The sequence below is a fragment of the Python bivittatus genome, unplaced genomic scaffold (genome assembly GCF_059951505.1).
Source record: "Python bivittatus isolate LINGU-HERP-01145 unplaced genomic scaffold, Pbiv_v1 ctg000980_np1212, whole genome shotgun sequence".
Lineage (NCBI taxonomy): Eukaryota > Metazoa > Chordata > Lepidosauria > Squamata > Pythonidae > Python > Python bivittatus.
Genome location: NW_028277125.1, coordinates 9,245,392 through 9,317,480, shown reverse-complemented (window position 1 = coordinate 9,317,480; position 72,089 = coordinate 9,245,392). Strand labels below are relative to the sequence as shown.

The 72,089-nt window shown below is 39.1% G+C and overlaps 1 protein-coding gene across 1 annotated transcript; it reads left to right on the top strand.

Moving 5' to 3' along the window:
• The first annotated feature begins 17,828 nt into the window (after positions 1–17,828).
• LOC148213534 (uncharacterized) lies at positions 17,829–66,367 on the top strand. The gene is made up of 3 exons (XM_088132215.1): positions 17,829–18,360; positions 63,985–64,107; positions 66,354–66,367. The coding sequence occupies exons 1-3, from the start codon at positions 17,829–17,831 to the stop codon at positions 66,365–66,367; spliced, it is 669 nt and encodes a 222-aa protein (XP_087988341.1).
• Positions 66,368–72,089: the final 5,722 nt, after the last annotated feature.

Here is a 72,089-nt window from a genome sequence, read left to right as displayed (position 1 = left end):
GATCTAGCTATACTTTTGCCCCAATATCATCTTGAGACACACAACGATTTCAGTACCAGTGGAACACGCCATCCTCTCTTCCAGTTGATGAATAAATCTGTTTGATGCAGTCTGCCTAGTGGTGTTGATTGGGGGGTTCCAGCTGATACTGTTTCCAATGAAGATACGAATGGGCCAAATCATTGCTGGAATACAAATTGTTTAGCAGTCTTGGCTTACACATTGGATGCTGATTTGGTATTTTGAAGGGGATGAGTTTTCAGTTACATTAACTCAAAGCCAACATTTAAGCAAATGTGTTTGGCTGTTATTTTAAATATCTTTTCACGAAAGACATAGATCAGTCCAGAAAACAAACAAGCCAAAATCAGTGCTCTCCATCTCTAAGTTCAAGTGTTACATATATGTGTGGATTAATGTTTATCAATGATAATGTCTATCAGTGCTGATAAGTGTTGGCCTTTATTGGCTACTCATTTTAAACCTACAAAGGAGAAGAACAAAAGGCATCTATTTTTTAATATCCGTACTACTGCTACAATAAATTAATTGGGTAAATATTCTGGTCCAAGAGTATCTGCAGGGAGAATAAAAGAAGTCAAGATGGAGGCTATGATAGGATGGTGAAAGCTCTGGCCGTTTTTACACGTGTTGCACATAAAACGGGTAGAGCTTCAGTTCAGTTCATAGTCATGGCCGCCATTTTGACTTTTTGACACCCCAGGCTCACTCTATTCCAAAGATTTAGTTTTAATTATGAAATAAATGTTGAGCAACACTGCTTCCTGTTATCTAATTTATTGGATAATAGAAGTAGAGGGGTATCTAGATTGAACATGGTGTATTGGGAAGAAAGTAGACTTGTAAAATGTTATAAGTTTAGTCATGCATACAGTTAAAAGATTGGTGGAAAGCTTCAAAGTTCCTGCAAATGTTCTTGGGATATTTTGACATAGCTTCTTGTTCTTCACATGCCTTTTTTTTCTTTTTTGCAAATAATAGCCACTTGCAGAGAATGAAGTCTTAACCAAGGCTTATGCCATCTCTTATTCAAGTTCTTTTCTGTCCCTCCTTTAAAGAAGCTGTCAACTTCTTTTCTAGTGCTGACAAGGAAGGCCAGATCTGCAATATAGGAAGAGAGTGCAAGAGAGAGATGGGGGGGGGGGGGACTTTCAGTGTTGATGTTTTACTAAGTGAGCTAAGAAGAATTTTAGAGTCATGTAATTTACTTTGGAGGCATTTACTGTACATAGCCATAGTGATGGTAATTTCTTTCATTGTTGAAGTGAAAAGATAACCATCAATCAGTTGTCAATTGGTCAATTGCAGCAGTGATGAAAAGAAACTGGTAGGAACAATCACTTTCAGTGGCTACCTAGACAATTGGAGGTTTGGATGAAAATATGGGAACCGGATTAACTAAAAATGGAATGAGCTTCAGAGTTAGTGGCATTATGAAATAAAGGATTCACATGCTAGACAAAACAAAAAAAAAAAGATCAAAGTTCAGAGAGCCATGAGGATTATTTAAAGCATGGTTAAGAGAGAGCAATCTTCTCATGAGAACTGGAGTGTCCCATAAATAAATGTAACCCTATTTGTGAGCTGAGTGTCTGGAAAATTAATCTCTACATAGAATGTAATCATTCATTCCACAAGCTTAGCTGGACATCCCATTGATCCTAAAATAATGCAAAACTTGATCAACAATGTTGTGAATGGCCATCTGTACAGTTGCAGGTAGAAATAAGAGCTAGTCTGACAATACAGATGGGCCATATTTGAGTTTTAGAATTGCTGGAAAAATAAATTGGGGTGCTTAATGTTGATAAGGCTGTTTGTTGTTTGTGTTTTTCTGGAGTGTATTTCAAAGAAAAAATATTTTTCAGTTTGAACCAATTAAATTGCAAGATGACAAGTATGCATTTGGTTACCTGCATGGAAGTATTATTTTTTTTCATTTTTCTGTCTATATTTCATGGGCTATCTATTTCATTTATTTTAATTGTCCTTGATTGCTTTTCCCTTTTTTGTTATGTTTAAAAAGCAGAGGATCCCTCCTGATTTTTAGGGCTCTGGGTTTCGATGCCCTTGTGTTTCATTTTACTTTGCTGTGGTAGGTTGGAAAATAAAAAAAAAAGATTATAGGGCCTAGCAAAAGGAAAAGATAGCATCATTGTATAATCCAGCCCATGGTTTCCTAGATACCGTATTGTCTCTTCTATTCCGCTATGTGAAAAATGTTGAATATCAACAATGGGTTTCAGTGGTGTATTGTTGAGTTTTGTATGAACTAATCTAGCTTCACTAAAAGAGAAAGGGGGGGAAGAAAAGAAAGAGGGTGGGGGGACTACAGCTTTGGCAAAAGTCTATAGCCAGAGCATTCGTAATTCCCCATGCTTAAGAGCTGACTGTGTATCTGGGAAGTCATTTTATGGTTTTCCTTCTGTATTTCCTTGAATTTTCCAGCCCTGTTCTCAGGTGTTTGCTAGCGCTCAGTTTCACCTGCTCGGGGCTCTGTATTTGAGGAAAATCTGCAACTGTCAGCTGGTATAGTTCTCATAAAGGGTACAGACAGCTCTGTTCAGTGTTTGAAAGGTAAGCTTTTGCTTAACTCCTCTGCTGCCCTTGTCTATGTGATGTCAACCGGATTGGCCTAGCTGTGAAGCTTTGCAGCCTCTCTCTCTTAGCAGTAACAGTTTCAGGGTCTTCCAAGAATCTTGCTATCAAACCAGCATACAGAATGGGGGAGAGAATGGAAGGGATTGGGGTGAAATGTGGTATACAAAAAAAAAAAAAAACAACCAACAATTTATTGAAATAAATGCTGAACACTGTGATGCAGGGTTTGGATAGCACCAAATAGCCAACTTGTGCCAAATGTTCCATGATGATAAAAAGACAGGTTAGAACTGACTAAGGGGAGATTTTCTACAAGGATGCTCTTGAAAAGTGTCCAAAGTATTATCCAACTGTTTTGCCATTTGTCGACTGGGAAACTGGAAGCATCAGCTTTGCTATGCAGACAGCTGCTATTCTGTGTGTGTCCCTGTGTGTGTTTGCGTGCATGCACATGTCTATGTCTATGTATATCTATGCGTATGAAGTGTTTGAAGTAAAGTGGGAGAGGAGGACAAATGAGATATTTGCTCAAACATGCAAGTTTTCAAAGCGTTGAAGAAATCCCAGGGGTTCCATCTATCCAATGATATTCTTCTCACATTTCTCTCAGGTGACAGTGTAATGCTAAGCTCGGTGACACCAACATTAAGTCCCACTATGTTCAGTGGTGTTTATTTCCTATAGTGGGTTGAGGATTGCAAACTAAGAATTGACCATCCAGGCCATTTGTCAAGTCAGGAATGAGTTAATGAAAGTCATATCACAGGCATTCGTACAATGTATTAGCACTGGGACAATGTAGTTTGTACAATATTTGGCGGATGGATGAATGGAAAAAAAATCTCACCAATTCAAAGTCAGCTAAAAGAAAAATAATGCACAATATGCCTGCCTTTTCTATTGGAAATAATGTTATACTTAAGTATATATTTGAAGCATGCATAGAGATTGTGTCAAGGAAATTTCTACGCCAGCAGATATTTAATCTCTACTCAAGACAATGGCAGCTTTCAAATTTTGTAATTTTAGAACGGCAAATGGGGATGGGAGGTCAGTATGAGTATCCACAGTTACAGGAAACATGTAATTAACAAAATCATCACCATAGCTGCAAACTGGCAGTGTGCAAGCATTCCTTGTTGTCACAAAGGGTTGTTTTTTTGTTTGTTGTTTTGTCTTTTTTGAAGAGGCCATACGTACTACGGATTTGTAAGATCTTGTTCTCATCCTACGCAGCCTTGTTGTTTCAGCCCACCTCCCAGGAATTAGAGACAAGGGCAGATGATTCTTTCTAACCTCTGTATTTAGTGCCAAGCAATGATGTGCTCCGTGTGAAACCATTTCTAACCCTCTGGTTGGAGTGGTGAGTTTGAAATTTTTCCCCTTCCTTGCTCATCATTGTCACTCAATTATAGGATGGAACTGAACCAGAAAATCTGGTACAGTCTAGCAATTAGTACAAAGGGTTTCCAGTCTAGTGTAAAGACAGAGATGCAAGAGCCCAACAGCTACAGAAATAATTTTGATTGGCCATGGACATTGCCTTTTAGTGCTGCTTGGTTACATCCTAAAGATTCTGCCTTCTACCCTACTTGTCTTCTCCTTAAAGGACTACATTATGGGCCTACTTTTGAGATGTCTTTTGGAGGGGCGGCTTTCTTCTTCTTCTTCTTCTTCTTCTTCTTCTTCTTTTTAGTTTATGCATCTCCCATTTTCAGACTGTCATTTTAACCCATCAAACAGACACATTTTGACTTGAAGAACAAAGCACCAAGTTATCAATGTTCACAGAAACTGACATTTTTAATTCAGACTTCATTATGACTTTAATTCATGACAGGGCACTACAAAGATGTTTTAAATCCCCCCCTTTTTTTTTTAACTGCAGCATTTGGGATGTTTGTCTTTCTCTAAGCACTTGTATTTTCTTTTGTACCTTCATCTTGTCATAATATATAATTAGCATTATCAAAACCATCAGCTATTATCCACAGTAACTTTTGACCTTTGTTTTTATCTCCGTAGCAATCTTCTCACCCAGTCCACTTAAATTTTAATTAGCTATTTTAAAGTTTTAGACTATGAAAAGGCAATGGAATTTATTGGGAATATTTTGCAATTACATATCATAACTTGCAGAATAAAGATAAACATAAAATTAGAAATAATATTTGTTACAAATATAAGAAACACAAATGAAAAGTAATAGAAAAGTTTTCAGAAGAAAAAGCTAGAGCATTTTTATCAGTTATAAATAATTTGAACAAGCAGGAAAGAAAGACTTAGTTTTTGTATCAGTGAATTCTTCGTTATTCTTTACTAGTGAATGAAATTTTCACACGGGTATATTGAAAAGTCCCAGAACATAGTTGGGGCAAAAGCAATATAAATAAATATTGAAAGCAATACAGAAAAATATTAAATAAGATTTTGGAACTTTGTATCACATTAATGAACACCATTAGCCATTAACTTAATAAAAAAGTATAGAGAAATATAAAAATGTATCATTTTCTGCTATTGACTTACCAGTATTGTGCATTTATGAGCAGTTAGATTTTTACATTTTTTTTAATCCTGCCTTCATTATTTTTATAAATAACTCAAGGCAGTGACCATACCCAATACCCCTTCTTCCTCCTATTTTCCCCACAACAACAACCCTTTGAGGTGAGTTGGGCTGAGAAAGAGTGACTGGCCCAAAGCCACCCAGCCAGCTTTCATGCCTAAGGTGGGACTAGAACTCACAGTCTCCTGGTTTCTAACCTGGTGCCTTCACCACTAGACTAAGCTGGCTTGAGTACCAGTTGTTCAGATTTGGTTACTATTTTTTTGACAATCGAAACTGAGTGAAATTGCCAAAATAAAAAAAGTATATAAAATTTAAAACACATAATGTGCCTAGTTTTATGTTTTGCTTCACCATTTTTATATATTGCTCCTGTTGGGAATCGTTGAAGAATGGTTCAGAAACCAAATAACCCATTAATAGTTTGCTGCTTTTGTTTTACTTACACTTAGGAACCTAATGATAGAATGGTGTTGATGAGAATAAAGTGCTGTCTAATTCCATTGGTACTCCTTGTCTCTGTAATTAGAATTAGCAACTTGAAGAATGCCATACTTGAAGGACATCTATTCCAACTCTGGTATGATCAGGATCATTTAAATTAGACAATTTCAAATAAATTAGGCTGGTTTTTAGAACAGTGTACTCAACAATAACCCAGGTTGTTGTATGTCTCGGGAAGGGCCAAAGTGCTATCTCTGTAGGAAATGAAGCATTGTAGTTAAAAGTCATCATGGGCACAGTCACCATTCTGGTCCTTCTTATGTAAGAGTAATCTAATTATACTTTAGACATAACTGGTTACCACAGGTTTTAATTCTTGACAAGGGATATGTCCATAATAATTCCCTCTGATGATTAGAAGTGCTGATATACAACAAGATTGGAGCAGTGAGATTCTGTAACCTATTGTCCCAAGAAGTGGCAGATAATCCACTCAGTGGAAGCTACCTGTGGATAATGAACATGCAGTGATGGGTTAGCAGCTGCAGTACCTGAGATGTAAGGTCGAATGACTTGGGAGACACTTGTATCTTGAGGAAATATCCACATTGTATTTTTGTAAAACATGGGAAGATCTCTGTTGGGAAGATACAAAAAGAATGCAACCTTGTTGATTCTCCTTGATCTGTCAGTAGAATTCTTCTGAAACAGCTGTCTAAATTGGGTTCATGTAAGAGATTCCCTTGTGGTAGTTCCACTCCTGCTTGAATGGTCATTTCAAGGAGATAATGCTGGGGGATATTTGCTCAACCTGATGGTATTCTAGTTCTGCTGTCCCAAAGGGCTCCATGCTGTTCAACATCTACTGTACATGAAGGCTGAGCAGGGTCACTGAGGATCGGAGTGCATTGTCATAAATATGCTGATGATATACAATTCCATTTTTCCTTCTCTTCGAAGCCAAATGAGTATGTGGGCATGGTAGCTGGTCAGACTATAATAATAAACTGAAGATGGGCTAATAAATTGAGATTCGCTCCAAAGACAGAGGCATTATTAATCAGTAGTGCCTGAGTCTTTAGGATTCAACCTACAAAGGACTTGCACCCACATGGCCCAGATCCTCTTTAAGGGTTGGATCAACTTTTATTCCAGCTATAATCCTCTCTGAAATTAATAACTTGACTTCAGTTATCCATTGTCTGGTGACCTTCAGTCTGGGTAAGTGTCATATGTTATACCTGCGGCTGCCTTTGAAGGCGGTTTGGAAAACGTAGCTGGTGAAAAAGGTTACTGCCAGAGTTGTAACTGGGATTAGGCAGTTAGAAAATATGGCTCCCAGTTCATTTCTTTGAATTCTTAGCCAAATTCAAAGTAGATGTTTTGACTTACAAAACTTTTCATGATTTTGAACCTCAGCATCTGATAAAATGCCTTCATCCACATGTGTCTAGCTATGGTTCAGTGTCATCTTTGAAGGCCTTTCCAAAGAGCCCCCAACTCTGAAGCTCAAAGCAATGGAGGGGGGGGGGCTCAAAATGGACAAGATGGTGGATGTGGAATAGTGTCCACCAACTTGCCCATTTGATTCCCCCATGCAGACACTGCAGGTCCTAGAGACAATGCCTTTTCAGTTGTTGCTCCATTGTTACAGAAAATTCTACTTAGGAAATTCATCTGATTCCTTTTTTTCCTTCCACTGGAACAATAAGATTTCTCAGCTCATTTAAATCTTAACCATTTTTTTCTCTTCAGACAAATATTTTAGTAACTTTATTTACATTTGTAAGGACACTGATAAAATCAATTCCTCTGTCTTCATGTGCTTAAAAATAAAATCCCAAGACAGTCTAAACAGCTAAAATGCAGTATTAAAATTAATCAACACAATAAAAATGACAAAATCAAAACAAAGCCAATATAAACCACAAATCCACCTAATGAAATAGCTAATAGCAGCCAAGAAATGCAAGCTAAAATCACAGCCCTCTCCCAAAATTCTACAAGAACAAAAAACAGTTAAGAAAATTATGCCCTGAAAAATTCACCTGAGACCAGGATGGACCTCCTGATGTCCAATCAGGCTTTTAAATCTTGACCTTTTTTTGGCAGAAAGCAGGAAGGGCTGGAAGAAGTAGACAAGACGCAGCAGCCAGACACTGCTCATGTACATTATTTCTGACTCAAGTATACTGAAAAGTGCTTTGTCGAATAGCATTTAAGAAATTCTGTTCTTCAAAGTCCATGCATGGAACTGAAGATGATGTGTTCAAATTCAAGGAGGAAGCTGCGTAGAATCAGAGACGAAGTGGAGAGAAAATCACCATAAGCAAGAAGATGAAGAGAATAACAGTGAAGAAACTGATGACACGGGCTAACATGGAAAATCCAGAGGGCCTTAATATAATAATTTAATAATTTAATAAAATGCCTTAATGAAGCATAATAATGTATAACTGAAGAAGAAGAAATAACTGAGCCTAAGAAATAAGTAATGAAAAGTATATACTCTTGGGCAGTGATTACAGATAACTACTACATTTTTGTATACAGAGAGAGAGTTAGGGGTTTTTTTGGGGGGGGTATATCTCATTTGGGAAGTGTATCATCTTAAATTCAGAGTTGTCATCTTTTCAATATATGGCATTCTGATATGGAGTTAGTTACCCTAAATAAACTAGCATTCCCCACTGTATTATGAGCTAATCTCAAATGAAATGAAAGCTAAAAATATTCATCCTGACCAGCCCCCCAAAACAACCATGAAAGTGGGACCCAGACAGATGCAAGATGGATTGTCTCCATGTTTAGACCAAGATGCTCTTTTTATGACTTTAACTGTGAGGCCAAACTTCTCCAGACTTTTTCACCAGACCCTGAAGAGGAAATGTCAGGCTTGAGAACTTCCAAGTTAATAAACTGCAAAGTGTTGATATGTCACTGCATTTGAAAATTGTTGAAAAACTGCAAGTAATTCAAAAACAGAAACAGCCATTAATGTGATTTCTTGTTATCTGGCTTCCATTCCATTTCTTAGAGTTGTTCAAAGTGCTGTTGTTTCCCTTAAAAACCTGTTCTATTATTACACAAACACACACACACACACATACACAAAACCCCAATATAGTTTGGTCTCTATCTCTCCATATGAAAAATTCTCATGTTTAATAGAAGTTGAGTCTCTAGCAGTGGCGTTTGCAGGGAGAGGGGGAAGAGCAAGTCAGCCCCATCTTGACTTTTTTATCTCCCCATGCCTGAAGACACCCCTGGTTCCTAGTTTGCATTTCTTGTTTAAAGTCTGTATTGAGAGAGTGTAGCAAATCTGTGCTAGTATACACTTAACAGTTTTTAGCTTAATTGTTAGATTCGCTTTACAGATTTTATAGATGTGTGCGTGTACTTTTATGTTATATTCATTTTATTCATATTTGTATGGATGCTTTATTGCATTTTACTAAGTTTTATATTGATATATCTCTCTCTCTTTCTGCAACTCTAGACTGTGTACCTGAAAAGGGGTTTATAATATATTATTTCAAAAGGTTGCATACTTTACTACATTGAAAATGGCATGTTAAGTTTTTTTTTCTCTAAATGGGGAAGCATGGATGAACCAACATTTTGTCTCTGTCCATTCCAAATCCATCTAATGGGAATCCTGTCCCCCATTAGGGGGTATTCAGCAGTTCATAACTCCATAAAACTCCAGTTTTGTAAACCTGCCACCAGCCATAGCTTAATTAAACACAGTTTGGCTTAGTCAGGTTTGATCTAAGGCCTCCTGATCTTACATGTTACCCCAGACAGAACCAGAGATCACTGCCCAGAGAGAAATTACCTGCCAAATTTCTACTGAGCTGTCTATTCCCTCAAACACTTGTAATTGTTTCAATGGAGTGCATGTACATATTAGGGTACTCCTCCAAGTAAGCATTAGGCAGGAGAAGGCCCAATGAAAGCAGCCATATTCATGCTATGCACGGCATAGACTTGCCAAATCTTTTCCTCCAGTGTCCAAACCAATCCCTGAAGGCAGGATGAGTGGGAAAATGCTAACCCTCAAAGTGAACCACCTGGAAGCCTTGGTGTAATTTCACAAAGCTCAGCTTAATTTCAAATGTAAAAAGTAAAACTTCCTTTAGCTTGACTCCTGTTTCCTTCATGGACACATCTTTGAAGTTTTGAAGAATACAGACATGCCCTCCAGGATATATTTTTCAACTTTCCAGTCTAGTATATAGCCCTGGTATTTCCTGCCAGTCTCCCATCTAGCTACTAACCAGATTTGACCCTGCTTTGCTTTTTGAGGTCAGCTAAGATTAGCTATGTGCTTACCTTTGGCTTTTTTTGTTGTTGTTTTTTTTGGTACCTTCAAGTCAGTGTTGACTCCTAGGGACAGCCTGGACAAATCCCTAAAGTTTTCTTGGCAAGACTTTGGAAGTGGTTTGCCATTGCCGCCTTCTTCAAATGATAGATTCAGACCTCTGATAAAAGCTACCCATCTTTCAGCGGCTGCTTGCTTGAAAGAGAGTGGGGTTACAAAGAAGAATTGAATATTTGAGTGTGCAAGAAATGTTTAGCCAAGAAATTCAAAGACTTGGTGGCTGTATTTGTGATGCTTGATTTGCTTGAATCTTGGTGTGTGTGTGTATCAAGTGTGTCTGTGTGTGTATATGCTCGGTATTGTGTGTAAGCCTGGCTCATGTGATTAGTTGATACACTGTATTGTACATCTCTGAAAAAGGATTAAATCAGTAGCCAGACTAAATGTATCATGTAAACAAGCCAATGAGACATGAATGAGAAAAGATCTCAGAAGGACAGAGAAGAGATAGCTCTGGTCACTTTTGATGGCACCACCACCCATTACTTGCTTGCTTCAACTCTATTCATGATAGATTTGTGGCCCTAACAGATGATCCCTGAAGGAATCCCCCTCTCAAGCTAGGTGAGCGGCAAATGGAAAAATATTTTATTGGATATAAGGTGCAATCAGATGCTAAAGTCTTCAAAATCTTAAAAGAAAAAGCATAAGAAATAAGCATATTTGCTCAGAGATCTCATTTGATTTGGCCTTCTTAAATTTGCCAAAGAAGTCATCTCCCCTCCTTTTTCAGTTCTGTGTTCTCAAGTGGCTTGCTGGATGGGCTACTGGGACACTTACATTAAGTTATATTTCTGCCTGGGGAGAGGGTTTGAGAGGGGATACTTCCCCTCCAATAAGATTCCAACATTTCTCAATCTGCGCTGTTTTTGATCTTGTGTGGTTGGAGCCAAGTAGCAAGGGTTGGAACTAAACTGTTCAGTAATCTCTGCGGTCTCTTCTACTACAACGTTTTGCCATCCCTATCCAGATCCTCTTGGTTTTGGTGACCAGGGCTATACCAAATGAGTTGACTCATGAAAACAGTAGCATATTTAATGTGACTTATTAAAGCAGACACATCTTTGGGCAGGCTCATTCCCAAGCATCCTTCCAAAGCACCCACAGCCCTGGTCTCTTTATAAGTACTTCTTTAGTACTGCAATATAGAAGAAAACACTAACTTCAGGGTAAAGTTCCATATTGCTTCATGTCAAAGGCCAGCACCTAGGAGGAATGAGAAAGGAAAACGTGCATCTTTGCTCCTCCCCATCCATGCAAACATTTGAAACCTCTCTGAGCCTTAATAAATTGTATTACTACTTCAGTCAAGTCCAGACCCTCATCCTCACTAGATGCTCCAGGACACAGGATCACAAAACTGGAGTATTTTGTAGGTTTGTTATGCCCCACTTCAGTAGACACCCATGGGCCTTGACATGAACATAACAACATGTAATATATTCAGCTACTTAAAACTAATTAATAAACTATTGAAAACTTTAATTCTATCATGCATGTAAATTCCATATTTATTCGCCTTTTGTTTTATTTTATTCTTTTCCCCCTTTCTTCCTTTGTCTACCCATTTTTTCTTTCCTTCTTAAAAAAGTTTAATAAAAATATGATAAAAGAAAGAAGAAAGAAGGAGGGAGGGAGAGAGAGAGGGAGGGAGGGAGGGAGGGAGGAAGGAAGGTTGTGTTTTTAAGAAACCCAGCTAAAAGATTATTTAGAAATTTGGCCTGTGGGTATTTTTTAATGTAATTTTTCATTTCCCTTTTTATTATTGTTAGGAAACTGACAAATGCTAATAATTCAATACTATGATATGATATCAGTATATGTATAAGACTGATTTTGATTTGCAGTTTGTTTTGTTGTATAAGCATTAAGTAATTTTTTTCTGATAATTTTTTTCCACTCATTTCCTCCAAAGAAATGTGGGAGAGTTTGATTAATGCATGCTTTATGTGTATGCTAAATAAACCTGGATTCCTTATTTCTGAAGCTCTTATTGATCTATCGGGAAAACCTTTCAAGACTTGCTAACACCAGGTCAGAGAGCTATTACAAGTTTAGCAATGCATCTGGAACAGATGTCATAAAGTTGACACTAGAGACTCAAAGGAATTAACCTGCTCATTCGTGGAGATAATTTTTGGAGGCTCTTTTGCAGATACCCTTCCTGTCTAAATGCCTGACATCACATTTGTTGAATTCCCTTGCATCTCTGTTAATAACGTTCCCAGGTTCTTTATATCCTGTTCTATTTTTAGTGAATTGTACTCTGCATTAATTATCATTTTTATTTATTTCCACTTGTACGTTTATTAACTGAAAGCAGCAGAGAAAAATCCATACCTTAACCCAGCTACTGGCTTAATGCTTGTTACAATGTAATCGCTTATAATGTAGGTCCTGTGAAGAAGAACCTGCAAGGATTCATTCTTACGATTTTTGGAAAGGTCAACCAGATATTTACAACTGGTTAATAAATTAAATCTGAAGGAACAGATTAAGCTAGTATACTTTGCCTTTTATAAATGCCTATTTTCAAATTGGATCTGTAAGTGAAGAACCTCAGAAAACATGTAGATGAATTTGCTTTATTTGCACAGTACTGTATTTGTGGAGCCCTTGGTGCTCTCTGAGTTTGTCTGCAGATGTTTCATTACCCAACTAGGTAACATCATCCGTGTGACTGATGATGTTACCTAGTTGGGTAATGAAACGTCTGCAAGCAAACAGCCAAGCTCGGAGAGCACCGAGGACTCCACAGTTCAACCTTGACATACAGACATTCTTTTCAATTGGAGTACTGTATTTGTACACGTTTTTGACTACAGTACTCTGCAACCAGATGTCATTAGTTCTGCATTTATATGTAACGTCCTTTACAGTTATACATTAATTTTATATTTGAATAATTTCTGCAATCATGGAGGAAAATCTATCTATGTGGTCACCAAAAGTAGATACTGACTTGATGACATATAATCAATCAATCCATTTCTGCAATTGTAGTCACTGTCCTGTCTCATCACTATATTAGGAGTTCCATCCATGTCACCTGTATTTCTATAATTACCCATTTACATTTCTTCCACCTTTTCTTTTGCTACCTGTTTATTTTTAATTTCTTTCCTCCTTATTTTCCTCAGTATACACATTTATTTTATACAATCCTCAAACGCTACAACTTTTTCATAAAACCATCTCATTATACTCTCACTGACAAAAGACTGCAGAAAATATATTTAAATGAGCTGGCTTCTCTTCCTGAGTGTTAGGAAAACAGGTATTATTACTTTATCCAGATTTAATGGATATTAAAAAGCATTCATACATTTCATTAATAATGTAGTATCCACAGTTACCAAAATACCATGGGTAACTAGTTTCTTTTCTTTCTCATTCTTATGCCTACACAGTCATAAATATTTCAGGAGGTTTCATGAAAGGTATGTAGCATTTATGGTTTTGAGATTAAATCCAAATCTCACTGGCTTCATACCGAATCTTTCAGTAATGATTCTAATGAAGATGGATGGATGTGAACATAAGGTTAGATATATCATCCCTGTCCACCAAATTGTTTCCAAATACAGGAGGGAGCACCTGAAGTCCTACTTTCCATCTCTATTCTCCTGCTGTTATGTACATAAAAGGCTGAAAGCTAGAATAACCAAAGGCCACACTCTTTGGGTGCTGTCCCGTGTCCCATTTTTTCTCATGGCTCAGGAAAGTTTTGTGTCTCTTGATATATTGGAATATAGGTAATGTAAATTCTTGCCTGATATCCATGCCTCTCTCCCTGCAATTATGGCCTCTTATTCCCATTTTTGCCCATTAACTCTTTTGATGTTTGCTGATGCTTAATAAATAAACTTTAAGCTATATTATTTGCTAGTTGAATTGAATGGCAAGAGTGCTTGCTCTGATCCGAATGTAAGGGTTGACTGGGAGTGTGCTAGGCACAAGATAAACTGGAACTTAGTGCAGTAATTTTCCAACACATAAAATAATGAACTTATATACTTCATCTACAATAATCTAGGGTTGGCAACTTTCCTAAGTTAGGGGAGCATTGCATGAAGGAGAAAAGCTTATAAATAATGTGAAATAAATGTATCCTGTCTCCTTCTTTACTAGCAGCCCCAGTATCCCATTCAGGATTATATAGGAGGCTAATTCTCTGGAGGAACACCATAAAGGTTATGTATGCCAAAATCCAAATCAATATATTTACTATCCCTCTACCCTTATGCATTGATTGCAGCTCATGGTAGTAATCATGAGGAAGCAATGCATTTGATGGCAAAGCATGCATTTAAAAAAACATACACACCACTAAGGAGACACAAAGGATTAGACAAAGATCAGGATTTGCCACCCTAATATCTAATGAGGGCCCCACAAGTGATGCTTTTTAATCTCTTTCCATTCAGAATGTGTGTGTACAAATAGTAACTGTAGAAATGATTCCCATGTTAATTCAGTATTCTTGTTTATCCAGTGTAGCAGATTGTATTGATTGCTCTTCAGCATTAAATTCCCATGATGCTCTATAGTTAAAATAGTGGTGGGGGTAGTTTTAAAAAAAGGTAACAATTCTCAATAATAGTGTGATTTTTAGTGGTTTTGCTCATATCTCAAGGGCAAATTCCAGAGGCTGGTGCTGTGAAATTCTGCTGGATTCCTTGGCATGTAAATTCTGGAGTGTCATGCTGTTTGCTATTTATATGAAACCCGAATGAAGCGATATCTCATTTTTTATCACACTCAGGTGACACCCTGAGATTTGAAAATCAGTGCCTAGATGTCCTAATGCATAGATTGGATGAATATGGACCAGTAAAATGAAGCTCAGTTCTGCTAAATTAGCAATGGTGTTTGTGGATCATTTAATAGAGAGAGTTTATTGGTGGTGGTGATGGTGGTCCAGTTGCTTCCAACTCTTTATGATCAGACAAACATAATTTCACTAGGGCTCTCTGACAGTAACTGCTTCTTGAATTCTTGTAAACTCACGCTTGTGTTGTCAGTTACAATATCTAGCCCCTTTGATGTCTGTGGGGCTCTTTTTTTATTGCCCTCAGTTTTTCCAAGCATCAGGGTCATCTCCAGTGACAGTTGCCTCTTCATTTTGTGTCTAAAATATTTAAGCTTTAGCTTCCTCATTAGTGCTTCCAATGAGCAATCCAATTTCTCTTCATCTAGTATTTAATTATTTGTTCCAGCAGTCCAATTTCAGTAATTTAATCTAGTACTACAATTCAAAGGCATCTATTTCTCCTTGCTTGAACTTTCTGATGGTCCAGCTTTCACAGCCATAAGTTGTGAAAACAACTATGTGATAACTAGAAGAACATGGCCTTTGACAATATATATCTTTCTGGTCAGTGTCAGCATCAGCATATCCGAAGTTTTTGATGTTTCTCCCAGTAGTGTTAATCTATTATACTTTTTTCTAGACCAGCATTTCTAATGATATATTCTGAATAAGAGAACAATATATAACATTGGCACACTCCTTCCACAACTCTGAATTATTTCATTGATTCTTTGATTGATTACAGCCATCTCCTCAAGTTGGTTCAATTCTTAGGTAGGCCTTCTCCATGATGATCTGGTCCTTCAGACTTTCCAATGGTGCACCCAACACCACTGTAATTAAATCCATCCACTTTGCTGCTGGTTGTTCTCTTCTCCTCTTTCCTTCCACCTTTCCCAGTATTACAGACTTCTCAAGAGAGCTAGGTTTTCATATAATATGTTCAAAACATGATAATTTGAGCCTGGTCACTTGTGCCTTAAGTAAGAATTCTGAGTTAATTGGTTCGTTTGCTTGTCTTCTTGGATATTTATGGTATTCCCAGGAGTCTTCTACAGCATCAAAGTTCAACAGCATCAATACTCTTTCTATTCTGCTTCTTCAAAGTCCAACTTTTGGTTCCATAGAGTGTCATAGAGGAAACCATTGCCTGCCCAGTTCTGCTCTTTGCAGGTATAGACATGTCACAGCATCAGAATATATTTTCTAAGACCTTCCTACCAACTGCTAATTTGTGGGTTATTTCTTGATTGCTGGTTCCTTTACTATTGATAGTTGATCCTAAAAGGCAGAAGCTATCCACTAATTCAATACCTTCACTGTCAGTTCTAAGGCTGGTCGGTCTACTTTTTTCATTATTTTGGTCTTCTTTAATCTTAGTCCTATTTTTTCACTGTGCTTCTTGACTTTCATTAGCAGAGCTTCCACATCATTTGTATTTTCAGCTAGCAAAGGAATGTCATCAGCATAGCAAAGGTCATTGATGTTTCTTTCTTCAATTTTAAAACCATACTTTTCTTCTTCCAATCCAGCCTCCCTCAATATACGTTCAGCTTGCAGAATGAATAAATACAAGTAGTCCTGATTTAGCGACTGCCTCATTTAGGAACCTTTCACAGTTACCACAGTGATAAAAAAGTAACTTTATGACCAATCTTCGCATTTACAACCTTCACAGGTCTGTAAAGCAAAAGAAAGCTGAAATAAGATCATAAGCACAATCAGAGTTTCACTTAGCAACCACTTCACTTAACAACTGAGTTGCTGGTCCCCATTGTGGTCACTAAACAAGGACTACCTGTAAGGAAAAAATATAAAGCCTTGTCTCACTCCTTTACTGACCTAGAACCAGTCTGTTTCATCATATTCCAACAGGATTGTGGCTTCCTGACCTGTGTATGGGTTTCAAGTAAAACAATTCCACTTTCCTAGGAACATTCTACAACTTGACATGATTGACCCAATCAAAGGCCTTTCTATTACAAATGAGGCACATACTGACTTATTTTTTTGGTATTCTTTGACTTTCTCAATTACCCAGCATACATCAGCAGTAATGTTTGTTGTTCCTCAGCCTTTTTCTAAAGCCATCTTGAAAATCTGGAATCTCTCCATGTTGGCCTCTAATCTGCATTGGATGATCCTAAGCATTGTTTTGCTAGCATGTGAAACTAAGAAACTATTGTACAATCATTTGCACACACTGTCAAGCCTCCTTTCTTGATATTGGAATGTAGACTGACCTCTTCCAATCTGTTGGCCAAATTTCCTGGCAAAGTCTGATTAGAAATTTCATTGATTCTTCTTTTGTTGCCTGCCATATTTCTGTAGATATTCCATTAATACCTGTAACCTTCTAACTTGGTAATGACTGGAGCGCTGTTCTAACTTCATCTTCTAGTCCTAGAGGTTCTTATAAGTAAGGCAGCTCAGGAGGTGACATGTGGGTGGGTCCAGGCATTGGTGAATTCATCCTTGAGAGAGGGAGTGTTTCCAGTGGCCTTTAAAAAGGCACTGGTACACCTCCTTCTCAAGAAACCATCACTGGATCCCACCATACTGGACAACTTTCATCCAGTCTCCCACCTTCCCTTTTTAGGGAAGGTGGTTGAGAAGGTGGTGGCGTTACAGCTTCATAGGATCGTGGATGAAACAGATTATCTGGACCCTTTCCAGTTGGGTTTCAGGCCTGGATTTGGGACTGAAAAGCATTGGTCACACTCTTGGATGATCTCTGGCAGGAGCGGGATGGGGGTAGTGCATCTATCCTTGCTCTTCTTGACCTCTCAGCGGCTTTCGATACCATCAACCATGGTATCCTTTTGGGTCAGCTTGGGGAGTTGGGGGTGGATGGCACAGTTTTGTGCTGGTTCACCTCCTTCCTCCAAGGCCGGTCCCAATCAGTGTTGATAGGGAGTGAGAGGTCCAGCCCTCAGCCCCTCCTTTGTGGGGTCCTACAGAGTTCAGTACTTTCCCTGCTCCTTTTTAACATCTACATGAAACTACTGAGTGAGATCATCCACCACCATGGGATGAGGTATCATCTATATGCAGATGACACCCAGTTATACATCTCCATCTCAGGTGATTTGAGTGATGCTGTGGCTACCCTTTCGTGGTGCCTAGAGGCTGTGGGGGTCTGGATGGGGAACAACTGGCTTCAGCTGAACCCTGGTAAGACGGAGTGGCTGTGGGTTGGGGGCTCCTCTGTATCTGGAAGTTTACCATCTTTGGTTCTGGATGGGATCTCACTACCCCAGACAGACCTGATGTGTAACCTGGGGGTCCTCTTGGACTCACGACTCCTGCTCAAAGAGCAGGTGGCAGTTGTAGCCAGGAGGGCCTTTGCTCCACTATGTGTTGTGCACCAGTTACGCCCTGTTTTGGATCGGGAGTCCCTCCAGTCAGTCACTCAGACCCTAGTCATCTCCCGTATAGACTATTGCAATGCGCTCTACATGGGGCTACCCTTGAAAAGTATCCGTAAGCTGCAGTTGGTTCAAAACGCAGCTGCGCGGGCAATTTTAGGTTGCCCCAAAGATGGCACATGTTACAACTTTGCTGCGTGAGCTGCATTGGGTCTTAGTTTGCTTCTGGGTCCAATTCAAGGTGTTGGTTATCACCTTTAAAGCCCTACATGGCATAGGACCGGGTTACCCGAGGGAACATCTCACCCCCATTATATCCACCCATCCCACCCAGTCAGGCAGGGAGGGTATGCTGCGAACCCTGTTGAAGAAAGAATGTTCACTGGCAGGGTCCAGAAAGAGAGCCTTCTCTGCCATGGCCCCTGCCCTATGGAATACTCTCCCCCCAGAGGTGAGGCAGCCGCCAACTCTCTCATTCTTCTGGAAAGCAGTCAAGACCTGGTTCTGCCAACTGGCATGGGGCGAAAAGAGGGGCAACCAACCCTGGGGGTGGCTAGTACCTTGAAGATGCTCCCATATGTTAACATCTTACTGAACATCAACATCTTGGAAGATATTATTTGCGTATGTGTTTGGTTTTTATTCTATTTTATTGTATTTTACATAGTTTTTATTGTATTTTAATTAATATTTATTGCTGTTTTATTGTGAACTGCCCAGAATCACTTTTTTGTGAGATGGGCGGTATCTAAATTTGAAAAATAAATAAATAAATAAATAAATAAATAAATAAATAAAATATTTTCTAAGGTATCTTGGATGCTGACATATCTACCATACAGAATTTCAGTATACTTTTTTCATCTTTGTTTAATCATCTTTGAACCTGTTACTGTCTGTCCAATAGTGTTCTTTAGAATAATGATTCAAGGTTGGAACCTCCTCTTTGGAGATCTTTTGAAAGACTTTCCTTGCTTTTCCATCTTTAGTGTCTTTACAGGTATTGCTTCTTGTCTTTTCTAACAGCTGTCGGAAAGTCTCTGCTAAGTTCTTTCCTGAGATCTTTGTCTTTCTTGACATTGGCTTTTCTTTTTTTCTTGGCACTTTCCACTGTCTTTACTGACATCAGTTTGCTTTTTTCTGTTTCTTGGTCTTTGGCAGTCTCTCTTCATATTCATCCTTAACAACTTCTTAATTTCATTCCAGGGTTCCTCTGATTCCCTATCAATGAGGAGCATGACTTCAAAGTGATTTCTGTTGTTCTCCTTGAAAATGATGGGTATGTGCTCAAGTTAATATTGTGGAAAGTGAATGGCTTTATTCTTCCACTTTAGCTTGATCTGGAACTTCCACTTGAGCAATTTGTGATTGGTTCCACAGTCAGCCCATGGCCACGTCTTTGCTGAGATAGATAGATAGATAGATAGATAGATAGATAGATAGATAGATAGATAGATAGATAGAGCGAGCTCCATATAGATTTCCATATACTGTAGATAAGTGCCATTTTAGTTTTTTGAAGATTTTGTTAGCAATGAATAAATCATTAGATTGGCAGAAATTGATAAGTCGTTATCCTGCTTCACTTCAGTTTCCTAGGCCATATAGTCCACCTCTTCTCATCTTTAGGAAAGCCCTTAAGATCTGGCTCTTCTCCCAGGCATTAGGGGCCAGCTGAGTGGGAGTCTCCCTGAGGTTGTTTTGTTGTGTGCTTGGTCACCATTTTACATTTCACATTTTGTATTTATATATTGCTTCTTTGTTATTAGATGGTTTTCTTTGCTTTTTCTTCTTTTTGATTTATTGTGTGTTTATGTTGTCCACTGCCCACACAGTCTGAGTTGGGAGGCCTTAGAAATGTTGAAATAAATACATACATACATACATACATACATACATACATACTACATTTTCCTTAATATTTCCAACTTTGGCATTCCAGAACCAACCACAAACAGCACGTCTTGCTTGCATGTTCTGTCAATTTCCAATTGAACTTCACCACAAAACGCATCAGCTTTCTCTTCTGCTGCATCAATAGTTGGAGCATAAACTTGGATAATGTTGTATTAAAGAGTTGTCCATGAAGTCTGATTGATATTATTCAATCATTGATTGCATTGTACTGTTCTTCTCTACCCCTCCTGACTATAAAGGCAATGATATTCTATATTTGTTTTTCATATCCTGAGAAGCAAACAGTATGATCTTCTGACTGAAAGTGCCCAGTTCCAGTCCATCTCAAATTGCTGATGTCTAAGATGTAAATGTGTAGTTGATTCACTTCATCCTTCAGTGTGTTGACCTTTCCCATTTTCCCACTGTAATTCTGTTTTTGCACCCTCAGATTTTATTCCATTCTAACTGTTGCTTGCTGGTCACCATAGAAATTCTTCAGTAGAAAGATGAGTTGGCCTAGGACACCCATGTTTTTAAAGGTTATCTACAATTAGTTACAGTCTTTGGGTAACCAGTAAAGCCAAATAGCCATATTTTTGGCACTTCCTTGTCTTTTTCATTATTCATTAGACGTTTGAATGGGATCTTGAGTGGCCCTGCCTCTTCTGAATACATATTGTACATCTGGCACAACTTCTTCCATGTATTACTGAAATCTGGGTTGCAAAATCTTGAGCATTATTTCATTAATATATGAGATCAATGGAATTATTTGACGGTTTGAGCATTCATTAGCGCTGCCCTTTCCTGGTATTGGAATATACCAGGAATATACATTATGTCTTGGTCACTGCTCTGTTTCCCATATCTTAGAAATCTCATGTAACTTTAACTGCACCATCTTATATGATTTTAAACAATTCTGCTGATATTTCCTACAGCATTGGCAAATATAATATTTGGCAATATTTTCTAAGGCGCATTAATTTTCTCCCTCCAGAATGTCTTCCTCTAGTTTAGTGATCCTAACCTTTGTATGTATCATTGGTTTGGGGAACTATTTCTACAATTCTTCCATGTATTCAAACCATCACTTCTTGATGTATTCTTTCCTGAGCAGATAATTGCCTTCTTTGTCTTTCAGTGATGTTCAGTAGGGGTTTCTTTGAACCACTGATTCAATTTGGATTGTTGATTCAATCTGATTTGGTGATTCAAATCAGTTCAGAAAATCACACTAATTTCACCTGACACTTAGGTATCACCTGACACTGAAGGCATCCTTGTTTAATTCCACGTATGCGCTAAAGCAATTATCCAATCTGAAAACTGATTTGGTTCAAGGATTCAACTGAATCACCTTGAACTGAATTTCTGGGTCAAATCTTTGCACAATCCTAGTATATCACAAGTTCTAGAAGAGGTGGTGTGAATTATTTGTTGATCCATCTTTTTAAGACTGTCCTGTGACCCGCATTTTTTAATTAATACCTGGAAGAAAGGATGCTTAGGCAAACTAGCTCTTCCTATTTACTTTCACAAGTGGTGAGATAACAAACTTCCTGCTCTAACCCCAATTAGATAATTATTTCCCTCTTTTGCCTTAGTAGGTACCCAATACCTGCTAGACAATCCTCATTAATATGTAACTCTCCCTTGCTGGTGCCTAAGCTAAACAACTCCAGGAGACAAGAGAGGTTGAAGGGCTATAAAACTTGCCCAATGAAAGCAACCCCTTTGTGAGTTGTTTCCATGGAAGGTCCTCCCTGCCACTTTGATAGGGAGTAAATAAAGGGGCCATTTTAGCAAATCTTTATTAATTATAAGCATTCTGGTATCTTTTCCTATGTATACTTTCTTCAATATCCAACCTGAAAATTCTAAATTAGCTGGCTACAAGACCTAAAGTCTTTCTGGGGTTTGATAAATAAAACCAATGCAACTGTCTCTCAACAATGATAAATGTTCTTCTGTCATGCATGCCGCACTAACTTCTTTGGGGATTACAATATTGTTATACATGGGGCTACCCTTGAAAGCGGTCCAGTATTTCAGTTAGTATGGTTGCATATGTAGCACCAGGACTGAATGATTTCAAACATTACCTCCATCTTTGTTAACTTCTAGTCCTTTTCACACACTGGCTTTGTCCTTTAGGGACTTGCATGGTTTGGAATTTGGGTATTTAAAGGATTGTCTCCACATGTTCCAGCTTAGATCTTGAGATCTTTTCCAGCAGTTCTCCAGATTTGCCCACCAGATCCAGCAAAGAGGAGAGCCATTGGTGGAAGAGGCTTTCTGGCTGGCACATTTTGGAACAATCTCCATCAAGAGGCTTTCCTGACCTCCACATTGCTGTCATTTCAGTACCAGCTGAAAATGCAAACTGTATGCACCAAAGTAATCTCATAGCCTCTTTGTATTGCAGTATCTTTGCCTATAATTCCCAAATGTCTGAATACTGGGCTATCTGATAAGATAGTGGGCATAGAATACTGGCTCTGGGAGAGAGAAAGGAGGAAAACCATAATAGGCTACTGAAGCTACAGCTGTTATAGTACCTTGCTAACTACCTATTGGTAAAAACCAGATCTAAGTTATTATTACAACCTTTGGATTATTGTGACATTTCATTTTTTTTAATGCTTTATATTTCTGAATCTGTAACGTCTGTGATTGTAAAGTAAATTACATTTTTTTTTAAAAAAAATTGTACTGTTTTCAGTGGAGCTTAATACCATGTATTCATGCACACGAGTGGGAATGATCTAACTGCCCCTGTTGGAGAGCATCTAGCTAGAAGAAACTCCATTTAAAGTGTCAGTTAGAGGTTGAGTGAGAATCAGGGTTAAGAGGCTTGGTGAGCTGAGTGGAGTAATGTAAGGAAAATAGAAGAATTAATAGTCTGAACAATAGAGAATCAAGAAGGTCCAAAGTGTAAGAATGAGCTGCTCTCAGTATTGAGAACTGAAGTTCTAGGTCAGAGAGAGACTTAAGGAAATTCTGTATGAATAAACAGGTGGGAGTCAGTTAAATGTGTAACAAGCAAGAAATAGTGCCCAAGAAAACCCTATTATACACGCACATACACACACATACTGAATTACATTGTAAAATCATTACAATCAAGTGAAGTAACCATTTCTGATCTGAGTGCCACATCACATAATCTGAGTGATATCCTGGAGGTCACATTCCAAAAAGACCAAGTATTCACGTTTATATTCATTTTACCGAACTGCATGAAATATGGTGGATTGGGCCCCACTGGCTCCTACAAGGGGATTTCTCAACCCTTCACCCACAACTCTATTGCACCACCTGACAAGTCCTGGGAGAAGCCACCCAGCAATGCTGCCTTCAGCCACTTTTCCGCAGAGAAATCCATCTGTCTATTGAGGAGGAGGTGGCAAGAAGCAATCCTCCTTGAAGGGGAAAAACATATACTAAAACCTTTCTCTAGAACAAGGATCACTCTCTCATTAAAAATTCTGCATCATATACATTTTTAAATTATTTATTGTTTCAATTTTGAGGCCATCTGACTCCATAGCGACTCTGGGCAGCTTACAGATAAAAATTAAAAGGAAACAAAATAGATCTAGAGGGAAAAGAAACCAAAACCCCAGGTCTTAAGCAGTTTGTGAAAATTAGAAGGGTGGGAGCAGTATTAACCTTCAAGGGGATATCGTTCCATAGAACAAGAGCCATCACCGAGAAGGCATACGTCCCAGTCAATAACATACAGTAACACAACTAATGGCAGAATCATTTAGTTAGAAGATTTCTTAGAGATGGTCTAGTACAGCTTTGAAGCACTAGAACATCACTAACAAATGACCATCTAGCCTCTGTTTGAAGACCTTCAATGAAAGAGAACTCCCCACTTCATGTGGCAGCCTCTTCCATTGGCTGACAGACATCTCATACTGTCAGGAATTTCCTTCTGATGTGTAGCCTGAACTGCCTTCCTTATCATTTTAACCCATTAGCTCTGGTCCTGCCTTCTGGAGCAATAGAGAATAAGTGTACTATCTCTTCTGTGGAGTCGTAGGTGCTCTCTGAGCTTGGTTGTTTGCTTGCAGGCATTTCATTAACTGACTAGGGAACATCATCAGTGCTCATGAGGATGAGGTTTGCTCCACACTCACTAGCACTGATTATGTTACCTAGTCGGGTAATGAAATATCTGCCAGCAAATAACCAAGCTCAGAGAGCACCAAGGACTCCATAGTTTAACCCTAAGCTATAGATATTCTCTTCTATTGGAACTATCTCTTCTATATGACAACCCTTCAGACATTTGAGGATTGGTATTATATTTCCTTTTCTATAGCTAAATGTACTCAGATATTTTAATTGTTCCACATAGGCTTAGTTTCTGGACAACCTTGGAACGTCTTTCTCCTCTGAACCTGATCCAATTTATTGTTCTCCATTTTGCCTTGTGGTGCCCAGAACTGGACACAGCACTCAAATGGGATCAGGCCAGGACAGAGAATAGTGGAATAATTACTTCTGGTGATCTAGATTATGTGATCCTTTTTAAAGCACCCCAAGATAGTATTTGCCTGCAATACTAAAGCACTATCAAGATAGCAGCTGCATCCCGTATCTGACTCATAGTTGACAAGGAGCTTAATCTTCTGTCATGGTAAGACCCAGCTCTCTGGAGAAGGCTCTAATGCTGGAAAAGGTGGAAGGAAAGAAGAAGAGAATGACTAGCAGCAAGGTGGATGGACTCAGTTACAGTGGTGATGGGGACGCCTTGGAAGAGCTGAAGAACCAAGTTAGGGATAGATCATCCTGGAGAAAATCTATGTGGCCACTAAGAGCTGACAATGACTTGATGGCATGTGATCAATCAATCACTCAATCAATCAATCATAGTAAATACAGGTAGACCTCAGTTAACGATGGTAATTGGGACTGGAATTTCCATCCCTAAGCAATGCAATTGTAAAGTATGACATCACATGACCACACTGCTTAGCAATGGCAGTTCCAGCAGTCCCCAGTTACCATCATTAAATGAGGACTGTGCAGGTCATTAAGTGAGGACCTCATGTGATCGCAACTTCCAACTTCCTGCTAGCTTTCCCATTGACTTTGCTTGTGGGAAGCTGACAGGGAAGGTCGCAAATCATGATCATGTGACTGTGGGATGCTGCAGTGGTTGGAAATCCAGGCCAGTTGCCAAGTGTCCAGATCACAATTGTGACTGTGGGGTGCTGCAGTGGCTGGAACTTTGAGGACAAGTTGTAACTACCTCTTGTTCAGCACCATCACAAGTTTGAAAGATTGCTGAATGAGTGGTCGTTAAATAAGGACTACCTATATTAAAATTTGAGGACATCTTACAGAGGGACAAGGGGGCATCTCCATGGTACTTATGCAATCTTAGGGCCACAAGTTGTACATCCATGCACTAAAGAGAAGAGACATACAGTAAGTAAATGAATAGAATAGATGAATCCTCATGGAGGATTGTAAGTGAATATGGAAAGCACAACACTTAACTGCATCTTTTAAAGGGACAACATTTGGAAAGTTTGATACATTAAATGTAAGTGATTAATTTCTAAGAAAAAAAGCTCAAAGTCTGCCTTAAACCTGCATCCTCTGATATGGAGGCTTTCTCAGAATTGTTGAAGTGAGAGAGCAGTACTCTACATATTCTCTGAGGTGTTCTTTTTGTTATTCCCACCAATGTCTGAGGGCTTTTATGGGAAACTTAAGGGGTGACACATATTCAACTCTTGACACAGAATGATTAGGGTTACTTCCTGACCAAACTTACATTGCTTTGAAAATAAGAAATTGGAAAAAGAGAAGATTTATTTAACAAGTTGAAAGAATAAGATTCTGCCCTTATCTTCAAAATGGAAACACTAATTGTGGTTAATCACAATTAGAAGATCTCTAAGTATATCATAGAAATCTAAAGGTAAAAAATGTTGGCTCTTCGAGGTAGTCCAGAGAAGAAGCACCAACCATGAGTATTAACACTACTTTTATTGTAAGGTTATATTAACAGAATAAGTCTGAAAGTATATCTTTCCCCCCTCAAACTCGGGAGGGTCCCTTCTGAGATGTTTGCCACACCCCCATTCCTTCTACAGGCTCAGTGCCTCTTATCTGACTGTTGCCTAGTCTGTGAGTCCTCCTCCTCCTCCCCCTCCTGTCTCTCAAAGAAATTCTCACAGATCATTACAGAAGGGATCCTGGAGGTCTTCTAGTTCAACCTCTTACCCAGGTCAGGAGTCCTCAGACTGTCCCAGACAAATGGCTGTCTAACCATTGCTTGAAAACTTCCAAAGGTGAAGCACCTATCACCCTAGGAAGCAGACCGTTCCATTGCTTAACAGTTCTCAGAGTCGGGAAATCCCTGCCTCTTCTGAGTTTGGACCTCCCTCTATAAAGCTTCTGTCTAATGGGTCTTGTCATCCCTCAAGAGTTATGGAAAATAAATCCACCTTCTTCCTTGGGACAATCCATCTTTGTCACTCTGCTCTGCACTTTTTCTAGTTCCTATATCTGTTAACCTGGGTGTGGAGACTTGCCTGGAATAAATCCCATTACGTTTTTGGGACTTTCTTCCAAGTAAATACAAATTAGGTTGTGATGCCTTTTGTTTCAAGAATCACTTAGCAGTGGTTCCTCTCCCTGACCTATTAGCTATAGCTGAAAGTTTAGCTAACAATGAGTCTATTTCTTGCTGACAGGATTCATGTCTGTGTGTAAATAATATGGATTAGAAAATCTCAAGGTTCTTGATGTGTTACGTATGAAAATCCTCTAACAGCTCACAATTGATTTGACAATTGCACAGTAAACCTCTAATTTGGAATCATTTTTTTTAAGTAGAACTAAATGCTTAAGTTCTAGAAGGGTTTGACCAGTATCTGAAGGACATATGCCTATAATGGTTATTTCTCATTTCTGTCTTGTTAACAAGAGTATAAATAAGAGAGGCTTCAGTAATTGGCTCAGAGTTGCCAATGAATTAATTAACTTCAGTCTATTTTACCTAACCTTTAATAATAAGAGTCTTTCTCGCTCTGTGTCTCCTCCCCCCCCATTTTTTTTTTTTTTTGAACTAGCAATATACCTGACAGGCTGAAAAAATAGACATACAGCCCAGCTCTTGAAAATTAATGAGAAATGAGGAAAGAATCAATGTACATTCTGCTTGCTGAGAGCTGACACAAAAAAGACACAATAAACCATGAACAAACACAGTCAGTTTAAAAAAATAGGTTAGGAAAAGTGGGCAAATTCAATTATAGAAGTAATTAGAAGATATAGGGCAAAGCTGCCATTTGGGACTGTGCCAGAAGACATGAATTAATACGAATGAATAGAAGGCATCCGTGTAGTAATTAAGAGGCAATTGCCTATGGCAATGAATACCTGAAAACAGGCTGGGCCGGGGGGAGAAACTAATAATTCAGTGATCAAAAATATTTTTGGATGATTAATACAGCAAATTTCCTTTAAAAGACTAATTTCAGAAAAGATACCAAGATAATACCGCCCTCTTTGTTCTTTCCAGCAGTTTTCTGGCTAATTAAATTTCGTAATTTGCAACAGCATTCAAAAACATTAGCTGGAAAGCTTTTCATTGTTTGCCATAACCTCGCTCAAATCAATAACTTAAGATGGGGGTTGTGCCGGTATTAAGAAGTGGCAGCTTTTTGTCAGCTCTTGAGTGTAAGTTACCAATAACTTAAATATCTCCCTCCTGTTCTTCCTGAGTGGTGGCAAATTCACAGCCATGACTTTGTTTTGTGAATGACTTTTCAAGTATTGTTGGTTAAAGTTATATGGTGACTGTTTATGCTACATCATTACTCTTAACGAAGGAAGAGATAGTAATGCCACTTTACTCTTAGGTAGCTTTGTGTAGGATTTCTTCTTTTAGGGTATGTTGTCTTTTATATAACAAGGATATTGTTATATAGTGACATAGTTTATATTTAATACAGTTAGATTGCTATTCTTATACAGGTAATCCCTGGTTAAGAACTTCCGGTTTATGGATGACCCATAGTTAAGAACAGAGCCTACTGTAGCAAAATTCGAGTTAAATACTCAATGATTCAAGTTAAATACACAATGGTTCAAGTTCATTACACAATACTACTTCTACAGTATTATACAATAATACTGTTCTGACTTACGTGCATATTGACTTAAGGGCAGATCTTGGGAACGGAACTCGTTCTTAAACTGGGGACTACCTGTATATATTATACTGTATATAATATTGCATATTCATGTGTAATGCTTTTCTAGAAATGTTAATTTTTAAAGTTCAATGATATCTCTCTGTCTTTCTAACTTTTCATTGGATAGAACCCAAATGTATTTCAGTAACAGACAAAGCTGCTATACAGTATGTATTCTTGAAGAAAACTTAGTCTGCTTGATGTCTGCTTCTAGTTCTTATTTCGTAAATGAAACCCTTAAGGTCACTGGAGGAACAACCTAGAAAATGTTTTTGCACTCACCCCCAGCCCCGGACAGCAATAAAATAAAATTTGTTACATCCCAAAGGTCAATGCACAAGTTATTTTTGAATAATAAAAGACAGTGAAGAGTTGTGGGTTGGGGTTTTTTTTGTTTTTTGTTTTGTATTTTCAAGTGTCCCTTCCGTATATACACACACCTTCACAGCAGGTAGCAACACTTTGTTGACTTTGCTGATCTTGAAAAGGTTAAGCAGGATCGGACCTGGTTGGTGGTTGAATGGGAGACCTCCAAGAAAACATAGAATCATGCGATTGGAAGAGATCATGAAGATCTTCTGGTCCAGCTCCCTGGCACTTGCAGGAATCCTCAGACCATCCAAGTAGCTATCCAATCTCTTCTGAAAATCTCCAGTGATGGAGCACCCATGACTCCAGGAGGTTGTTCCACTGCTTAATAGCATTCACAATCAGGAAATTACTCCTAATTTCAAGTTTGGATTTCTCTCAAGCTTCCATTCACTGGTTCTTATCCTAGTCCTACCCTTGGGTACTATGGAAAATAAATCCACAGCCTCTGCCCTGTGACATCTCTTCATGCATTAGAAGGCTGCTATCCCCTTGGTCTTCTCTCCTTTAGGCTAAACGTACCAAGTTCTTTTAACCACTTTTTATAGGATTTAGCCTCCAAGCCCCTCACCATCTTTGTTGCTCTTCTCTGCATTCTTTCCAGTTCTTCAGTATCCTTCTTATATTCTGGTGACCAGAAATCCCCAGGCTATAGACTGTTATGGCTCCCAAGCTTGGAAATTCTCTTCTTCTGAAAGTTTGACAACCTCTTTTCACATGATGTTCTGCAAGGTAATTAAAACAGGCCTACCCCACTGCGCTTTTAGCTGAAGTTAACTTTTAGTAACTTCCATCTTGGGGCATGTTGTTTTTATTGAGGTAGATTACAACAACTGTAAATAAATAGTAAGTAAATAAGTAGTGTGTGTATGTGTACAGTATGTGTGTATCTTGAACATCCTGAGAAATAGCATAGCACTTCCATATTGTGCTAGGAGTTGTGCTCAACTGTGGGGTATCTTCACCTTTGTGTTATATACACTCACATGTTGTTTCATGTAAAATATTATTGATATGTCTGAATCTTGGATTTTGAGCTGTATGAAAATTAATAATTGAAAGCAGGGATGGCTGTGATTGGCAACTACAATAGTCTAATGCTGATGGCAGAGAAGGGCCTGTAACATCCCCTTTTCTAAAGCCAGAGATTTTTAAAAAGGTGATGTTTTTGGACTCAGCTCTGCCAGGAAATATATGGAATTCCTCTAGCTGTGTTTCAGAAAACGTAGACAAGTTTAATTGATACAATGAAAGCCCATTTCCCTACCCCGAATGCAATGGCCGGTAATAAAATAATCCTAAAACTGAATGGATAATTCAAAGATCAGAGCATTCTTTGACAAATCAGAATATCCCCGATGCTGTCTGTGTCTCCTTCCCCTTCCGAGACTTAAAAAAATTATATTGCAAGCAATAAAAGAGACCATGTTTAGAACAGATAAATAGCTAATTTAAATTCCTCCTGAGTTAGGGGTCTGAGTCAGGGATCTGGGAACAAGCCAACAGGTTGACCATCCCATCATGGCTCTTATTCACCAATTCCAGTATGTTTCTATTTGGAGCTTGCTGGAGTTTGCCTGCTTCCCAGTCTGGAAAACAGCCAATCTGAGAAACTGGCAATGAGGGAAAGGTGGTAATTTGCTGTCAAATTCTCTGCTGTCTCTGATCTCAAGCAGGGAAAAAAGGGCAATTTAATGCTGCCCCCAGAAGCCACAGAATTATATCTGTGAATTCCTCACTAATTCTTCTGTGTCCTTATCTAAGCCTTGGAATGACTCCGTTTTTGGAAAGGATAACGTAAGATCTTTTAAGGAGTTCAATAAGATATTAAGGTTTTTTTCAATTATTACTGTTGAAGGACATACTAGATTTTTTTCATCTAAATTATGATTGTCATAGGGTGATGGGGATTTAATTTTCATGAGTTTCAGTTTTATCCCTGGGCATACATTTTGACTTTTATCTCTTTATGGAGATAAAACACAACCAAGTTTAAAAAAAAAAAAAGCAACCTATTATGGATCAAATTAGAAAAGGACTTGGCTCCATTTTTAACTGTTCTATTGCCCATAACTGCAAAATGGCAATATGTTCAATTAAAGTGTGGGATATGACCAGGCCAAAGCACTCATCAAACAGCGTATAGCAGACACAGAGTGCCAATTGGATCTAGCCAGGTCCTCAACCTTTATTGCCAGTGAATCCAACAGCTATTCTGCCTCCCCTATGACATACTTAATTAAACTTGAAGTACCTAACCACCAAAGGGCCTTTACTCTGGCACGATGGCCCTTCCTTCAGCTGTCCTTGAAGGCCAATACAGGAAGATCCCTTACCTGGAAAGACAATGCCCTTGTGACTCTGGACACACAGAGACAACAGAGCATGTGCTTCTCCAGTGCCTGTCCTCCAGAAACATTCATACCAGACTCATCTCACCATTATTGCACTAATACCCAGGGCGCACAGGACAATTCTACACCTCCCTGCTGCTTTCAGATACCAACCCTGTTACAACATATAATGTCTGCACAACTGCGATTAAAATTTGTCAGATGATGACCTGTGCCATAAACTAGTCTTCATGAGTATCTACTTCGTCATACTAGAGTGCTCTGTAATTTGATAGATATAGTCTGCCACATACTAACCTTTATGCTCCCCTACACCCATCTAATGCTCCTACTTGTCCTTTTAGATTCCTTTTAGATATATACTTTCTATTTTATATCTTTTAGCTTTTTATTATTTAGACTCTGATGTATTTTCTGTGCTTTTTAATTGATTGTACCTCACCCCCCTTATGCTGGTCTTTGACTGTAATAAAGATTTGTATTGTATTATTCAGTTAAAACGTATTTTGAGTTACAATTTGGTCCAGGGGTGTTAGCAGCATCTAAAACTACAGAGCTATTTGTATGAGTTTGGGATGAATTTAACAATCAATTATGCCCATCTTGATAATACTCTTTAGTTGCAAGAACTAAAGTTGCTGAGAATCAGGCAGATTATTATTATTATTATTATTATTATTATCATCATCATCATCATCATCATCATCTCTGAAATAAAGAGTAGGAATATCCCACATCCCTCATATTAACAAATCAATGGTTAAGGGTTTTACAGAATATTAAGTATGTGTCTTATGATCTTAACATAATTCAACAAAATATTGTCTTTCATCTTTACTGGACACCCTAGAGAATGTTTTAAAAAGATTGATTGGCAACGTTATTATGTCGTAAGTGTAAACTGGGTGATGGGGCACTTGCTTACATGATATGCAGTTGTTCCACTGTTGCCCTGTTTTGTATTCCTAAACTTATTAATAGGATGTTGCAAAATCAACATGGTTTAAAGTTGTGAATGTGGAGTCCTTGGGGTTCTCTGAGCTTGGTTCTTTTCTTGCAAATGTTTCATTACCCGGCTAGGTAACATCTTCAGTGCTTAAATGGGATGGGGTTTGCTCTCTATTTATGTGCTGTGGCCTGCCTTGCCAGTGCTGGTGGGGGTGAGGGTTTTGTTTTTCTCCTCTGGCAGTTCTTTGATTGGCATGTGTTTGCTGCTTGATTGTGTGCCTGGTGCACAGTGCAACCCTGAGCTACACATATTCACCTCTAAAGTTGTGAATATGCTTCTGAATTATATGCCTACAATTTGGCATTTATCATATGAAGAATTATGGATATATAAAGTATGGGTGCAGCAAAGAAAGATTGTTCTTTCATGTTGGAAAGACATTGTGACCTCAAATTACAATCTTTAATGAGATGTGATTGTGTGATTTTTTTAGCTGCTTTTCTACTGATCAATATTATTCCATATAGTCAAGATTGAACAATCTGTTTGAAAAATTGTGCTATGATTTTTTCCTATGTTGTTTTGTGTGTGTGTTTTCCCTTTCTTGTTTTTGTTTTTAGCTGTATTTTTCTCTTCTTTTCTGTATACTAAAGCATAAAAAATTTAAAATAATGAAAAATCCAAATAGAAGTAGCTGGCAATTTTTAAAATTATATCATTAATGTAATGGATTCTACTGAATTCTGTAATTTACCTCTCACTAGTTAGTGATCATAATAAAGATTGAATTACAGCAAAATAAAAATAATATATTGAAAGGCTTCCGAATTCAATGTGATAAGAAGAATCAGGTACACAGAAAGATGATGAGGTCTGCTTCTCAGTAGCTTTCAAGGAAAGATTGGATTGCCATAGGACAATTAGAAATATTTTTGGTGTTCTCTCTTGGGATAAGGTTGGAATATATTATGTTGTTGTTGTTGTTTAGTCGTTAAGTCGTGTCCGACTCTTCGTGACCCCATGAACCATATTGCGCCAGGCCTTCCTGTCCTTCACTGCCTCCCTGAGTTTGCTCAGTTTCATGCTCATTGCTTCAGTGATGCTCTCTAACCATCTCATCCTCTGCCGTCCTCTTCTCCTTTTGCCTTCCATCTTTCCCAGCATCAGGGTCTTCTCCAAAGAGATCTCTCTTCGCATTAGGTGGCCAAAATATCTGAGCTTGAGCTTCATTATCGATCCTTCCAATGAGCAATCAGGGTTGATTTCCTTTAAGATTGACTGGTTTGACCTCCTAGCAGTCCAGGGGACTCTTAAGAGTCTTCTCCAGCACCACAGTTCAAAGGCATCAATTCTTCGGGGCTCAGCCTTCTTTATGGTCCACCTCTCACAGCCATACATTACTACTGGAAAAACCATAGCTTTGACTATGCGGATCTTTGTCGGCAAGGTGACGTCTCTGCTTTTTAATATGCTATCTAGGCTTGCCATAGCTTTCCTCCCAAGGAGCAAGCGTCTTTTAATTTCATGGCTGCAGTCTCCGTCTGCGGTGATCTTGGAGCCCAAATAAATGAAGTCTGTTACTGCTTCCATTTCTACCCCTTCTATTTGCCAGGAATTGATGGGTCCAGATGCCATGATCTTAGTTTTTTTAATGTTGAGCTTCAAGCCAGCTTTTGCACTCTCCTCTTTCACCCTCATCAAGAGGCTCTTTAGTTCTTCTTCACTTTCTGCCATGAGGGTGGTATCGTCCGCATATCTGAGGTTGTTGATGATTCTCCCTGCAATCTTAATTCCACCTTGTGATTCTTCCAGCCTGGCATTTCTCATGATGTACTCTGCATATAGGTTAAATAAGCAGGGTGACAGTATACAGCCTTGTCATACACCTTTCCCTATTTTGAACCAATCGGTTGTTCCATGACCGGTTCTAACTGTTGCTTCTTGGCCCGCATACAGATTTCTCAGGAGACAGGTAAGGTGGTCTGGTATTCCCATCTCTTTAAGAATTTGCCACAGTTTGTTGTGATCCACACAATCAAAGGCTTTTGCATAGTCAATGAAGCAGAAGTAGATATTTTTCTGGAACTCTCGTGCTTTCTCCATGATCCAGCGAATGTTGGCGATTTGATCTCTAGTTCCTCTGCCTCTTCGAAACCCAGCTTGTACATCCGGTAGTTCTCGGTTCATGTATTGCTGAAGCCTAGCTTGTAGGATTTTGAGCATAACCTTGCTAGCATGTGAAATGAGTGCAATTGTGCGATAGTTTGAGCATTCTTTGGCGTTGCCCTTCTTTGGAATTGGAACGTAAACTGACCTTTTCCAATCCCGTGGCCACTGTTGCGTTTTCCAAACTTGCTGGCATATTGAGTGCAGCACTTTAACAGCATCGTCTTTTAGTATTTTAAATAACTCAGCTGGAATACTGTCATCTCCACTAGCTTTGTTGTTAGCAATGCTTCCTAAGGCCCACTTGACTTCACTCTCTAGGATGTCTGGCTCAAGGTCAGTGATCACACCAGCATGGACATCAGGGACGTTAAGATCTTTCTTGTATAGTTCTTCTGTGTATTCTTGCCACCTCTTCTTAATCTCTTCTGCTTCTGTTAGGTCCCTGCCTTTTTTGTCCTTTATCATGCCCATCTTTGCACTAAATGTTCCTTTCATATCTCCAATTTTCTTGTAGAGATCTCTAGTCTTCCCCATTCTATTGTTTTCCTCAATTTCTTTGCATTGTTCATTTAAGAAGGCCTTTTTATCTCTCCTTGCTATTCTCTGGAAATCTGCATTCAGTTGCTTATATCTTTCCCTTTCACCCTTGCTTTTCGCATTCCTTCTTTCCACAGCTATTTGTAAAGCCTCATCAGACAGCCATTTTGCTTTCTTGCATTTCGTTTTCTTTGGGATGGTTTTAGTTGCTGCCTCCTGTACAATGTTACGGACCTCCGTCCATAGTTCTTCAGGCACTCTGTCTACCAAATCTAATCCTCTAAATCTATTCATCACCTTCACTGTGTACTCACAAGGAATATGATCTAAGTCATACCTGAGTGGTCTAGTGGTTTTCCCTACGTTCTTCAATTTAAGCCTAAATTTTGCAGTAAGAAGCTCATGATCTGAGCCACAGTCAGCTCCTGGTCTTGTTTTTGCTGTCTGTATAGAGCTTCTCCATCTTTGGCTGCAAAGCATATAATCAATCTGGTTTCGGTATTGACCATCTGGTGATGTCCATGTGTAGAGTCGTCTCTTGTGTTGTTGGAAAAGAGTGTTTGCTATGACTAGCTTGTTCTCTTGACAGAACTCTATTAGCCTTTGCCCTGCTTCATTTTGTACTCCAAGGCCAAACTTGCCTGTTATTCCGATTACTCCTTGACTTCCTACTTTAGCATTCCAATCCCCTATGATGAAAAGGACATCTTTTTGGTGCTAGTTCTAGAAGGTGTTGTAGGTCTTCATAGAAGCAGTCAACTTCAGCTTCTTCAGCATCAGTGGTTGGGGCATAGACTTGGATGACTGTGATATTGAATGGTTTGCCTTGGATACGCACTGAGATCATTCTGTCGTTTTTGAGGTTGTACCCCATTACTGCCTTTCCCACTCTCTTATTCACTATGAGTGCAACTCCATTTCTTCTAAGGGTTTCTTGCCCACAGTAGTAGATATAATGGTCACCCGAATTAAATTCACCCATTCCCGTCCATTTCAGTTCGCTGATTCCCAAGATGTCGACGTTCAATCTTGTCATCTCATGTTTGACCACATCCAGCTTGCCTTGGTTCATAGATCTTACATTCCAGGTACCTATACAATATTGTTCTTTACAGCATCGGACCTTCTTTTCGCTTCCAGATACATCCGCAGCTGAAAGTCCTTTCGGCTTTGGCCCAGCCGCTTCACTCTTTCTGGAGCTACTTGGAATTGCCCTCCGCTCTTCCCCAGTAGCATATTGGACACCTTCCGACCTGAGGGGCTCATCTTCCGGCGTCACATCTTTTAGCCTTTTGACATTGTCCATGGGGTTTTCTTGGCAAGGATACTGGAGTGGGTTGCCATTTCCTTCTCCAGTGGACCACATTTTGTCAGAACTCTCTGTCATGACCTGTCCGTCTTGGGTGGCCCTGCACGGTATAGCTCATGGCTTCACTGAGTTACGCAAGCCCTTTCGCCACGACAAGGCAGTGATCCATGAAGGGGGGAATATATTATAGCCTGAGTTATAGTCTGTTTCATAGTAAATTGATTAAACTTCCCTAATAAATCCTAAGAAAAGGTAGAAGTGCTAAATTTAAAAAATAGTTCTTGACAGGTTCAGCACCATCTTTGTGAATTTCCTGCTGGCAGTTCTTAACTGTATATAATTGTCAATGTATAAGTTGTACACTAATCGTTATGTCTCAGTATAGGCTTATAGCTTAATATTCAGAAACCACAGGGGATATTCTGCTCTCCTTCCTTATATGCACTCAACTTAGTAATAATGAACAGGATTAATATGGTAGTATCTTTCTTCTTAGAACCACTTAATATTGCCAAGAAGCAACCTTGAATCTGCCATCTGTATATACCATGGAATCATGGAATTATAAGAGGATGTGTGAGGAATTGAATTCACCCCCTGATCAATTCAAGAATCCAAATTAAAATAAACTTGGCAGAAGATTGTCCAGCCTTTCTTTGAGGACATCCAGTGAGGGCAAGCTCACCACTTTCCTCTGTAACTGGTTTCAGTGTTGCTCTGTATGTACCATTAGGATGTTTTACTTAATATTGAGCCAGAATCTGGCTTTCTGTAACTTTAATTCATTATGTGCCTTGCACTCTGGGGTTAGATAAATCAGGTTTTCACCTTCTTCTGTATGACTTCTCTTCAGGTACTTCAAAATCTATTAAGTCCCCCCAGTCGTCTTTCTCAAGGCTACACATATTCAGTTCTCTCGGAGTCTCCTTGAAAGATTCATTTTCCACTCCCCTGGTCATCCTTGTTTGTTTCATTGCATCTCTTCCACATCTTTCTTAAGGTGTGATATCCAAACCTGGATGTAGTACTGAAGATGGGGCTCTTTTAGATCCATTAAATCTAGCACTTTGTGCAAGAATCAACACAGACTATTCATATCCTAGAGGTATAAAAGACTCCAAGAAAACCCATAGAGAAATAGAAGTTTTGTTTACAATCAATTTCCAATGAGATTGGAAATTATCAATTAGGTGAATCCCAGTGGGAAAAATTTTCCATTGTTATACCAGTGTCTTCTACTTAATCCAATAAGACAGCTTTAATAATGTTTCTTACACATTTTTGATTCCTGAGGGAGTATCATTTAGCTAAATGACCTGTACCTTTAACACATTTTTGTAATTGTTCCTTAGCTGATGCATACTCCTTATCAAACTACATTTGCTTATCCTCAGCTAATTGCCTCCTTTTGATTGAAAATGATTAAAATTTCATCTGCAGAACTCAGCTGTCCATAAGGAAATACTAAATCAGGACAGCTACCTTGTTTACATGGAGGTACATTAGTAGGAAGAATGTCCTTTTTCAGTTATTCAACAGTGATGAAACTGTCTTCATAGTTATACAAAAATGGAGAAACTAATGCATAATTCATCATCCTACTACTATGCCTAGAAATTCTAGCACATTCACCTGTCATAACCACTAGGACATGCATCAGCCATATGATCTGAAGAAAGGATGAAGAAACATTAAGAATATTGCCCTTGGTCCTGATTTTAATCTAGTTTTTAATTGTCCTCAAGGCAGCATACAGCATATTTGAACCAACTGCAAAGTGCAGAATAAAACCCTTCGGACTCTACAAAACAACAAAATCAAATAATGGAAAAGGTCTTTCTTCTCAGCATCTGTCTCTCCAAACATATGAAGAAATTGGAACTGCCAAAGTGAAAACATTGTCTCAAAGGATTAAATGTCATTTTCTACAGAATGGTTATTTATAGAAAATGTACTACTTATCCAGATAATGCCAATATTATGCAGTTATGTATGTCTAGTTTTAGATTTTGTTAATGTCAAAACTCTTGGAACTCTACTTGTTCTTTCCATCTCCTCTCCTGAAAATATATATTTTTTTGGTTGCCATGTTAGCCAGACAAGCTATTGAGGTATATCCTTTGCATTCAGATAAGTCATACCTGGTTATGTGTACAAACTAGTGCTGCATCACAGCATTGTTGAAGAATGTGTCACTTTCCATTTGAACCAGGACATTTCCAATAGTAACGTATGGCTGTGAGAGCTGGACCATAAAGAAGGCTGAGTGCCGAAGAATTGATGCCTTTGAACTGTGGTGCTGGAGAAGACTCTTAAGAGTCCTCTGGACTGCTAGGAGGTCAAACCAGTCAATCTTAAAGGAAATCAATCCTGACTGCTCACTGGAAGGATGGATAATGAAGCTCAAGCTCAGATACTTTGGTCATCTAATGCAAAGAGAGGATTCTTTGGAAAAGACCCTGATGCTGGGAAAGATTGAAGGCAAAAGGAGAAGGGGACAGCAGAGGTTAGATAGCATCACTAAAACAATGAGCATGAAACTGAGCAAACTCAGGGAAGCAGTGAAGGACAGGAAGGCCTGGTGTGATATGGATCATGTGGTCACGAAGAGTCGGACACAACTTAACAACTGAACAACAACAAAATTGTTTTGCCTTCTTTTTTCTCTAAACCTACCATGATGTTGGAGCAGTCTAGGCATATCTGCATGTGATAAGGGCAGTGGGCTTCTATCTGCATAGAACAGAGTCATATATGAAGACCCCATGGCTGCTTATCTATTATCAGATCTCCCATCATGGACTACCATTGTCATTTCAGTGTCTTCTGAAATGGACAGTGGTGATGAAAAAGCTCTGCTATTGTTTGTAGAATCAGTGCCCATTTCAATTTCCAGGGCATTCTGCTGGGGTATTGACAATTTTAGCAGCTTTCTTGTATCACAATCTTCTGCCAGAACCATGCAAGGAGTGACTTGGTTGAGGCCTTCAGTGTTCATTGATCATTATAGGCTGGACCTTTGGCTAAAAAAGAATGTAGTTTTGGAGAAAGCTGTGCCATCTGCTCTCACATTATGAATGTCTTCCTCCCTCAGGAAAAGCTAACCATTCAACCAGTTGTACAAATCACAAAGACCACCATAATAAAGAACTTACTTGCCACAACTGAGGTTCTTTGAATCGTAATCCTTCTATTCACATTATCTGTCTTCTGTCCTTCTCAGTACAGTTATAATATCCCCTGTATAGGACTCAAGAAAAGAGGAAAGAGTAAGAACCTGTCCAGGTCATGTGCAGAATGTAATGGGGGCACAGTTCCCACTAAAATCTGTACACTCTGAAACATTTCAAATGCAGTTTTAGGCAGGCACAGAATCTACAGCATGAATTCACAGATGACTTTTTAAAAAGAATGGAGTTACAAGTGAGTAAGGAGATCTTCTCCTGCTCTCCAAGTTATCCAATCCCATTTTGAGGGACTTTTGTGCAGATTTGCTCATTGGAACTCAGATACTATTATTATTATTATTATTATTATTATTATTATTATTATTATTACTACTACTATACACAACAACATGAAATCACAGCTGCCAGTTCTTTAGCTGGTGTTGGCCTTCATTTGCATTCTAGGTCTCAAGAACCTAGAATGTCATAATGTATCGGCATAGTGTGGCCTTTTGGAATCGACATATGGAAATTTTGTCAATGTGCAGATTTTCTAAGTGTGGTCCAAGGTTTTTTGGAATGGCACCCAGTGTGCCAATAACCACTGGGACCACCATTGCCAGTTTATGCCATAATCTTTAAACTTTGTTGAAAGTGAGGAAGGGTTTTTTTTGTCCATTCCAGCATCTCTGTATGTTAAGATACAATGGGAAGAATATTCTGTAGGTGAGCAGCACACCATTCTTCTTGCCCTCCAAGCTGACCAATATTTGATTGGTCATCTTGATCATTCATCTTGATTTCCCTCCCACTGAAGTTGGACTTTTACTAATGACTTGAACGAAGTAGATGGCTTGTTTATCAAATGCGAAGATAACACAACTTCAGATGGGATACCTAATACTCTAGAATACTTTTAAACTGCATCAACTGAAGTCTGTTTTCTAAATCAACGGACATAATATTTCCATTTTATTCAGCATTGGTCAGATCTCACAGTAATTTAATGAAGTCTAAGAAGACTCTTCAAGATAAAATCAAGTACCTATAATCTCCTTATTGTCAGTCTAAGTTATGCTTGGTAGGAATTCCCGAATAAGTTGAGAAAGGTTAGCCTGTTTTCTTTATAAAAGCACTAATATATGAAGTATCAGCTCTGCCAAAAATAATTAGCTAGATACTGAGATTGCTAATCATATTCCAACCAATCTTCTAGTACAGTTGATAAGCATCAGCCATTTATCTTGAAGCTCCTCAGCTTTATTGTGAAGAATGAAATATATATATATATATATATATATATATATATATATATATATATATGCCCTTCATGGATCACTGCCTTGTCGTGGCGAAAGGGCTTGCGTAACTCAGTGAAGCCATGAGCTATACCGTGCAGGGCCACCCAAGACGGACAGGTCATGACAGAGAGTTCTGACAAAATGTGGTCCACTGGAGAAGGAAATGGCAACCCACTCCAGTATCCTTGCCAAGAAAACCCCATGGACAATGTCAAAAGGCTAAAAGATGTGACGCCGGAAGATGAGCCCCTCAGGTCGGAAGGTGTCCAATATGCTACTGGGGAAGAGCGGAGGGCAATTCCAAGTAGCTCCAGAAAGAGTGAAGCGGCTGGGCCAAAGCCGAAAGGACTTTCAGCTGCGGATGTATCTGGAAGCGAAAAGAAGGTCCGATGCTGTAAAGAACAATATTGTATAGGTACCTGGAATGTAAGATCTATGAACCAAGGCAAGCTGGATGTGGTCAAACATGAGATGACAAGATTGAACGTCGACATCTTGGGAATCAGCGAACTGAAATGGACGGGAATGGGTGAATTTAATTCGGGTGACCATTATATCTACTACTGTGGGCAAGAAACCCTTAGAAGAAATGGAGTTGCACTCATAGTGAATAAGAGAGTGGGAAAGGCAGTAATGGGGTACAACCTCAAAAACGACAGAATGATCTCAGTGCGTATCCAAGGCAAACCATTCAATATCACAGTCATCCAAGTCTATGCCCCAACCACTGATGCTGAAGAAGCTGAAGTTGACTGCTTCTATGAAGACCTACAACACCTTCTAGAACTAGCACCAAAAAAAGATGTCCTTTTCATCATAGGGGATTGGAATGCTAAAGTAGGAAGTCAAGGAGTAATCGGAATAACAGGCAAGTTTGGCCTTGGAGTACAAAATGAAGCAGGGCAAAGGCTAATAGAGTTCTGTCAAGAGAACAAGCTAGTCATAGCAAACACTCTTTTCCAACAACACAAGAGACGACTCTACACATGGACATCACCAGATGGTCAATACCGAAACCAGATTGATTATATGCTTTGCAGCCAAAGATGGAGAAGCTCTATACAGACAGCAAAAACAAGACCAGGAGCTGACTGTGGCTCAGATCATGAGCTTCTTACTGCAAAATTTAGGCTTAAATTGAAGAACGTAGGGAAAACCACTAGACCACTCAGGTATGACTTAGATCATATTCCTTGTGAGTACACAGTGAAGGTGATGAATAGATTTAGAGGATTAGATTTGGTAGAAAGAGTGCCTGAAGAACTATGGACGGAGGTCCGTAACATTGTACAGGAGGCAGCAACTAAAACCATCCCAAAGAAAAAGAAATGCAAGAAAGCAAAATGGCTGTCTGATGAGGCTTTACAAATAGCTGTGGAAAGAAGGAATGCGAAAAGCAAGGGTGAAAGGGAAAGATATAAGCAACTGAATGCAGATTTCCAGAGAATAGCAAGGAGAGATAAAAAGGCCTTCTTAAATGAACAATGCAAAGAAATTGAGGAAAACAATAGAATGGGGAAGACTAGAGATCTCTACAAGAAAATTGGAGATATGAAAGGAACATTTAGTGCAAAGATGGGCATGATAAAGGACAAAAAAGGCAGGGACCTAACAGAAGCAGAAGAGATTAAGAAGAGGTGGCAAGAATACACAGAAGAACTATACAAGAAAGATCTTAACGTCCCTGATGTCCATGCTGGTGTGATCACTGACCTTGAGCCAGACATCCTAGAGAGTGAAGTCAAGTGGGCCTTAGGAAGCATTGCTAACAACAAAGCTAGTGGAGATGACAGTATTCCAGCTGAGTTATTTAAAATACTAAAAGACGATGCTGTTAAAGTGCTGCACTCAATATGCCAGCAAGTTTGGAAAACGCAACAGTGGCCACGGGATTGGAAAAGGTCAGTTTACGTTCCAATTCCAAAGAAGGGCAACGCCAAAGAATGCTCAAACTATCGCACAATTGCACTCATTTCACATGCTAGCAAGATTATGCTCAAAATCCTACAAGCTAGGCTTCAGCAATACATGAACCGAGAACTACCGGATGTACAAGCTGGGTTTCGAAGAGGCAGAGGAACTAGAGATCAAATCGCCAACATTCGCTGGATCATGGAGAAAGCACGAGAGTTCCAGAAAAATATCTACTTCTGCTTCATTGACTATGCAAAAGCCTTCGATTGTGTGGATCACAACAAACTGTGGCAAATTCTTAAAGAGATGGGAGTACCAGACCACCTTACCTGTCTCCTGAGAAATCTGTATGCGGGCCAAGAAGCAACAGTTAGAACCGGTCATGGAACAACCGATTGGTTCAAAATAGGGAAAGGTGTATGACAAGGCTGTATACTGTCACCCTGCTTATTTAACCTATATGCAGAGTACATCATGAGAAATGCCAGGCTGGAAGAATCACAAGGTGGAATTAAGATTGCAGGGAGAATCATCAACAACCTCAGATATGCGGACAATACCACCCTAATGGCAGAAAGTGAAGAAGAACTAAAGAGCCTCTTGATGAGGGTGAAAGAGAAGAGTGCAAAAGCTGGCTTGAAACTCAACATTAAAAAAACTAAGATCATGGCATCTGGCCCCATCAATTCCTGGCAAATAGAAGGGGTAGAAATGGAAGCAGTAACAGACTTCATTTATTTGGGCTCCAAGATCACCGCAGACGGAGACTGCAGCCATGAAATTAAAAGACGCTTGCTCCTTGGGAGGAAAGCTATGGCAAGCCTAGATAGCATATTAAAAAGCAGAGACGTCACCTTGCCGACAAAGATCCGCATAGTCAAAGCTATGGTTTTTCCAGTAGTAATGTATGGCTGTGAGAGCTGGACCATAAAAAGGCCGAGCGCCGAAGAATTGATGCCTTTGAACTGTGGTGCTGGAGAAGACTCTTGAGAGTCCCCTGGACTGCTAGGAGGTCAAACCAGTCAATCTTAAAGGAAATCAACCCTGATTGCTCATTGGAAGGATCGATAATGAAGCTCAAGCTCAGATATTTTGGTCACCTAATGCGAAGAGAGATCTCTTTGGAGAAGACCCTGATGCTGGGAAAGATTGAAGGCAAAAGGAGAAGAGGACGGCAGAGGATGAGATGGTTAGATAGCATCACTGAAGCAATGAGCATGAAACTGAGCAAACTCAGGGAGGCAGTGAAGGACAGGAAGGCCTGGCGCAATATGGTTCATGGGGTCACGAAGAGTCGGATACGACTTAACGACTAAACAACAACAACAAATATATATTGGGGGGGGGGAAATAAGGCTGCATTATGTTGAGCCTTGATTACAGTATATTAAGAAGTTCCAACAACACAGAATGGAATTACAAAAATGACACAAGAGGAATTTTAAACTATCTTATTAACCATTTTTGTTCTTGGATCCAGAGATCCTTTCAGAACCTTGAAGAAGCCAATACATTCTTTATTGTCTTAAATTCCTGCTGAAACCTTTTGAAAACTGCCCATAGTTTGCTGTGGTCCCTTTTTAACTTAAGCTTACCAAATTATTTATCTTCAGCTTCAAATTAGGTATTTGTTCTATATAGTTAAATGTGTTTGGCTAGATGATGAATGGTTATCTCCTCCTCCTCCTTCTCCTTCTTCTTCCATAAGAACATTCCTACTAGATCAGGGCAAAGCCTATTGAGGTTCCACATTTTGTTTCTCACAATGGCTAAGTAGGTATCTCTGTAGTATGTACAAGCAGGAAATGCCTTTCACCATTGTTATTCCCCTGCAACAGGTATTTGCAGACATTTTGCCCCCAACTCAGAGGTAACACTGAGTCATTAAGGGCAATAAACTTGCCCTCCTTAAATGTATCTGACCCACCCCACTTCCCAGTTTTTCTGTTCTCAACTGGGTTTAAGATACATATATTTCGATAGACCAATTTGTAGAAACAGACTTTCTCCCAATTAAATTTAACTCATGATTGGTTTATATTTCAAGAGAACTTCCTATGTTTCTTCCTGCTATTTAAAAAAAAATTATAGGATATTAAATGACTTTCTTTGGCAGGGACATCCTTCAGGATTTTCTCTATGTAACTTACAACTCTCTGTTGGGAAAGTAGACTTAATGTCTCACGTTATTGGAAATGTGGAGATAGGCTTCTTATGGGGTTTTAATTTTAACTTTGGTCATAGACTGAAATAAAAAAACTTCAGAATTCAACCCTTCTTTGGGATCTACTTGAAAGTTTTTGTGTGGCCCATTGAAATCCTGGCAAGTACAGGGATCCTTGTTTATTCTGGGATCAAGATTTTATGTTGTTTTTATTTTGTTTTTCTGAAGTTTCCAGCTTTTGATATATTGCTTTTTTCCCTTTGATAGGTAAATGAATCCCAATGCAAACTGAATAAACTTTGTTAATTTACTCCCATGTTTTCTCTGATAATTTCTTTATGCAGCCATGAAAGTTGTAATGGTATAAAATTTTACTCTTTTGATTTGCTTTGGAATATAACATTAATATTGTGAATACTTCATTAAACTGGGGAATTATTAAGGGTATGATCAATAACATTTGTTGTAACTGTTAAGTTTCCTTTTAGAGTAATATTTCCTGTATCTTCCCTGTACATAGAAAAATTGAAAATTTCAGGTATGGCTGCAAGTGAAGAATACAGGTAGTCCCTGAGTTAAGAATGCCCAAGTTACAGATGTCTCAAGAATGACTTAAGAACAGAGCCTATTGTAGCAAATTTTGAGTTAAATATACAATGATTCGAGTTAAATACACAATGGTTTTAGTTCGTCACACAATACTTGTTGTTGTTGTTCAGTCGTTAAGTCGTGTCCGACTCTTCGTGACCCCATGAACCATATTGCGCCACGCCTTCCTGTCCTTCACTGCCTCCCTGAGTTTGCTCAGTTTCATGCTCATTGCTTCAGTGATGCTATCTAACCATCTCATCCTCTGCCGTCCTCTTCTCCTTTTGCCTTCAATCTTTCCCAGCATCAGGGTCTTTTCCAAAGAGTCCTCTCTTCACATTAGGTGACCAAAGTATCTGAGCTTGAGCTTCATTATCAATCCTTCCAGTGAGCAGTCAGGGTTGATTTCCTTTAAGATTGACTGGTTTGACCTCCTAGCAGTCCAGGGGACTCTTAAGAGTCTTCTCCAGCACCACAGTTCAAAGGCATCAATTCTTCGGCGCTCAGCCTTCTTTATGGTCCAGCTCTCACAGCCATACATTACTACTGGAAAAACCATAGCTTTGACTATGCAGATCTTTGTCGGCAGGGTGACGTCTCTGCTTTTTAATATGCTATCTAGGCTTGCCATAGCTTTCCTCCCAAGGAGCAAGCGTCTTTTAATTTCATGGCTGCAGTCTCCATCTGCGGTGATCTTGGAGCCCAAATAAATGAAGTCTGTTACTGCTTCCATTTCTACCCCTTCTATTTGCCAGGAATTGATGGGTCCAGATGCCATGATCTTAGTTTTTTTTAATGTTGAGTTTCAAGCCAGCTTTTGCACTCTCCTCCTTCACCCTCATCAAGAGGCCCTTTAGTTCTTCTTCACTTTCTGCCATTAGGGTGGTATTGTCTGCATATCTGAGGTTATTGATGATTCTCCCTGCAATCTTAATTCCGGCTTGTGATTCTTCCAACCTGGCATTTCTCATCATGTACTCTGCATATAGGTTAAATAAGCAGGGTGACAGTATACAGCCTTGTCGTACTCCTTTCCCTATTTTGAACCAATCGGTTGTTCCGTGACTGGTTCTAACTGTTGCTTCTTGGCCCACATACAGATCACACAATACTACTTATACAATATTATATGGTAATACACTTCCGGCTTACATGCAAATTTGACTTAAGGACAGACCTTGGGAACGGAACTTGTTCTTAAACTGGGGACTACCTGTACACCCAAAGCCATTGGAATAGCAGGATTGCATGCCAACTTTCCTGTCTTTTTGATAAGACACAGTAAGTATCTGAGGGATCAACCTGTTCGTTTTCTTGCTTACATGCCCCTCACACTTGCTATTACTGAGGACATAATCGGTTGTTCTAGAGATGATGATATTATCATAAGAAGATAATTATTTTATCTGTGGTGGAAAAAGAGAAGCAGCAATTAATTATGGATTTATAATTAAGGCTCCATTGAGAATAGGGTCTACAATGGGGACAACCCTATTTATTAGCCTAGAAAATTGCAACAGATCCTCTCTCAAATTCACAGCCCTTGTTTTGAAGTACAAATGCAAACACATGGATCTATTCATGCAGTGTGCATCTATTTTGAAAGGAGCTCTTGGTCTTTCAGCTATCCTATCATAGTAGACATCAATAACTTATCAATAGGGAAAATGAGTTGTTACTCTTCTCTATTTATAGCAATGGAAAATAAGTGTGATGCTATGAATATGCATTAATGTTCTATACTCCAATGTAGCCTATTTAAGCCTTATTTATTTCTGGGAGAGATGAACAGGTAGATAAGTCTCTCTGAATTCCTTTGTAGGCATACATGGGGACTGGAACTATTCATGAAAAGAAGAATATGTATATTAGCCCTGTGCCCAGTGCCTCAGCTAGGTTTTTCTCAGAAGACAGAAAAAGGGACAGGAACTTTCCAGATACACGCACACACACACACACCACACTCTGTTCTTCTCTAAATTACAATGACGTTTACTGATATCATGTTTTTAGATAAATAATTTATGCTTATGGCTAGCATACACAAACTTTACATATGGGAGTATCCACAGAATATGGTGAAAAAGTTCAAGATGGAGGGCATGATGGTGTGAGTGAAGCTCCACCTGTTTGTTATGTGATGCAGATTAAAAATAGGCAGAGCTCTGATCACACCATCACGGCCACCATATTGATTTTTTTGACCTACCCTGCAGACAACCCTGTATACATACATTGCTATGCAAACACTTTTATGTGGGTCTATTTCCACTTTGTTTACTCTCTTGCTTGATCCCTCCCAGATTCCACAGTGTTGCTTCTCATTTTGAGATGCTCACGCTGCTGGACAGATTCAGCACTTTCACTTCTTGGGATGTGTTTTTAGCCTGGAGAAGAGAACAAAAAGAGAGGAAAAAACAATTCCTTCCTGAGCTTCTTGGACTTCTTCTTTGTCCCTAATGTCTGGTCTATGCTTTCCAAATACAGTAGTCTTTGGCACCAGCCAGTCCACTCTGTAGATCTCTCTTTCTGATCCCGCTTGCTCCTACTGGTCCTCGGCTGCAGATCCCTCCTCCAAGTGTGTCTTGCTTTATTTCTCACAAATAAAATTCCAGCAGTGTCCAACAACCTTCTGTGTTGCCTAGGAAATCTGTTCTTCATATATTTTTACTAAAGGTAGACAGGCCTGCTCCCATGTGTCTCAATTAGTCAGGAAGCTTCACAGTGTCTATGGACATTTTGCAGAGTGCTGTCAAAAACAAAAACAAAAGAATTTAACCATGAGATAATATTACAACTCTGTCCCAATAAGGGCATCCAACCTACCGAGGTGCTATTATTTCCAGGGATTTCATATTCAGCTGAATCAAACTTTATGAAGCTTCTGTGCAACGGGGAACCCTTCCCTATTAACAATCCCAGTCATGGAAAAGTTTGCAAACATGTTCAGTTGTGCATTGCATCGATTATGAAAGCATTGTGGGTAGCAGTAATCAGGAGTGTCTTTGGACAACTACCTTTGTTTGCCAATCCCAGCCCTATCTATCCAAAGCTAACTTGCACATGCAAGCTCTCACTACCTCCCAAACATGATGCTCTCTAATTAGGCTTGCATTTGAAATTAATTTAGAAATTTCAGCTGGCACAGAATGTGGCTACTTGTATATTTGTGGGAGCTTGGTGGATCATTTTAAACAAATTTGGTACCAGTGATGCCTAGATGCCTGGGGTTTTCCACAAGAGAAGTGGTTTTTAAAACTCTAGTTTGGTTCAAGTTGTTTGAAGACCACCTCTATGCACATGATCTTCTTTGGGATAATCTCTAGAAACCTGTTTCTTGGATCACCACTAAGCTCAACAGAATTGGCAAACCCCATGACTATATTACTTTGATTTGTACTTCAGCTTCTGCTCTGGGGAGTTTTCAAGACCGCTAACAAAAATTGAAACCAAACAGAATACGAGAAGCTTAAAAATACAGATTAACTCTAACAGTAAAATAAAAACTAAAATTACCTAATAATTAAAAGCCTGACCCACCCCCTGCAAAAAAACTAGTCTAAGACAGAAACTTCCTAAACTATGAGAAATTGGGGGTTAAGTGCAGCTCTTGAAGGAGTGCGTTCTATAGCTTGGGAGCAAAGTAGAAGAAAACACTGCTTGTCTGATGCACGGAGCAATGTTTGGGGCAGAGCCAAACAGGGCTAACTGATATCTCTCCCTTAAGCCTGCATCATCTGAACTGCCTGGTGACATTGGGGCCTGGATTCAGATCTCAGCAGACCTCAGTGGCATACACTGTTGCATAACCTCATTCTTTAAAAAGTGTGATAAGGAATTATGACGTTTGTTTGTTTTATTCTGAATTACTTCTTTCCTCCTCTGGGGATTTTTGTATCTTGTGAATGCAAGAAAGTTTATGAAGAGTATGTGAGAAATGCACTGCACTGGGTTTAATATGATTGTCAAAAGTTCAACTAAGAGCTGCAGGGTTTAGTCGACTGATCTGTTTTAAATGAACTAAAAAGGAGCCCCAATTAATCAAATAAAATACAGGTAATCCTCGCTTACCAACCACTTGTTCAGTGACCATTCAAAATTACAACAGTGCTGAAAAAGGAGACCTATGATCAGTTGTCAAAGTTGCAGCCGTTGCAACAACCCTGCGATCACATGATCGCAATTTGGGCACTTGGAAACTGGCGCACATTTATGATGGTCAGTGTCCTGCGGTCACAGGATCACCATTTTTGACTTTTACAGCTGGCTTCCAACAAGCAAAGTCAGTGGGAAACTAGCAGGAAGTCATGAGCTATAGTCACACATGGCATTGCACTTAATAACCCACAGGGCTTTGCTTAATGACCACAGCCAGAACTGATGAACTGACATCGTAAGTGAGGCACAGTCATGTGATGTTTCACTTTACAACCACATCACTTAGCGATGGAGTTGCTGGTCCCCGTTGCAGTCAGTAAGTGAGGACTACCTGTATTTGTTTTCATTGTACAAGATATTTCTAACCAATGACCCTATGCCAATATTTGTTTACAGAGTTCTTTTTTGTTTATTTACCTCACTGTGGTTTTTGACCAAAGCTAAGTACAACTTAAAAATAATTGGCATCAAATAGCTCTTCCTCAGTAGCATGTTGAGTGCCATCTGACCTGAGGGGCTCATCATCTGGTACTACAGTGTCAATCATTTTATATGTTCTATCCATGTGGAAAAAAATATGAAAGTGGTTTATCATTGCCTTCTCCCATGCAGTATGAATTGATGCCTTTGTCATAGTCACTGAAGTGATCACCCACCCTTCCTATATCACTGCTGCCCAATATAGGTGCTTGTTTGCTTTAGCTGGTCATCTGGGATGACCTTCATGCCTTGGGTGACCTTGCTGGGAATATATATGCTTGGCATATACTCTCAGCATTTTTTGTTTAACCCTTCCAGCAACACCCATCCCACCCAAGATGAGGCAGCACGACAGGACTTGGGAAGATTTATTTATTACCTTGGCTTATGTGCCACAGCAATTTGGAAATGACTGTGCAGTTTACAGTTCTCTTTGAAGTAATTGGATTAAAAGAAACTGTAACTAAAACAAAGTGTACAAAACCATAATAATACAAACATCCTCAGCATCAGCTATAACTCACAGTCACTTCTTTTGGAGCAATTCTGTCTGCCACACTGACCTCAGCAGCCCTTCGAAAAACCCAGTTTTCCAGAACACTAAGAGATAAGGCCTGTTCTTATCTCTGGTAGCATGCTGTTCTAGAACTTTTCTTCTAGATCTCATCTAGAAGATGCTACTTAAAGGCAACCTTGAAGACACCCACATCCTGAGCCATGACAGGCTTTTAAAATAATGATTGGCATCTTGAATCCCACTTGGAAACCTACTGGCGACCAGCACAGCCCCTGAATAGCAGGGTAACATGAGCAAACTGGGCCAAATCCATTACTACATTGGCCACTGTATTTTGGACCAGCTATAACTATCAGATGGTCTTCACTGGCAGCCCCAGATTGAATGAGTTGCAATGGTTCAACTAAGAGGTGACAAAGTCCAGTCGATAATGGTGGCAATTTGCACACTAAATGGAGCTGTGCAAAGGTCCTCCTGACCATTACATCAACCTGCTGTTCTCAGCAGGAGCTGTGAAGCTAAGAGGACACCCAACTGCAAACCTGCTGTATATGGTAGAACAATAAACAAAGGTGGAATCCTCCTGAAATCAGTTGAGGGTTGAATCTATGTCTGCTTCTCCCCTTGATACAGATGTGTTACGCTGCAAATGGAAGGACTTCCCTAGAAATGCTTGCCTAATGCTAGCATTTTAGCACGAAGCAAAGACTTGTTTCTTCTTCTAGGCATCTGCTATATTTCAGTTTGTTCTTGTTTTATTTCTGCAATGTCCTGTAGATTTTGAGATGGAAACTTCTCCTTGACAGGCTAATTCTCTATATACAAAGAATGTGATTTGGTCATGTGATACACCAACCCATCCTCTGACATGATTCAATCCAGGTACTAGAGGCAGGATTAGTTTTTTGATAACAAAAATGTGATTTATACAAACATAGCCTCCACTAAACGTTGAGCATTCATTTATGGGTTACAGTTTTAGAAGAACAAAACATTTGTCAGTTTTACACATTGTAACAGTAAATGTAACAAATCATCCTTCAAATAATCTTCATCAGAGTCTAGTGATTTGTGAAAACTATTTTCAAAAATTATGAACATTATTTTTCCTGCAGTTTTAGCTAGGAAAAAATAATGTATATGTTGGCGGTGGTGGGAAAGATGCAGCAAAACCAAGACTCTGCATCATAAGATACGGATGTGATTCTCAAAGATTTGTAATGTTGAGGATTGTTGGATGAATATTGGCAGGTATTGTCTACACCCTGGGAATGGTGCATTTTTCTAGCCTCAGTAAGTACCATCTTTCAGATGCCAAACCTGTGCTTAGCAATGTGCCAATTTCTGCCTGATAAACCCTGACAGTACATTGTTCTCTTGTCAAGGGGCATTATCCTACCAATTCAGCAAAATAATAATAATAAAAAAAAAATCTTCCTTTGGACAGTATATCTGACGGACATTCCCTTCTTTTATTGATTTGTTTTCTTCTGCCCCTTTCTCCTTCCTTTGTTTTCTTATCATAGCTTCAGGTTATTAAGTGGAAAGTATTGATGGGAATGGATGGGTTGAGGTCGATGGAGAGCTAATGCATCTTTAAGCTGGCCATTGTTACAGAGTTGTGCTTTACTCTGGGTTCCTGATGGTGGTGGCGGTGGGGGTGGATGGGGAAGGTGCTAAGCTGTTGATCCTGGCTTTATTTGTCACAAACCCATCCATCAATCAAGCACAGACATGTCTGCATGCTGAATGACATGTAGGTCTCAGCTGAAAAAACTCGATAACAGTTGCTCTCTCTCCCTCTGTTTTGATAAGAAATACATTTGACTGAAATAGATAAGCACAGGACTACTAAAGACTTGAAGAGAGAGAGAGAGACTGGGGGTGGGGGGGGGATGGCAACCAAGGTTGTAGATCTCATGTGTGTTAACGGTACTTGGGGGTAAATGAAACAGGGAAGAACATTCAACATACAACATCCCTAAATCAGGAGGGGACTCAGAGGATGACTTCTGCAAGAACATTGCTTAATATTTCATAGTTTGTTGCCCACTTTAGCAACACATTTTTTTCAGATACCTATGTAGATGTAGATACCCAGCAAGAGAGAAAAGGAGGGAGAGAGAGAGAGAGAGAGAGAAACACCTGAGAACACAAAGGATTGAAACACTGAGAAGGGAAATGTCCTAATTTGCGTTTGCATGTCTAAATTTGTCCAAATTTGGGGCTCTTCGCTTTAAAAGCCCTTCCATCCTGCAGGCAAAAAGTACTTCTGCTGATATAGTCTTCCTTTCATTCTCAGAACAAGACTGCCGAAATAATCGTGCACACCTCTTTATTTTCATATTGCACGCCAGTCCTCGCCTCTGGATAACCGAAGATTCAAAGATGAGGCAAATGCGATTTGGAAACATGTTTGAAAGCATTTCTTTTTGACTATAATAAAAATAAATCTAGCAAAAAGTTGAGGGGGGGAGAGTCCCAGAAATTTATTAGTAGTGACAACTGGTCAGCAGGCAAGTCTGCTTTGGAGACAGTAAGAATTTGCCGTAGCCCCAAGAACCAGTGAGCCATTCCCACTTCTCCCCCCACCCTCCCCACCCCCCCACTCTACGTAGTGACCGGGGGCTAGAAAACTGCAAAAATCAATGTGAAGTGCTTTAGGTTTGTTTGGTAAATTACTTTTGCCTGGCTGTCCTATTGTATCTGGCCCATATTCCATACTAGATATTTTAGATGGAAACCGCCACATAATGCATAGTCTCGCTATTGATTTTTATAGATTTAACAGCACTTGAATTGGACCCCATGAGAAAGCAATGAGTTACTTAAGAAATGCCATTCCTTGAACCTTGGGACATTCCCATTAATGCTGGTAAATGTTTGTGCCTTAAGAGATTGCAATTCCATTTTTTTTTTTAATGGCCCAGACAAAATCTAAGCTAATAATGGATTCTGTAATCCAAGCATTCTAAGGAAGATTGTTGAAGAGAGCACTGTCTGTTTTTTATTGCTGGGAATAACTTTAAATACAGGCAGTTTGAAAATTATTTCTTATTATTTATTTCATTTATATGCCTCCTGACTCCCAACGACTCTGGGCGGCTATGAATAAAAGCATGAGAAACAAGAAAAAAATATGATAGACAAAAATGAAGAGTAAAGATGGCAATGAAGATTTAAAAAATGGACAGGAACGAAAAGAAATGAACCCCAGAATCCAAACAGGGCTTCAATCACGGTTGCCAAAGGCCTGGGTGAAGAGGCCCTTTGATACACCAGCAGGGTGGAGTCTGTCCCGGTCTCGGGGGCGGGGGGATGTCATTCCCCCCAAGGGGAGAACTAATTACTTTCTTATGAGCTGAAAGGCCAGACAGAAGGAAGGTGGGCCACACTTAAGGACATTTTAAAGTAAACTTAACTATACCTGCTTATAAATCAACTACAGTGGTACCTCGGGTTACGAACGCCTCTGTTAACAAACTTTTCGGGTTACGACCAGCTCCAGCCGCAAAAATTTACCTTGGTTTGCAAACTCAGCCTCGGGGTACAAACAGGATACGCGGCCATTTTCCCTCGCATGACACGGTCCGCGGCCATTTTTCCACCCCGACATGTGGTCCGCGGCCATTTTTCCGCCCCTGATACGTGGTCCGTGGCCATTTTTTTGCCCCTAACACGTGGTCCACGGCCATTTTCCGCCCCTGACACGTGGTTGTAGGGAGGGGGACTCTCCCTCCAAGCAATAGCCGCCTCCCTGTCCTCCACGCCAGAACGGATTAACGGTAATTACATTGAACCTTATGGGGAAATTTCCTTCGGGTTGCAACCAATTCGGGGTGCGACCAGAGTCACGGAATGAATTAAGTTCGTAAACCAAGGTTCCACTGTAATTCATTATGCTATTCATTAACAATTAACAATAAGTGTTTTTTGGACTTTTTTGTGAAAGTTTTTGGACTTTTTGCATGAAACAGAAAAACATGAAATTTTGATGTATGGATTTGATTATTAGGAATAATAGTGGGTAGTAGAAAAAATGGAAGTTATGCTGTAAACAGAGTAAGAGTTTAGCATCAATTGATACTTAGATCTGTTGTGAGGAAAGTCGGCAGTCATTCTTCTGTGTACTTTTTCTTTCTTTCCTTTTTCATTCTTTATCTTTAATATTAGTTTTTTGTCAGTTTTATTGTTCTTATCTTAAAATCTAATAAAGTTATTTGAAAAAAAAATTAATGATAAGTTGATAGTATATTAGTAAATAGATGCTGGCAAATTATTCGTGATGGATAAAGCCCAGTATAAACCAACAAGTATTGGAAGAATTCAACAAGCAATTAATGTGCAAATATAGTGCCCTTCTTTTCTCTGTAGCTTGTCTACATCACGGCACCAAATCAATAAGGTCTTTACTAGCTACCAATTTGGGATGCTTGGCTTATCATTAAAGCCCAATTCAGTTCAGGTTTAATTTATCTAATGAAGCAATTCTATTTAGGTGACCTCATCCATCTCTTCAAGGAAGATTATGCTCTCTTATTCCCTCTGAAATCTCTCTTACAACTTCAAGGACTATGAGCTCTGTCAAAATTCCTTTCTGAGAGGTCAAGTGGTGCCTGACACTAGTCATAGACTCACAGAGGTGAAAGGGACCTTATCTGATGCAACTCCTGCTCAGAGCTTCTGTAACAAATGACCATCCAACCTGTTGGAAGACCTTCAGCGAGGTCTTTTCTGTAAGCTAAACATACCCAGATCCTTTAACTGTTCTTTATAGGGCTTGGTTCTCAGACCTTTCACCACATTAATAGTCCTCCTCTGAACTTGCTTCGGTTCATTACAGCTCTTTTTGAACTGTGATGCTGTCAGCCTTGCAAGGAAGCCCAGACAGGAAGCATGACTAGACTAATTTATTTTATAATAAGGTTATATTAACAGAATCTTACAAGTCTAAAAGTACATCTCTCCCCCCTCGCCTTTACAGCCCAAGAAATTAGGGAGGGTCCCTTCTGAGAAGGGACTATGGATTCACCTGCTGCTTCTCTGACTGTTCTCCTGGCTGTGGCTCTTCCCCCTGTCTCCCAAGGTCATTCCCACATACCATTACAGGTGCAGTCCCCAAAACTGGACTCAATATTCCAAGTGGGGCTTGTTGACCAAGGCACAGTAGAATGGAACAGTTACTTCATGTGATCTGGACTCTCAGAAAGTCACTGTTGTCCAGAAAGGATCTACTTATCTGAAAAGTCTGTCTCATACATAGATAGATTTCCTCATACATATAATTTGCAGGATCAAGAATTTGGGTATGCTTTTGAGGCTATCAGCTACGCACGCTGCTTGATCACACAGAAATGCATGGGAACTTCATGCCACTATCCCTCATGAGCAAAGTGTCTTTTAAAGGCATGACTAGAGTTGGACTGGAAAGACCACCTTTTATAAATCAATATAGGAAACCCTTCCTTTTTCCCCCTACTGCTATATAGAGTTAATTAACTTTAAAGAACCAGGATAGAAAGAGTATTGACACTATGAACATTGGTGTTGGAGAAGACTCCTGAGAATACTATGGATAGCCAAGAAAATATATGGATCATCAAACAGTATCAACCCAGAGGTCTCACTTGAGGCACAAATGACCAGGCTCAAATTATCCTACTTTGGATACATTATGCAAAGATCTAGCTCTGTAGAGAAATCTATAATGCTGGGAAACATGGAAGGAAAAAGTAGAAGAGGATGGCCAGCAACAAGGTGAATGGACTAAATTACAGTGATGTTGGGTGCACAGTTGGAAAGTCTGAAGGACCAGACTGGGGCCAAATCCTCCTGGAAAAACTTATGTGATCTCTAAGAGTCAATACTAATGCACATAATCAATCAAATACATCTATCAAACCAAGTTATGATAGGCTGTTCAGTAGGCTGAAGAGGTTGTCAGGCCTAAGGCAATTATGAGATTTGGTCCAGAACAGATTGAGTTCTACTGTTAAGGTAAATGAGGCAGCTGTTCAGGTTCAGGAAGGAGGTATATGATATGACTTGGGAAGATAGAAATGCTTAGACGATGCACAGTTGGTCTTATGTCTCAAATGCCATTAACTTGAAGTTTGATGGAGAACGGAGGATGCACTTTTAACAGCTATGAAAAATAAGATTACTCTCTCAGCCCACAAAGAATGAGAAGTAGAGCACCACTTTCTCTTTGACCCTGTCAGCACAATACTCTAGATTGTCCCTATCCAACCAGTTTCCTGATTTCTGCTTAATCTAATGTCTATCACACAATACACTCAATTAGGACATTTTTTAAATAATATTTGTATTGAAGTTTTACATATTTAAAAGCTAATACAAAACAAAAAATATGTACAAACAAAAAAGAAAAAGAGAAATATTAAGAGAAAAAGAAAAAAGAAAAAGACATATAAAAAGTTACTTCCCTCTCCCTCCGAACAAGTATAACCATTTACACTAACTTAACACCTTCCCTAATATTACAAAAAAAACAACAACCCTCTTCTTCCCATTTCTCATCCCTAAATTGTAAAAAACATTCATCAATCTTATTCAGCAAAAGCATTAAGAGTACCAGTAATAGTAAACTATATATTTTAAGCTTAGACAAATCTGTTTCGCGTTTTAACTTATAACTTTTTCTAATAAGTAAGACATAAAAGATCTGTCCCCATAGGCATAAGGAATACCAATCATAGTAACATTTATATTTTAAGCTAAGTCAAATAAATCCCTTCTACATCTGTAAATCAATGTCTTACAATCCTGGTCAGAAAAAAAAAAAAAGATTCCAGTAATAACAACCCAAAATCAGAACTTATACAGTTTAACCTTGATCTGATAAGTCCCCTTTGAACTCTTTTGTCTTCTTTTTAGGAGTCTCAATCTTCAGTCGCTTCTTCAAATAAGGTCCCAGATAATAGTCTCTCTTCATTTCCTCCCTATTTTCAGAAACAACTTCAGAGATTTAGTGTTTCCCTTCTGTGAATCCAGAGTAAAATAATTCTCAAAGTCACTCTTCTGATTTATAATCTGGATATCCCTTTTAATTATTAAAACATCAACTAGGAAAGTTTGTATATCCATTACAACTTTTTTCTCCTTGTAGTCAAGCATTTTTAAATCATTTTCACATCCACAGCATCCTTTTACATATCTTCCATATCTCTTTTATAGTCTGGCAATTTTTTAAAGTCCATTTTAAAATCCTTATTCAAATCATCATCAGGTTCTGTTTTATCCAGTGGACTCTTCTCTTCTTCTATAACCTCTGTTAGATCCAGTTTTAGGAATAAGTTCTGAACACATTGTTCCCAAACAGATTTAAATTCTTCTGTAGTAAGACAATATTCCTCCATTATATTAACAAGTATCTTTTCCTTTAATTGCTCCCTAGTTCCCTATAGTTATCCTTCAAAGCCCAGTATATCTTTTATTTTCAGAATGGGAACTTTCCCACCGTAAAATTTCTTACAGTTCTTTCCAAAATCATCAGCTATATTTTTATAACATTCAGAACAGTCCATAAACACTATTCTTTCAGATCCACCTGGCCCCTTATCTGTCCACAGCCAATATTCTTAGCTCACTTTTGCTGCTTTCTAAAAGTTGAAGTTTTTCTTTTTAATCTTAAGACTTACTTAAATCTTCTTTCTTCCCAGATAGAAGGAAATTCTCCCGTTGTGCAGTAACTTGCCTTCCAGAAGGTTTTTAATTTCCAAATAAAGCACAAATAAGTAGTTTCCGATAGTAATTAAGGCTTCTGGTGCTGATTAGGACATTTTTTAAAGTATATATTTTTTGATAGAATCATTTCATATGAAATGAAAGAAATTCTGGCTGCAGTTCTCTTTTAGTAGTTTTTCCAAAAGTGTTGGCTACAGCTGCCTTCATCTCACCAGGCTGAGGAAAATTGTTGTAGGAAGATATACAGATATACAACTCAAAAATCTTGAGTACAGTGAAGACCTACCATTAGATTCCACAAGGTGGACTTCTGCAGAACCTACCCTGAAGCCCCTTTTGAACCATAAAGCACTGTGATGATATATTTAACACACACACAACTGCTGCTCAGTACTCAATAAATATAGGACCGTACTTGCTTGTTTAAAAAGTGAGCCCAAACCACTCATCTCTTGCAAGTGTAAGAAAAGTAGTGAACTGACATAGGTCACATACTGTTATTGTAGGCTTCCGATGCTGATGTATTTTTAACCATCAGGTGTTTGAGACCATGCAGATCTGTGCAGAAATAAAGATGACTTTAAAAAGAAAAGCTGAATGCTGGTGCACAGAGTCACATTTTTGATCCTGTGCATTTCAAATGGCTTTAAAAAAAAAAAACCAGTATTTTCCCACAGGTGAGCTCTTAGCTGAGTCCTTGGTTTTCTCTTGTAAAGTTAACTCTTGGCTGGCTTGATCGAGAGTGTAGGGAACCTGCTTTAATGCCATCCATAAGAAAGACAGATCCCTTTACTCACTCTTTAGAGCAGTGTTCCTCAACCTTGGGAACTTTAAGATGTGTGGACTTCAACTCCCAGAATTCCCCAGCCAGCATGAGGAATTCTGGGAGTTGAAGTCCACACAACTTAAAGTTCCCAAGGTTGAGGAACACTGCTTTAGAGTTTAAGCCCCCAAACCCACCCAGTGCCAACTCCATATGCCCTCCTTCTCCCACAAGCCTAGAACACTTTTAAGCAAGCATAGCTTCCCTTACCCTTGTCTTAATGGTTCCTGCAAGAATGAAATACAAGTATCCCTGAAGCACCCAAAATCAAACAGAAACAACGGAAAAGCAATCAGGGGTGGGGCGAATGAAACAATAAAGGAAAATAGCCACTATTTATTTATTTCTGGTATATTTCTAGTCACATTCCAATTTATTGGAAACCATTGCAAAGCTGATCATGTCTTTTAAATCACCGTGGCTCTGCAAATCTCACGGAGGGGTGTCCCATTTTCCTATTAGTGAAACCTTTTGCAGCACCCTATTTCTTGGACTCAACTTACGCTTTCCACTTTCTCTCCTTCACAATCGAAAGTCAGCTTCTTGTTTCTGGAGTGTGCCTCTCCTTGTGTGCATTGTTTAGAACTTATCTCCCCACTCCAGCATGGTAGCAACAGGCAGCTGTGGTCCCAGCTACTGGGGAAAGCTGCACTGTACAACTCTTGCACTTTCACAGCTCACAAGATTTTTAAATCCCACATAGGAATGGCAACAAAGCAGCTGAGAAACCTGTGAAGGACTTCCGAGCTTTTGTTTAAACCTGTGTTTCTCAACCTCAGCAACTTTAAGATGTGGTAGACTTCAACTCCCAGAATTACCTAGGCAGCACCATTAAAAAAAAAAAATCACAACATTTGTTTTCCTCTTAGAACTGAACTGCTACAGAACAATTTTATTATTAGCCTTTTCCCCCTCATTTTTCCTTGGGACCCAAAATTATGTTTGGGGAGAATGTACTTAGGTGATATTATAAGTTTATATACCGGATTTGCAACATTTTAATGCAAGGATCATGGCATTCCAAGAAAGAGGAGTATTGGAATTAGCTCAAGAGGGATTGGCTATAGCTGGATGATGTAGGATACCCTAGGCCTGGTTTTCTTTGGGGCTCTTACAGAGCTTTTTAAGGCAGTATATTACCTAGGAAATGCACTCTGAGCCACAGACTTGGGCTCAGCTACAGAAATATGAAGTGATGTGGATTTGGAAGCCAACTGAGGCCAATGAATGTTCATCTTTAGTCCTGGATGGGGCTACTGTTTCCCCATGCTGTACCGGGCCACAATTTGGAGCTTTTGCACAATGACACCTTATGTGCCAGTTGCAACCATTCCTGGATCAGGAAGCTCTTCTCACAGTCATTCACATCTTGGTTACCTCACAACTGGATTATTACAACTTCCTCTACATGGGTCTACCCTTGATGACCACCCAGAAGCTACAACTGGTCCAGAATGCAATAGCTCAAGCAGTGAAAGGCTCTGTGCAATTTGCCTGTGTAACATCTCTCCTACAAAGCCATATAGGTTACCAACTAGCTTCCATGTGCAATTTAAGGTGTTTAACCTTTAAAGCCCTACTTGGTTCCAGATTGGATATCTTTGAGACTATCCTCTTCCATTAGTAGTATCTGCTCTCCCAAGAAGATCTTGAAGAAAGGACTCTCTCCTGGTTCTTACTCCTAAAGAGAGTCTCCATCAGGACCACAGGGAACAACATTCCTCCAGAAATCAGGCTCCCCCCTTTGAGATTTGATTTGAGTTTATTCTTTCCTGCTGTGGGAATTGTTTTTGTTATTTGGTGCTCTTCTTTGTTGTTTTGATATAGTTATTACATTGTATCTGAGATACAAATTCTTACAGGGAACAGGCGTCGAGTAAAAGTGGAACTTAATTGCCTTTAGTCTATTAGGTTCTCTAGAGCATCTTTTTACTATATTCCATAGATTGCAGTCTTCCTAGGTTACTGGGTATCCAATAGTGCAGATTTAAGTCCATTACTTCCTTCTGCTAAGAAATAAATAGATTATATAGTACTCTCTATAGCAAGATATAAAACAAGAGCTTGTCCCTTAAGGCTCTCTTCTGGTACCTGTCATAAGTCATCCCAAGTGTTACCTCAGTGAAAGTCTAGTACTTATCCAAGAACACTGAAGAAGATAAAGATTTGATTCATGAACTGCAAAGGCAATAAAGACAAGTCTTTCCTTTAAAAAAAATAATAAAAAGCAAGATGCTGTACGATTTCTCTGTCAGATGGGTGCCACGTGGAATCTCATTGCCAGCGTATAATGTCAGGCAGAGAAAAATGGAGCAAACGGCAAGAGCTGCTTAGTGAAGCATCAAGGACCCACAGTTCAGAATGTTGTAAGATATGGTTTCCCCTGCTGACTTTGCTGAGAATAAACAGACACAAGACACTCACATGGAAAGTTGCATGCACTGCTTGTCATTATCCATGAAGCATACTGTGAAAAAGAGGGTAATCATCTCACCAGTGCTACTGGGTGAATTGCTCAGCTATAATTGTACAGCAGGTCTCATCTTCTACTTGCTGAGTGAGAAGAGCTTCTCCAGTTGTGATTTTGTACAGGCTCCTGCTCTCATTGGGGAAGATCATATAGATTCAAATCCTGGATTTAGATAACATTGTTCATTAGGCCAGTTGTATGCATTTTGATGAGTTCTTCTTCTTCTAGCTCACTAAAAGTATTAAGAGAACATGTACACATTGTGTTAACCCATGCATAGAAATTAATACTGCAAAAATACTTTCTTTCTGCAAAGGAGTAGTGACCCTTTTTTACACACTTCCTGATTTTTGACCAACAGAAATGATTATGATGGTACATGTGCCACTAAAGGAGTTGTGTTGTGCTTATTTTCCAATGCTCTGGGAATCACATCTCTTGGGGAACGGGGGGATCATGAATTTATATATTGTCACCCTCATACAACACTTGATGAACTTTTTCAAATTATAGAAATGTTAGTAATGTTTTGAGATCCAGATCTCACATATAAGAAACTTGATTATGTAAGTCAAATTGTTACATAGATTACTGGGTGATTTTGAGCATTTTCAGCTTTCATCAGCAACTAATACTGGTGTATCTTTCTCCATCTTGCTGCCTCTCAGATATATCAAACTATAATCTCCATATTTTCCACTGACCTTGCCGAATCAGAATTATGGGTGACATAACTGAAGCCTGACATATTGAAGGGTACCAAGGGACAAATGTTGGTCTTATCCTTAAGTTACACTTTTTAAAATATTATACTTTTCCATCAACTTTGGGCTCCATACGTAAGAAGAGAAGGGACAAATATTAAGTCTGCCCCAGATTAGTCTTGGGTGAAGTATCCAAATTAGTCTGTAAATTGTAAGCATGGGAAGGTATTAGCTTGCACCAAGGATACTCCCAAGGCTTGCTGGGGGAAAAGAAAGTAATTAATTTCCTCCTCCCCCCTCCCTTTTTACTTGTAGTTAAATTGCCTGATGAATAGTTCTTAGAAATTTAAAAGCATGCATACTGTTTTGTAAAGGCTTAATTGCCTAATTAAAAAAAACTTTAAATAAGGATTTGGGTTTTCCTCATAGCCAACACAGTAGCATTTGCTTTTTTATTTTATCTGAATATAATATAATATAATAATATAATATATAATGTGTGTGTGTGAATATATATTTTACATGAATATATTTCATGTGAATATATATTAAGGCCTCCAATTTTCAATTTTCAATGAAAACAGTTTATTCTAGGGGAATGACAGTACTATACATTAACAAACTAATAGACTACTACCATTTTACATGGGACCGCCCTGAAGACTACTCAGAAGCTGCAATTTTTACAAAGTGCAGCTGTTCACTACTGGTGGCTGATTGCCACCAGCATCTGCGAGGGGTGGGTCAAAAAAGTCAAGCTGGAAGCCTAGCCCATTTTGTACATGTTGGCATCGCAAGTAGGCACAAAGGGGCAGGACATCTCTTATGCTTCCAGATCACCTTGACATTTTTGACACATACCCACACCCCTACAGACACTTCTATTGCCACCAAAATCATATCACATCAGCTTTGTTTGTATCGCATTAGTCACTAATAGGCTTCTCAATACAATTCAAAATGCCGCTTGTTATGTATAAGCCCCAAGGGCTTGGCACCTAGGTGCCTACGGGATCACCTGTTTCAAGAAGAGTCAGTCCATCCAGTGCATTGTTGTCCAAACTTGGCCACTTTAAGATGAGTGGACTTCAACTCCCAGAATTCCCCAGCCAGCTGGCTGGGGAATTCCGGAAGTTGAAGTCCACTCATCTTAAAGTGGCCAAGTTTGGACAACACTGATCCAGTGCATGCATTCAGTTGAAGGTTCTGACCCTCTGAGATCTACAGAGGAGGGTATGAAAAATTTAAGCTGTGGGCAGACCTTCCAAAACACAGGGGAAGGCCCTTCCCCTGAGATGTGCATGGCACCCTCCTCAGTAGCTGTTAGGATTTAAAGGATTTTTAGGATAAATATTTAAAATGGCATTAATCTGAAGAGCATTGGATTTATAATGTTGCTGAGAGTGGTTGCTATGGGAGGGACTTTATTGCAGTTTTAATGGGAATGTTGTTTATTTTAGGTTAGGGTTTTTATAGCTTGACTGATATATGTAAACTGCCAAGAGCCCATGTGGAGTCAATGTGATAGAGGCAACAGATTAGACCGGCAGACAGACAGAGGGCATCTTCTCCCTTCAGCCTCCTTTCATTATGCTAGCGTCCACATCTCAATGGACAGAACTGTAAAGTATTATAGCTCACACTAAGACTTTTAATCAATAGCCACTTGATCGGTATTTGTTGAGAAATTGATTTTGCATTCTAGAGCTTTAGCGCGCTTTTTTGTGGTTGGTTATTTTATTCTCTCTTCTCTTAGTTTTTTTGTTTTTGCCAAGGGCACTGTGGTTTTAGCTGTGTTTTGTTTGACTGGATCATTCTCACTCTAACATGGAAACAGCCACCCATGGATTGCTTTGCTTTTGGCTTATCTACTCGTAAAAGAAGACAGTTGCTGTAGGGTGTGTTGTTCATGTTATAAAAATGTATATCTAATATCTGATATAATATTAAATGTGGCCGCGCAGACAATTTTAGGTGCCTCAAGAATGGCACATAAAACACCTTTGCTCCATGAGCTGCACTGGGTCCCGGTTTGCTTCCGGGTCCAATTCAAGGTGTTGGTTACCACCTTTAAAGCCCTACCTGGCATGGATCCAGGTTACTTGAGGGATCCTCTCATCCCCATCACATCAACCTGTCCCACCCAGTCAGGCAGAGAGGGCATGTTGAGGATCCTGACAGCAAGAGAATGTCAGCTGGAGGGGCCCAGGAGAGCCTTTTCTGCCATTGCCCCCACCCTCTGGAATATTTCCCCCCAGAAGTGTGGGAGGCCCCTACCCTCCTGGCTTTCTGAAAAGGATTAAAGACCTGGCTCCGCCAGCTTGCGTGGGGTGACAAGAGTCTTACCCAATCCTGGGGGTGGCTGGCACCTTGATGACACTCCCCAAATGACTGCCAGTTTAACATCAATCCCTGAATGGTATTTATTTTCTATTTATTCAGGGATCATTTTATATTGTATCTTAACTGATTTTAACTGCTTTGTAAACTGCCCAGAGTCGTTTTTTTAACAAGATGGGTGGTGACAAGTTTGATAGATAGATAGATAGATAGATAGATAGATAGATAGATAGATAGATAGATAGATAGATAGATAGATAATACGTAGTTTTAAAATAATGTGAAAGCATGCTATAGTCTCTCCTGATGCATTCTAGGATATTTGGGGGGGTTCTATTCCCATACAATACAAAGTCACAAGTTTAGATTCTCTCCACTGTGTCAGGATCCAGCAATTCCCCGTAGCTGGAAGGAGGCCTAAACTAGCAGTGAGTTTCATTTTCCCAGCTCCTAGCTTCTTGTTACCTGCAAACCAGGAACTGTGGTTTGATAATAATTTATTAAATGTATATGCCACCCAACTCCCAGTGATAAACCATGATGCTAAACTAAACTAGGGCAGGTTTTGTAGCAGCCTAGTTTAGCAGTTGACTGGAATTTGCTTAAAACAATGTAATGGTATGATTTGCATATAATGTCAACTAGATAAACATTGGCAAGGGAAACCGGAGGCCAGTTTATTCTCTCAACCTTGCAGGAGAAAAAGGAGGAAGTGTGTGAACCCAAAACTTGTCTTAGGCTCTTCTTTAATTTGCATTAACTGTTGCATTTGATTAATATCCTGCCTTCCTGCTCTGTTAAGCCCTGAAGGCACCTAACAAAATTTTTTTAAAAAACAGAATATAAAAATTAACATGTACATTAAACAATATTAAAAACATTTAATACTTAAAAACCTAGCAAAAGAAATATATCTTTACAGACTTTGTAAATACGGCCTGGGAGCAATGCAGGAGAAGACCACTCTTGATTTCCAGAAAGTGTGGAACTTCTGATGGGGATGACTTCAAAAGGTCCTCTTCCATCTGTTTTCACAACCAGATGGGTTTTGTATTACATACAAACTTTCCATAAAAGGGAGTGTACTGTTTTCTTCTCTCCAAATTATCTTATCTGTGGGTCATTTGCTGTAAATAATCAGTTTAAATCTAAAGAACAGAAAGTCTTGAGTATGGGTTCTGACCTGCATACAGTTACGGAAGCTGGAAAGGAGACCTTCAGTCAGGTTGAGGCCATTGCTAACATACAACTACCTGAGAATCCCTTTGTGCAAGAACCATCATTCTAATCCAGGAAGCCTTCTTTGTATGCAATTTCCATATAAAACATTTCTGGGCATATCTAACTTAACTGTCTTCTGGTTAAAATTCCTTAAAATTTCCTGGAGCATTGGTTGTTCTTTATTATGAAACAAAGGTTGAGAAGAATGCACTGAACAACAGTGTGGAATGTAGAGAAAGTTGATAGAAGAAGGATGTTTTTCTTGTCAATTTATAATTATTATTTTTATTATTTGTTTGCTATATTATATATGCCACTCAGTCCAAACAGTTTACAGTTTGCTTTAAACAGTCTACAATTTCATGCACACACTACAACAGAAATAGCAATGGCGAAACAGAACCAAATGGTCTTCATCACAAATGGGCTCCCAACATTCTTCGGATTAACCAGGTTTTAATGGTTATCCTTTAAAAATCTTAAACGTATTGAGTAATTTGGATTATGGTAAGGATAATCTGGGTGTAGCAGTTTAACCATTAAAAATGATTTACCAACCAGATACTATTCTAACAACAATACTTTCAATCTACGAGCTGCAAAACTTCAGTTGACTATTAGATACCTTCAGAGGGTTAGACTTGTCTATATCTCTTTGCTGCTATCTAGTGGTCAAATGGAGTTTTGCAGTCCAGGTACGACAGGCCTAACATTTGTTTTTTCCTTTTTTCCATCATGGCTCCCTCCCTCAATTTTTTTCCCCTTTTCAATTTTCGTATCAGTTGTTTTTGTCTAGCGAAGGCTTTATATTTCATCTCTTGATTTGATATTAGTGCCTTACACAACGCAGATTTAATAAAAATCATTGTACTAATACCTTTATAACCACTGCTATTTTGGTTCGAGCTTTCTTTTTTTAAGCCCCAAATACGTTCTCTGCCTTTAAGATACCCCGTCCGCCTTTAAATTTTTTGGAAGCAATGTCACAAATTGACTTGGTATAAGATGAATCTGCCTTTGGTGACTGAATTACTGGAGAACAGGTTTAGAAATCACCAGGAAGGTAATGTTTTAGATACAGGTGAGGCTGCGATGGGGTTCTAAAAAGCTTCGCCCACATCCCAACCAGAAATGCATCCATCTCAAGGCACCACGAAAAAGGAAATGTGGCTAATTGCTGCACTTTCTATTCAGCTGACATCAGAGCAGATATCGTTAAAAGCATTGTGACAGCGATGACAAAACAATGCAATTGAACTGGCAAACTAAGAGCTTGTTGCTTTTACTGAAAGCAGCGGTGGTATTTATGTAACATATGTACGTGCTTAAAGGGGGGAAAAAATACTCTGCCCATGACTACTATCTGTGCTAGTTGGAAAACAGCATTTTTTATGGAGAAGGCAGCAATATTCCTTGAATAACAAAGAAAGGATTGACAGAAATGGAACCGGAATGAAACTGTTGGAAAACAGGAGGAAGGAATTAGCATGCTCAAGTAACTCCAAGATTTGTGGTGCTACGGTTTTTGTTTTGTCTTTTTAAGGCAAAACTAAGGGAGGGAAAACAACAGCAGCGACATTAGCAACCACCAGCTTAGAAACTTACTCAGAATATTGATGATCTGCTGAAGAAAAGAAAAAAATGGAGCCGAAGAGAGAATGGGATGCCCTGCTTGTAGATAAACCAGTCGGCTGGATTATGAACTGGAGTCACTCCGATTAGGAGGAAGAAAAAAAATCTGTTGGAGTCCCCACTTGTTATTTCTAGTAGTGAAATTCTGATTCGATCAGCTTGGAAATGAAATAGGGATAGGATCACCATGCAAAAGTGTAGAAGGTGATTCGTGCTCATGGGACATTCTAGGCACACAGAAATAAAGCTGCATTAGAAGATGGTGATATTTAAACTGAGCCATAAATGGCATCTGTGGAAAGAGGAGGGTCAAAAAAGGCAATATGGTGGCTCTGGTAGTGGAATTGAAGCCCTGCTCCTTTCGCATCTGCGTTGAAATGGCATGCGTGGGCAAAAGGTGTCTTGCCTTTTTTGACCTCTCCACTCTGGACACTGCTGTGCTGAACTTACAGAATGTTAATGACAGCTGAAACTACTGAGAAGGATAGAGCAGGGTCTACAGAGGGGTGGACAAATTTAGTGGGGCCACATCTGCTCTTTATTTGTAAAAATTATTTTCATACTCTGTGCAGGAAGGTCATGTCTAGTGATGAATGACATCAGAAGATATCAGGGCTGCAATATTTCTGCCTTTGGGGCAATTAAAAATGGTTGTGTGCACATTTTGCCTTGCAGAAGCTGAACAAGTCCATTTCCATTCTTTAACCACATTGTCATACAATTTTTAAAAACCCCACTGCTCAAAATCAGCTGTTTTTCCATCAAATGTTGACAGTCCAATCTTGGACTATTTGGGGACTACAAATTGGGGTCTGAGTAGAGATACAAATAGCCCTTGGGTCACAGATTTCTTGTCCCTGGTCTTCAGAAATGAGAAGTCAGATAATGAGGAGTTCTTTGCAGAACTAAATGCAGGGAGAAATCATGAGTGCCTTAACAAGCAACAAAACATCTGGCTGCATTTCAAGTATCTCCTTTTCAAGGGAAGCTACTAATCTATAAAAAGGAACACTTCAGAGAACTTTATCTTTGATTCATACAAAGAAATATTTGTAGCAGCTGCTTCTCATTTGGGCTGAACCACTTGGCAGTTGTTTCTTGGTCTTCTCGGTAGAAGTCTGACAGTCTCACTCCATTCCTCAATGTTTCAGTGTGGAGGGAAAGGCCTGAAATAGGCTTATATATGCATCCTCTGGAAGTGAGTCAAACTCTTCTGCTTGCTGAAGAATCCTGCTAAAGTAAGCAACTTTAAAATGAACTCCATTTCAACTCTACCACCTTAATACTAGGACGGAACTGGTGGAGGAGGAATGTGAGGAATAGGGTTTGTGTAAGTATCTATGTCCCTTTCTCAGTGCTGGACTTCACATGATTGACCTAGTATCCACCCTGAGCTTATGTGAATCTCTCAAATAAATTTATCACTGAGTGTTTGAGCTTTGTCTTAGTTGAAAGAAAAAGGGGGAGGGGACAGAAGAAAAATGAAAGGCAAGGAAGGAGAGGGAATTGACTTACCTTTACTCAAACAGTTAATAGGGACTATCCTGGAGAGGGAGGATTAAGCTTCAGGAAATATATTTCTGCAGCAAAATGGAGAAAAAGATCCAACTTCTCATGCTAATTGTATTTAAATAGAATAAGAAAGCATACATTGAACAAAACGTCATCAACAATGTTAGAATCTAGGTAATATTATAGGGAAATCCATAGGGCCCATCTATTTTATATATCTGTGATGCAATCAAAATCTCAAATTATAAGCATTTAATTTTCTGCTAAATCAAACAGCATGGCCATTAATTCACCATCTCCTTCCCCCCTACTGATTGCCCAATATATTTGTACACGTGAACCTGCTGTATATAATGTTAGCCATTCACCTATTTGTCTTGGTCAGTGTTTTTCAACCTTGGCAATTTGAAGACATGTGGACTTCAACTCCCAGAATTCCCCAGCCAGCCATGTTTTTAACCTTTTTTAAAAAGTCAAGATGGCAGCCGTAAGGTTGCAATTGAAGCTCTGCCTGTTTTTTCTGTGTGTCACATGTGCATTGTGGCCATGACCTTGAGTTCTTTGACCACACCCTAGAGACACCCTTGTTCCTAGCCTTGCTTCCTTAGATCCTCCTGAACAGAGAGCCTGATGATTCATCCTGGGACACTACAACCAGAACAGGTACTTTGCCATCATGCTAACAACGTTTATGGTGATTTGCATGTCATAATCCTCAGTTTTCCACTTTTAAAGGGATCAAAGAGAGAAATTGCTGTAAGTTTGTGCAGGAAAGGTGCAGTATCAATCAAATAGTAATATCCAGGTGCAGTATATATGCTTTCTAATGGTATGACCCTCTGTGAAATTCTGTTAGGTAAGACCTGTTATAAAATGTGAACAATGTGACTCCTGTTAATTTCAGTGGAGCTTCTTCTCAGCAGGAAGCCATGAACAATTAAGCTGCATGCAAATGCATTCAAAGATTATTTTAATACAAAATAGAAAAGGAAGGTGTCACTTTTCAGTGGAGAAACAATTGGATATTTAAATATTGCCTTTTCTCACCTCGCATTTTTCTACATAGCACTGAAATTGCCCCCATCCAAAATTGCTCTTCACTGTAAAATGCACCTAGTGGGATTTAAATATACGCATGTATTTGGAATATGTCATTTTGCCTTAACATGTTCAGTTGTTTTAAGAAAAACAAGCTAGTGAGAATTAAACATCTGTGGGTAGTTGTAGGGTTTTTTATTTTTTGTTTTTTGAAAAAAATTCTTAATGTATTTTAAATGTTCTACAAGTAGAGATGGAGATGTTTAAATGCCTGAATATAGGGTCAGGTGATATTGGAAAGGAATTATTCCTTCATTTCCTGATGGCCCACCTCCATGTCCTCTAGAACTTTACAGCCCAAATATGGTAGCCTTGCACTGATGGGAGACAAAAAAAATCTCCCCTGTGTAGGGAGCCTCATCTGCAGTGCTTCACAGAGAAGACTCTTGATCAACATCTGGTTGGAAGCCAGAGCTTTTCCCTTCCTGAGGACACAGAGCAGGCCCCAGGGAGCAAGCTGATAACCTTACATGATACATCCAATATATTCCTTCTTTCTACATTTCTATTTAACTTCCAAATTAACATCATCAGCTCAATTGTATTTAGATTTTGTACCAAAAAGTAGCCTATTGTGGTTCTATAGGGCCTAAATTATCTGTGCATCCATGGCTTTTGGTCTGAAAAAAAAGGAAGAGTTGACAAAAAATAGATCTTAGCTTTCTCCCAGGTTCCTAAGGAAATATTCTTCTCTGATGCTGCTGAGTGCCTAATGACATCTGGGAGTTCAACAGTCTTCTCTCCAAGATTATTAAAATGTATCACAACTGGCAGAAATACGCTGTCAGGCAAAACTCTTGAACTATATCCTCTTCTTGTTTCTCACTCAGCTGCCTAATGTCACCTCCTCAGTATTCTCAAGGCAGAGATCTAACTGTGTGGCTTTTTTTTAGCAATGTAAACTAGATTAGATCTAATAGTCTAAATCAAACACTGGACACCATTACTCCTCTTAGATTACAAATTTGCCTAAATTGATTGCATCCCATTTCCTAGTTTGAAAGTTAAGTTCTGCTCCAAAGAGACAATGGGAAGCTCAGTATGAATGGCATAGGTTGTGTGTCTATATGGCTTCCACATTTCCCATGACCCAGGTGCAGGTTGGGTTAGAGACATGATTCAGAGCCAAACAGTGTTGGTGTCACTACTGAAATGGTGGAGGGATCAGGGCCATTGCATCATCAAGTGAACCAGTAGGGTTCCTAGCAGTGTGCTTAGCACCATTGACCTGACTAGGTTCTCTCTAAGTATTATGGATACTTCACATTTTATTCCCAAACCTTTTAATGAGAACATCATACTAAAAGCTGCGCATACTACTTTGAAGTGAAAAGGAGTAATGCAAGAGGACATCGCAACTTGTTCCAGATTCTAACTAAAAAAACCCCTACCTACTATGGTACTTCTGAAATAACTTACTGTCATAATAAATGTATAATAGGAAAATCTTCAACTCTGAGTAGCAACTGTATTGTTCTCTGAATACTACTGTTTGATTATATAACATCAAGTCAACTTTTAGCATATGTAGTCCTTCTCCAAGATGATCTGTGTTCAACCTGGGTGTTCAGATCTTCCAGTCATGCTCATCACCACTGTAACTGAGTCCACACACCTTGCAACTGGTTATCCTCTTACCTTTTCTTCCACCTTTTTCAGCATTATGGACTTCTCAATGCTATTCCCAATATCTAAATTGCAGCAATGTAATGAGCCAAGCTAAATGATTAATCACAGTTTAACTTCAAAAATAATTGAAGTATATGGATGCTGCCAGCTGTTTTCTCTTTATAGCCTTGACGCAGACTTCTTCTCTATTCCTTCAGGGGTCCCATGCATTTCCCCATAGCTCACCTCCTTAACTCTAAGCTGTGATGTGGGACACCAATAGGTTAATAGATTGCTTTCTCAATGGTGGTGTACATGCATGTGCCTACTCATAGTTCACTGAGCAATGGTTTACTCAGCCCAACGTTCTGAGTTTGTACAACACACTAAATCATAATCTAACATTAGGGGGTGTTTGAGTAAATAAAGAATTATGTCTTTCCCTTTCTCTGTTTCAGAGAGCAAAAACTTACATTTGTGTTGGGAGAGCAAATTCAGAATGGATTTTATACTCATGCTAATTCATGCATGAACCACACAGTAGGCCAAGTCACTGCTTGGGAACCCTAAAATAGAAAGATCTGCAACACTTCATGTAGAAAGGAGCCCTTTTTTTTTTCCATCTGCCCCATTTTCTCCTCTTTTTGTTCTGTGCTAATACCTTAAAA

Coding starts and splice junctions, on each gene's coding strand:
- LOC148213534 (XM_088132215.1), top strand. CDS start 17,829: ATGAAACTACTGAGTGAGATCATCCACCACCATGGGATGAGGTATCAT. Junction 18,361..63,984: donor AGCTGCGCGGGCAATTTTAG/GTTGCCCCAAAG, acceptor AGACAATTTTAG/GTGCCTCAAGAATGGCACAT.